Source organism: Perognathus longimembris, chromosome 14, assembly GCF_023159225.1.
Source record: "Perognathus longimembris pacificus isolate PPM17 chromosome 14, ASM2315922v1, whole genome shotgun sequence".
NCBI classification, from domain to species: domain Eukaryota; kingdom Metazoa; phylum Chordata; class Mammalia; order Rodentia; family Heteromyidae; genus Perognathus; species Perognathus longimembris.
Window position 1 is genome coordinate 57,760,387 of NC_063174.1, and position 72,089 is coordinate 57,832,475.

The following is a 72,089-nucleotide window of genomic DNA, read 5'->3' on the forward strand; positions in this document are numbered from 1 at the left end:
AAGGGGTTAGGCCACTGAGTGTCACTCTGGTCCTGAAAGCCTGTGCCCGATGAAAGCCTGTGTTACCATGGAAGGGGAATCTACCCCTGGCACTGGGAGAATCCCGTTCCACGGTGACACCCGAGTTACTGAATGTCCTGGCGCTCAGTGTCAGAATGAGAACACAACCCTTTGATGAGTGTGAGGATGAGTCCAACAAGTGATTCATCTCTAGGCTATAGACCTTGACAAATGTGCTCAGCTGGCCAGGTGCAAGATTCTGTGGTTAACTAGAAAAACAACCGATAGGAAACAGGACCATATTTGTATCTACCTCAAGTAGAGCCATTCATCCCTGTCTCCTGGGCCATGAGGTAATCACAGAGGACTGTGGGGAGCAGGGATAGGGGTTTTAAAGGATAAACCAAGAAGCTCAGGCCTCATGTGACGAGCCAGTGATATTCAAACCTTAACTCCCTCATCTTGAGTGTGGAGCATTCGGCATCACACGACACCTTCAAGACCCTCGTCTCATAGTTCTTGCCAACAGCTTGCATTTCTCACAGGCTGGTAAAGAACCGGTCCCCATTTCCAGCGTCGGGATCACACTTTAGAAGCCATAGTTGTGCTCAACAAGGCCTCTGAGGTCACACGTTAGAGACACAACACTCTACAGTTAGAAAAACCAGCCAACGAGCCACTAGTCAAGGCTGTGTCCAGGGTGACTCCGTGTTCAGTGATGGAAAACGACAGAAAAGTCGTTATCAGATACCTTGAACTGCCCTGGGATGCATGGGACTTGTTACTCAGTGATAGCTCTTAGTCTCTGAGAGATTCCTGTCTTCTGTCTGCTTGTTGAGACCTGGTTTTACTATGTAGTCCAGGTTGGTTGTGACCTTGAACTCCTTCTGCCTCCTCCTCCAGGGTCCTGGAATTACGGACTTGTGTCACTGTGCCTGGCCAGATCCTTGCCTTGTTGTTAAGTGGCCTTATATTTTTTTTTAAAGGAAGCATGGACATGTCTAGGTATGGACGTAAGCATGGCAGCTGAGGGGACTGGACGCCCTCGTTCCAGAAAGCCTCACATAATTTGCTTCCAGACTGACCTCTGAAGTCCTCTCCTACTCCCCTGGGGTGAAGTTCCACTTGAGGGAGGAAAAAAATGCATTTTTTGTGTGTGTGGCACTGTGTGGTTGGCAAGACGGGGACTGAAATTTTTCTACTTCCATGACCAGCCTTCCCGTCTGCCAAATGCAGTCAGCAGCTGGCACCAAAGGCAGAGAGTCATGTTGAGTGGCTTTCTTCTTTTTCCCTCCTTTGGTTTTCTCAAAAGATTTAGACAGTTGAAATAATATCCCTGCTCCTCACCCCTGCCATAATGCAGTCCATTCGTCTAAATTACAGACTTTTCAGCAATTATTTCTGTTTTTCTTTTTTTTTCTTTTTCTTCTCTTTGCACATAGAAAGCCAATTATCCCCATGTTGGCCAGAGATGGCAAAATGGCCATAGGCACGCAGGACAGACATAGTGAGGCGTGGAGAAACTGCTTGGCCACGGCATCTCCTTGCTGCCGATGTTCAGCCCCGTGTGTCCCACGAGGTCTTTGGTCTCATTATTTTCATTTATTTACTTACTGTCCAATAGTTCTAGATTTACACACAAGTTGCAGTGACAAAATAATGAATTTTTGTTCCCTTTAGGCTGCTTCCCTTTGTTCTAGTATCTAACCTAAACCTGCCGTACTTATAAAAACTAAGAACTCATCATGTCACAACTGTCGGCCCGACAACCAATTTTCCCCACTTCACACCAGGTTTCCCTCTAATGGCTCCTTTTTGTTCCAGAATATCATCTAGAATACCACATTACACACAGTCATCCAGGCTCCCCAGTCTTCTCCAGTCTGTGAGAAATTCTCAACATTTCGTGACTTGGACACATTTGTAGAATGTTTCATTTTTTTTTTAAAGAGAGAGAGAGAGATATCCCTCAGCTCAAGTTCATCTGCTTTCTCTTGATTAGACCTGAGGTTATGGATTTAGAAGAAGAAAACCACAGAAATGAAGTGATTGCTCCGCTTGAGAGATGACAAAACCAAAGTTTGAGATCATTGACTATATTGGCCAGGGCCATCAGGCTCACACATTATCTGGAATCGTTGAGCCAGTGTTTTCTCAGCCTTTCAAAACTCCTTCACAGGAAGCGAAAGCTAAAAGGTTAATCTTAGAGAGAGCTGAAACACCAGACCACCTGAGTCGAGACATGACTAAGAAATGCCTTTCTTCTCACAAGTCACTGGGATCCAGGAAAGGATTCATCTCGAGAGGAGAACTGGGAGGGAGAAGAGGTGGTTACTGCCTCATGGACGCACTGGTGAATCCACACGTTGGTGGGCTACCAATGCCATCTAGGAGTGGGAATCAGTGTCTCTTCCAAGTAAAGAATTAAGAGACAGAAGAGGACTGAAGTACAGTAAAGCAGCAAGGTTATTAAAAGTGAAGTAGAGTCAAAACTCTCTGTAGAGAGGACACTTACAAAGGGGGTTCCTTTGGCCAGGTGGTCTGCTTCAGTCTGCTCAGAAAGGGATTATAATAGCATGAGGCCCTGTCTCTTCTCCTTGGCTTTGCCCTGTTTAATTGATGGCTTGTGCATGCACTGCCCAGCGTTTTTGTGTGTTTTTTTTTTGTTTTTTTTTTTTTTAATTGTCTTAGAGATGACCCATAGCATTATGGGAAGAAGAAGCATCATGATTGGCCACACATTATCTGCCATGTGTCATATAGCCATTTCTCTTCCCCTGTATAGCTAATGGTTCCTCTTTTGTTCCCTCATTACTCTGAAGGAAAAAAAAAACAACAAAAAACAGTATCCCAGAGGACGTTAGTTCACTTCGATTTTTCCAGTGAGTCTGGGTTTTTCTCCTTTTCGATGCTAACCACTGTCTGGATGAAGCTGTTGGTCTTAAAAGTCTGGCAAGCTTATTCACATTCTTGGCCCATTCATTATCAGCTGGTGTGGGAGACAAGAGTACTTCTTAAATGTTTTTTTTGTGTGTATGTGTGTGTGTGTTTATGATGCTCCTTTAGCCTTAAAACAAATGACCGGGTATTTGGGCTAGTCCAAATCCCAGCCCCAGGATGGAGCGTAGGTGTGGGTCAACATGTCATTCATCTAAGAAATACCAGAATTTGTTGCTAAAGGGATATCATGATTTAAGCACTAAAACCTCCAGGTGCAATACAGTTAGGACAACTGGCCCAGTTTCACGGTCTCAAGTGGTAGGCCAATGCCTGAAGAGGACAAACATCTTAGGAGCAGATTAACTTCCCCCAGCTCCACCGTTCTGCTCTGTTATATCAAGAACTAAACCGTTGGTGATGACAGGTGATAGCATGGCGTCTCTAGTGACAACTGAGTCAGCGCCCATTTGGTTTCCTCTTGTTGGGGTGGCCCCTCAGTGCTTCCAGACCTTGGCCACAGCCCCCAACTCTAGTTTCAAATCTTAGAACCGAGATGCTGGTCACATGGGCTATGGAAGGAAATGGCTGTCTTCATTCTCTCTTCAAGTGGTAGACTGGTACTCTAGAGAGAGCTCCTTCCTCTCCATAGATTTTTCCCCATGTTGTTACATATCCAAAACCACTAAGAATGATCAGTGTGTTGTATCATTCTGTCAGCTGCTTTGAGAAATAAAATGGGTAAATTGAGTGAGTTCGCAAGCTCAACTTCTCAGCCAACAGGAATTGTTTGGCATTTCTCCCAACTCTCCTTTTTCTTTCTTCCCAATCATACCATTATCTGCAAAAATCTTCCCCTCTCATAAAAATGCATTAACTTGCAATTGTTGGGTTGCAATCGATAGGAAGTTTGATGATTTTCTCCTGTCATTACAAAATCCATAGGTATTCTAGCTTCACGTATAGCTAGATCTCATCATGCAAAGGATATTTGTAAGAATCTATTTTTCTCTCTCCTTGGCTCTCATTTGCCCTATGCTACTTTCTTAACAGATCTGATATCATCAAAGCAAAGATGACAGTGTGAAGAGGGAACTCATTGCTAGCATAATTCCAGGCCAACTCTCCTTAATCTGGTTTAGTTCACATGGCTATTTGTGTGTGTGTGTGTGTGTGCACACGTGCGTGCGTCTGTGTGTGTGTGTGTGCCAGTACTGGAGCTTGAACTTAGAGCCTGGGTACTGTCCCTGAACCTTTTTTGCTCAAGGCTAGCATTTTGCCATTTGAGCCACAACTCTACTTCTGGCGTTTTGCTGGTTTATTGGAGATAATATTTTCAAAGATTTTCCTGCCCAGCCTGGCTTTGAACTGCGATCCTCAAATCTCAGCCTCCTAAGTAGCTAGGATCACAAGTGTGAGCCCTTGGTGTGTTTCCGCCGAGAATGACATGGGATGAGGTGACAGTAGGGCACAAGCAAGACACGTAAGTTCCGCAGGAAGGGCCCATTTGGTGTTTCCTCCACTGTTGGGGCTCAAATTCCCCGTCCCCCCTCTCTTCCGGGGGGGATGCCAAATCCCAAATTATGAAAGACACTCGGCTCCACTTCTCCCGCCTGCAGGAGGGTGGAGTGTATCTTTATCGAGCTAAGCTGAGCTGAGGAAGGATGCAGAGACCTCCCCCGTCCCTCTCACGTATCAGGAGCAGACGCAGGACAGAGATTTCGGGGAGCCTGTTTGGATGTTCCACCAGTCTCAAAAGACTTTAATCAGGGAGGGGTTTATATAACAGTAATGGCAGGCAGGAAGAGGCGGGACTAACTGAATATTAGCGATTGGCTAATGGGCTTGTCCATCAGGTGATGTCATGGAACTTCCTCTATGGGCAGAGACCACAGTCCCCCAAGGACCGGGTCTCCGCCATTATACAAGTGGCCAAGCCGAGAGGTGGGTGCTGCTTTGCTTCTCTTCTGGTTGAGGCGGAAGGTGGGAGGGACTCCCTTCCACACAGCCCCAGGGCTGGGGAAAGGGCAGCGTCTCGGGAGCTTTTGTCGCCCTTCTCCCTTCAAGGCCAAAACTGAATCCCCAACACTCCACAAAGCCACTCTACCCACATTCCAACAATCCAGACTGGATAATGATTAGACCCATTTACCATCTGGGGTGGCGATATTCTATAGTGTGATTAGCGGGTTTGGAGGTACCCTCACTCTCCTTTGCTAGGATGACAGAGGGAGGAGCCCATCCCCCAGGGGCCTGCAGGTGTGGGGAAGGTCTCTTCCTATAAGTGGGGTGTGTGTGTGTGTGTGTGTGTGTGTGTGTGTGTGTGTGAATCACAGCTACCGAGACAACTCTCAGAGGAGCCAGAGTCTTAACTGGAGAACTAAGAATCCAGGGGCTAGCATCAGAATCAGTTAAAATCTCAATGTACTGAATGGGTTTTTAATTTGGCAAAATAATTTTATTTCTTCCTCATTCAATTGAATAGCCACTTTGAACTTTTTCCAGCTGCAACTGTCCTTTGTGCTTGTATATCATTCATTTAGTTCCCATTATCCCCTGAGGGAAAAAGAGACAGAGGGGAAAAATTTGTGCGTGCGTGCGTGTGTGCATGCGTGTGTGTGTGTGTGTGTGTGTGTGTGTGTGTGTGTGTGTGTGGCTGTATCATCAAAATGTATTACAGCTCCCAAACTGTGTGTTTTGGCTGCTGGGTGTAAATGTGTATAGATTTATAAAAGTCATACCAGCTCGGCAGTGCAATCTCACACACAGTGCGGCCTAGGTGAGTTTCTGAATTTCAAGTGCACCTCGGCGGTGAGCTATAGAACCTTTCCTGGGGTTGATGAATTAGAGTTCACTCCCAGACAGATGGGCACCAGGACATGACAGCCATAGTAACCGCATCTGCCTAGGCGAACCCATCCCCATGTGCTGGTCCTTTCACCAGTCACCATCGTTAGGCCTTCAGAAACATGTAATCCTCGTGGTCATCAAAGGGTGGGTGGTTCTGAGGATGAACTGGCCAAGTATAGGTATCATACCTAGTCAGAGAGACTAGACAGAGCAGAGGGCAATAAAATTGAAGACAAACTCTGTCGGCCTCCACGATGATGTAGGGCCTCTGGGGGTAGCTTCTTTGGAGAGGAGGTACATTCATGGTGTGTCTCCACTGTCTTTCAACAGACCCTTCCCCATTTCCCTCTCTTGGGCCTGTTTTCCCCAAATCAAAGACTCCTGAAACAGAATACCATAGGCACGGTTTTCTCTTTAAGACTCTCAAAGCCTAGGTGCCGTAAATCTGGATGCAAATGAGAATGGGGTGCTCTTGAGTGGAAGTCTAATTCCAGAGGATTCCACTCAGCTTACATCTACAAAGCTTAGGGTAGCAGTGCACCCCAGAAATTTGCTAGAGAGACCCAGGCTCTACTTTGATCTCTCATTGTCTCTTTTCCTTCTGCTTAAAATCTTTTCCAAAAGGGACCTAGCTCCTTTGCTCAGGACTGATAGGTTTTGAAATGTTCAACTTGATTTTTTTCTTTTCTTTTTTTTTTTAAACAAATTAAATACAGTTGAAACTTTTGCTCTGTGGAGAGAATGTGGTTCTGTTTGGGGCAAAGCTTTTCATACATTAGCTCCCTAATCCTACATCACTTGATCAAGTTGCAAGTCTTTGTTCGTGTGATTTTAGCACACAACAGATTTAGAATGACAACCCCCAACTCTACAAAACTGTGTATATTTGATCTTTGATTTTTGTTGGGCATGTGCATTTTCCCCTCTTCTTTCCTCCCCTCCTTCCCTGAATAGATCATGCCAGGGCAGAAAAAAAAAATGTCTAGGGAAGGGCTCGGCTTAGGTCTGTCAAGCCTAAAAACCTTTAATCCTCCCCTTCCCTGTAATGAGTTTGAGACGCCGGCAATTTGGTTTCCCCCAAGCCTTTCTGGGTAGGAGCCAATCAATGTTTAATTTCCCAAACTGGCTTTGCGAGAAGATTTATTTCCTTGTGTTTGTCTTGCACACAATATTTGTGCTAAACTTTGCACAAAACAAGGAGCAAATGCTGTTTTTAATTTTTTTTTTAAGAACAAGGTTTTTGCAAACAGCAATGTATATGATGAAGGAACTCGGAGTGTGTGTCGGTGGCTTTCAGCAATCCCCCAAAGAAGAAATGCCTGTGTGGGGCACTGATCTACTCAACTGCTTCTCCCAGGACACGGTCCTGTCACCTGCCAGTCACCTTCGCTTCGAGACACCTTCCCTTAGGCAGAAAAATCCACTCCATCCGATCCTGTCCTGGGACAAGAGTCCGTTGTGGATCCATGTCTGTTTCTCTCGACACATGTCTAGAATGTCTACTGGGTAAATCCTGTGTTCTTCTTCAGTGGAAAGCCTTGTGGCTCAAACAGTCTCCAAGCAAATATTGTCCCTTCCCCAAACTCCAAGGCCCGTATTCTCTTCATTTTCTGCTACATTTCTAGGCTTCATCCCGTGCTTGCTTTCTGTTCTTAATTACTTGGGCTCAGAGTCTGCCCTGCAGTGCCAATCAGAGTGGTTGGCATGACACTCAGTAACTGATAATTTAATCGGTAAGGTTACACATTCTTAAAATTTTAAGTCATTTTGTTGTGTTGTGAAAGATAGGCATACTCATGGTATGAAAAAATTATGCAACACACAAGTGCAAAAATAATTAAGTCACCAAAATGCTGTCATCTGAAAAAAAATGTCAATTCGTGGTTGGTTAATATTGTATCAACCCTTTGTCTAGTGCACACACATAGATAAAAGGCTGGGTAGTTAGACAGATGGGTGGAAGTGTTTCTGAAAATATGCACTATTTGTCCTAACACCACTTTGGAGAGTTTCACCATTATTTTCTTTGTATACAGTCTGTGGGTAACTGGTTCCAGTGTTCCCAAATTCATGGATTCCCAGAGCTTTCTAGAAACGGCAGCGTATTATCATGGAGTCTGTACACATCCTTTCCTATGCATTAAATCATATCTAGAATACTTATACTACCTACCTACTACCATGTAAATTCTATGTGAATAGTTGTTGTACTGCACTGTTCAGGAGACAAAAAAGAAAAATAATTTCTGACTAAAGACTTTTTCTGAATATTTTTTATCTGGGGTAGGTAGAATCCACAGATAACAAACCTACAGACACACAGGGGTGGCTTATAGATGAAGAAAGGCTAGTGTCAAATTGAAGTCCTTATTGAACTAAAGCTAAGTGTATTTTTACAGGTCAGGGATGTCAATGACCAGGTTTGGCTGCAAAGAGTGGAAGCAGCAATAAGAAATGGAGAATCACTGCTATGGTATTCTCTGATTCTTTTTTAAAAAAATCAGTAAGTATAACTTTTATATGTTATTGATTCTTCGCCATGAACCAAAATAAAATACATAAATATAGTAAATATATAACATATGGATGGTATAAATATATTTCCATTACTTCCTGTTCCTGCTCTGGGGATTTTTTTCAGTTCCATTATTGTTTTTATATTACAGAGGTTTATACATTGCTATGTTTCATTATGCAATCACAAATCCCATTCTTGCTGATGCCTAGCTCAGTATCTTAATGGATTTAATTCTCAGTGCCAGCCCTTGTCATTTCTTTTTCTGTCTTGCTAAATTCTTTTATTTTGATCTCTCATATTTTTCTTTGGGTAGGACTCATTTATCATGATCTTGGGTTTTGGAGAATTTTGTGGATGACTCATACATGAAGGATATTGGGAAATATCACTAGCAAGGAAAAAGCTATTTTATTGAAGGAGGGATTATGTGTTAGATCTAGGAATTAGAATGTGTTGAACCAATAAATTCAAGGAGAAACACAGAAAGAGGCAGAGGGAAGAGGAGGAGGTACCTGAGAAACTACTGCAGTCAAGACACATTAGGGATTCTGTGAAATTGAGAGGAAAGCTAAGCAAGGCTGCGTTCTGCAGTGCTTGGTTATGTGGCTATCTTGTATTTGAATTTCTTGATAAAGGAGTTATGAAAATCTGGGGAGGAGGGAAAAAGAGGTTGTAAGGAAGCAGAATAATTGCAATACAGGTTGGGTTGGAAGTATTCCTTAATGATTCACAAAGAGTCAAAACAAGTGGATGTACTGTATGGTGTGATTGGTTGACTGAGATTTTCCTTGATGGGGCTGGACCATGTCAATCAAGCCTGTGAACAAGGAACTATAAGTGTGCTGTCTAACTGGGGATACTGCTAAGTAAGACTGATGGAAGAGACTGATAAGCTTAGTTTGACAGACAGGGAGTTTTGATAGTTCCCCAATTAGACCAAAGGAACTAGTGCCCAACCTTGATAGCCCAAAGTAGGGTCCTACATACCAAGGGAATGACATAAATCCTTTCCTATAGGACTTGAGGAAAGCTGCTTTCCAGTATTCTAACCTTGACTTTTGCTATGTAGAAATTTGATGCTGGTTGGATTGTTTTTTTTCATTGTGCGCAATTAGCTGTTGTTTTCTGTCTTGATAAGAGCTTTCAGTCCCTCTCCTTGCTGTATCTTGGTGTATTTTAATCTCTATTAATTTCTTCTCTGGGATCTAGTGCCCCAAGGTCATTCAAATTTTTATGTTAAGTTAAAATCTTCATAAAATAAAAAAAAACTTTCTTGCTTTATAACATTAGATATTTTCCTGAAACTACTGTTTTCTGATACCTTGATCAATAACTCTCAGGATCCTCATACATACTAAAATTATCCCCCTATATAGGTGGTAACTACTTTGTAATTAATTACTTTCATTTTCTTTCCACATGCGGGATGGCAATTTTCCCAAGAGCATCAGATATTCCCCGTATCTACGTTTTGTGGTTGTTGTTGTTGGTCATGGGTCTTGAACTAAGGGCTTGGGGCGCTGTCCCTGGACTTTTTCTGCTCAAAGCTGATGCTCTACCAGTTTGTGCCACAACTCCACTTGTAGTTTTCCAGTGGTTAATTGGAGATAAGAATCTCATGGACTTTCCTGCCTGGGTTGGCTTTGAACCATAATCCTAAGATCTCAGCCTGTGGAGTAGCTAGGATGACAGGCATGAGCCACTGGCATCTGGCTGCATCTACTTAGTTCTCTATTTTCTGGGTGTTTACAACGTGTATTTGGTCTCTATCAGTTCTCTTCTACTACTTTTGAGCTCTGCTATTTCAAATCCTCCTGTTCGCTGTTGTTCCTTCCCTTTTCTTTTCTTTCCCCTCATTTCTTGCTTCCCCTACTCACCCCTCCAATCAGTTCTCCTCCCCTTCTTTCTGCTCCCCTCCTCTTCCATCTCCTACTGTCCTCTCCTCTTTTCTTTTCTCCACTTCTCTCTTTTCTTCTCCTTGCCTCACTCCCCTTTCTGTTCCCTCCTCTCTTCTCTCCCCTCGGTCCTCTGTTCTTTATCACCTCTTCTACTCTTTTCCTTCCCTCCTCTCCTCTCTTCTTCCTCTTCCTTCTCTTCTCTTGATTGAATCAGGGTCACCCTATAGAACCTCTTTAGAGGCCCTTCAATTTCTGTTTTATGCCTACCCCTTCCATGTGTGAGGACTACACACATGAGTCACCACACTAAGTACATTTACCATCTATTTTTTAAATCTATTTTGTATCTTTCTTAAGCTCTTTTCCAGGGACATCGTTTGTCTTTAATTTCTAGTCTTCATTGCTGATTATATATCTTTCTGACTGAAATTATCCTCATCTCCTCTTTTCCCTTTTCACAATCATTGAGAAGTCTGGTACTTTCTTCCTGGCATTTGCTTTTATTCAGACAAGCACTTATATTAAGACAGTCCTTTGGGGCTAGCATTTTTTTTTTTTAAAGAACAGCACAGAAAGTTTGATCTTGTAGCCCCTGTAGAATTGGATTGAGGCTGGTGGTGGGTGCTGATTTGTGTTGTGGCATCCCTCTCTACATCAGCTTCTGGCATTCCAGTGGTGGTTTAGCATCCCACAAAACCTCAGAATTGCCACAGCCTGTTCTGCGTTGCACTGATTGCATATCCTTGTATTCAACGCCTTGCCCGGTCTCCATCAGTCTTTCCTGGCTACAACAGGATCTCAGGAAATTGAGAAAGTAAATCCATTGGGTTATTCTTCTTTCCACTCCACCAAACTCTCCATTTTATGGCCTAAAACTAGTCACAGAGAATCACTACTTTTCTGTTTACCATATTTTCCTTTGTTGTCTGGCATCATATCCAATTCTAGGTGGAAGAATCGCTGGAAGACACTTTTTGGAGCACCAGAGAAATTTCTGGAGTGTTTTCCCAGAAAGCTACAATCTGCTTGAGATCGGAGGGGGTCTATGTCGTGCTTTTCCCTATTTCTGCATTTGTACTTAAATTTTATTGTACCTAAACAATAAAAGGCCCCACAGTTTATAATTTGAGGTATAGCCATGTTCATGGCATATGGAAACAGTGTTTCCTGCTTGTTTTCAGTCAATGCATGCCTCGATGTTTGTTTCTTGGAGACAGAAATCTTTGAGCATTAGTTTCTGTGGTTATGCTAACTGCATTTGGACAAAATGTCTTCAGAATCATTTTTGGAGTTTCCACAGGAAATTAAAATGTGCAATGGTGATGGCGAATTGTCTTGTGTTTCTTCTTACTCACAAGAGATTCTTATGAAAAAAAAAAAAAGAATTGTGTTGGTCAAAGTACTATAGAGAGCGTGAACTTATCTGTCCAGAATTTAGCAAATAGACCATCTAGCAGGGTAATTCTGTTGAGTTCTATGTTGCTTAGCTGAATATACTATTTTTAAAAAGTCCCTTGTCTTTGAGATTCTCAGAGTTTGTAGTAAGTAGAAACAGAAGCAATTGTAGCTTATCCCCCCCCCCCAATATTTCTCAGTCACTATTAAGTATATGATTTGGGTGACATTATTTAACCTTTCTGTTTGTTGCTTTCTTTTTTTTTTTTAGTTTTTGTTGTGAGTGCTATTGTTTTGAAGGAGGGTCATGCTGTATTTCATAGGGTGGCCTTAAACCTTTTGTCCCCCAAGTTCTGGGGTTGCAGGTATTAACCACCATGCCCACATCAATTAAATTTTTTAAGCGTCAAATTTCCACCTGTGAAATGGAACTATGTACTGACAACATTAGAATACATATAAGAAAGCTCTTTGTGAACTTTTGGGTCACTTGCTTGGATGAGAAATTCCATAGCAACCAGAGAAAGGAAAGGAATCATTGGTGATGTCCTTAAACAAGAATGACATCTTCCCTGCTTAGCTGTGAGATGCCCTATCCGCTAACTCTCGATTTCTCCATAAAAATTGAGATAATGACACTACATAAGATCTGAGAAGTGTATACAAGCAGAGTCTTTGGGAGCAAACATAGTGACATGGTTATGACACAGTTGATGATGGGTGTTCCTTACTTTCTTCTACTGTTTCATTCTGAAGGGTTCAAGGACAAAAACCTTTAGAGGGCCCCAAACTCAGAAGGACCCCTACATAGCTCTTACCTTGACCCCACTCCTCTTAGCTCAACGATCAGTTTTCTGAATACTATCTATCTCCAGTGATCAATGCCCCTACCAACATACACACACACACCACCACCACCACCACCACCACCACATCACATCACATCACATCACATCACATAAAATAACATGGCTGCAGATGAGATTCTGCCCTAGACAAAGACATTTACTTAAATGTGGCCTTTTCTCTCTTGATGCTTGTGAGTCCTTGTCTCCTCTGCCTTTGGTTTGCTTCTCTGGGGGTGGCTGGCTGTGTCTGAGGATGTGTGACTCTCTTGCACATGTGGCCTGCCCTGGAGTACTCTACTTGCTACCTACTCTGGTGCAGACTTTCCACCTTCTTTTATCTCCACTGATTCCTGCTGTTGTACAAATCCTACTGGTGTAAGCTAAAGAAGATTGGGCAAGCTCATCACTAGGGATAGTCTCGGACCCAAGAGGCCAAGCACTTGATAAAGGTTATGGAGGGACAGCTGCAATTCCCAGATGCATTCTTACACACTTCAACTAGGCGGGAGGGGGGCTTCAAATACTTTGCACACATAGTCCAGCTCGTCAGCTCCAAATGCAGGCGGGAGACAGCCTCCCTGCCCTTCCCAAGCACTGACATGCTGGAGAATAAACCTGGAGCTTTTGTGTGTTTGGAACTCTGCCCGGAACCCCGGGCTTCCTAGGCCCTGGTGCTTAGTGGGTACGGCCCTCGTGAGTTACATGCAGTCAGCCGGGCCCCTTCTTGCCGCCTCTCCATGCTCGTGGCCAGCAGGAGAGGGATGGCATTCACGCTGAGGGTGTCCTCAGCTTTCTGAAAACCAGGCAGCTCCTCTGTATTTTTGAGATGATGTAAGTTGGGCAGAGGAGAGGCCATTATCCAAAGGGAAGAGACTTCATTAACAGCGGGAACAGTTCCTGTCCAGTTGGCGAATTCTCTCAGAAAGCAAAGAGCAGTTACAGTAAGGAAGTCGGCTGTCTGGGCCAGCGGCTCTGTCAATGAATAATTTCCTGAAAGGAAGAGAATCTATGGAGACCGTGCACTACATTTGATCTCGGGGCGTGCTCGCAGTCCACCGGACTATCTTTGATTCAAAGGAAGCAAGATAATTGTTTCCCAAACAGGCTCTCGCCGGAGAGCGCGCGTTCCTGCGGCTCCGGTGACCCGCAAAGCAGCAGCCTCAGGTCTGCCCCAGACGATTATCCTGTTTTGCTAGGGAACAAATTGCTCTTTTGGGGTAGTTTCTGAGTCTGTTTGCCAAGTTCACAGACATCCCCAGGGAACCTCTGGGCTGGGGGGGGGTTGGCGGGGAGGAACACTCTTCACACCCCCTCTCCAGTCCTTCCAAAGGCAGGCAGGACATTTTCTAAGGGACCCTGAAGAAAGCAGCTAATTCTGAGTGACTCATCCCACCTTCCTTGAGTCCTCGGGGGTGGGAGGGGGGGCACCCGCTCACTCCTAGAGCTTGCCTGATGCTAGGGAACCAATTTCTCATGCAAGTAATTATGCATGCAATTAAGTAATTGTGGATGGAAGAGAGGGGAAAAAAAAAAGAGGTGGATGCCAAAGAAGTTGTGAACTTTTAACTTTCAAAGGACAGCCTGTAGCTAGCGTACAGACGTTGAACCCCACTTGGATTCTATTCCCACAAATGACTGAATAAAATCAGGAGGTTGGAAAGAATAAAATGTAAATCTGGAATAATGTGGTAGCTATGAATACACACCTCTAAGCCTACCCAGCCTGTGTGGAAAGCCTGAGCCTGTCACTTCCTAGCGGTGTGACCTTGAACAGTTTCTTCCATGTTTCTGTCCCTCTTTCTGCAAGTTGAGCCCAAACGAACAGCGTCTGCATCATAGGGCTGTTAAGTGAGGTCTCAGTGAATGGATGCATGTGTTTATAGGGTTGCAAATGTGTATCGGGTGTGTGTATTTATATGGTTGTATATGTTATGTGGATACGTGTGTTTATATGGATGTGTGTATATCTCCTTGTCTATGCTCTGGCTATGGCGGTTTAGGAAAGCACTAGGCACTATATAATGCTGAACGGATGATGTTTTTACAGGGAACCTAAGGTATTTAGCCTCTTCTCTCCTGAAACTCTTATGGAAACATTAGGAAATCAACTGAACAGAAAGGCTTAGTGACACACACCTCTGGTTCCAGCTACTTGAGAAGTTTGAGAATTAGGACTTCAGAGGGCGGCCAAGGCAAAGTCAACAAGAAAGCCTGTCTAAAAAAAACAAAGCGTAACAAAAAAAGTAAACGGGTTGGGGTGGTGGCTCAAGTGGTTAGAGCACTGGCCAGGCAGATGGAAGCCCTGAGTTCACTCCTAGGATACACGTCTTTAGCAGGTGCTTTGCTGAGGAGTACCACTCAAAAGTTGGCTTCGGCTGGTGGCAGAGAAAGGGTCAAAGCCCCAGCACCCCAGAACTCTCCGGAGAACCTGTGTTGTTTACAGTATATGTTTAAAATAATATTCCTGCCTCGTTGGGATTCCCCTTGGGGCCGTGCAATTTCCACAGTAACAGTGGATTAATTAAAGCCAGTCCCCGTGGTGAGGCAGGGGAGCCAGGCTGGGGCAGAGGGGTACACCTGGCGCTGCCCTGCTCTGCGTGGGAAGGGAGCAGGCCTGCGAGAAGTAATTAGTGCGGCCCAAGGGCAGCCTGGCACTTGCGCCTCATTTGTATAAGTTTGATTAATACTTTAATTTCAATGCAAGAGAAGTGAGAATTGAACAGGCGAGATGGAGCCTCCTACCATCCATAAAGAATGAGTTTCTACTCCGGGCACTTTGGGCCAGGCTGCCTATGCTGGGTGCCTTGGCAATGGCCTCTGGGTGTCTGGAGTGGCCGGCTGGTTTCATCAGCACACCTAGGGACCTGGGGGGGGAGGGGCGGGGGCCAGCTAGAGACTCCGGGGCTGTAGCAGGGACAGGGAGCAGGCTCATGCAGGCTCTATCTAGGCAGTGTCTCCAAGCACCACTACCCCCGTTCTTGTCTGCTAAACAAGTGAATCCCCCCTTCCTTCACAACAGACACTTCCCCTAGTGTTTCGAGTGGCGACATCATGGATTTCTCACCTGTCTCCTTCCAGCTGTCCTCTTCTGGCTCCAGGGATGACCTAGGGAATCAAATGTGTGACTGCTTGGCTCTCTGAATTTAAGTTCCCTGAGAACCTACTTCATGAGCTCCATGATCCTCTGTGGAACTTGTTGGCAAAGCCAGGAGTATACTCAGAACCGCTTGGCCCCCATAGGGATAAAGGACCCTTGCTCCAGGGGTTTCTATCCCTTTGGTCACCAGTATGATTTCAAAGGCTAGGGAGTCCACATCTCTTCTTCCCCAGTTCTCTGATTCTTCTGTTGAGCTCATGGATGTTTTGGGGAGGCTGTACCACCATCTACTCTCAATGCACTTTCTTCCTTTTCTTTTTTTTCTTTTGACAGTCCTGGGGTTTGAACTCAGGGTCTGGGCGCTGTCGCTGGCTTTTTTTTTTTATCTCAAGGCTAGCACTCTGCCACTTGAGCCACAGCACCACTTCCGGCTTTTTCTATATATGTGGTTCTTCATGTATGTGAGGCAAGCTCTCTACTAATAGGCCATATTCCCAGCCCCCTCCACGCACTTTCTTATGGCCCACCCTGATCCCTCTGCCTGAGACCCATTTCAAACATTCTGGAACCCTCCTGACTCCCAGTCCAGCCACCTGTCCCCCGTAGTCCTGTTCAGCCTTCCCTGACATGCATGCCTGCTGTATGTAGATGGCTTCCAGCATAGCACAATGAGCTTTTTGAAGGGAGGAGCGTTAGCTCACTCTAAATTGTAAACCTAGTCAGGATGAGGGTGTGGGGGGGAGGGGAAGGGCAAACTGGACTGAAAAAGTAGTCACATAAGCAGGTGATTAACCAGGTGATTAGTCCATAGTCCTGGGTTTGGAGATGGTTAGAACCACATAAACATGTGTGTGACCAGAGAAGAAAACTTCCTAGAGTTGTACGATATAATAAAAGTACTAGTAGCCACCCGCAACCAGTTAAATTTAGATCAATTAAAGTGAAATACAATCAAACATTCAGTCCCTCTGGGACAAGAGCTGCTTTACGGGGACTCAGTGGCCATTCCTCTGTTCTGTGTCTAATGTGTGTTGTAGAGGAAGCATATGTCCCTGTACGCGACCTGGCAGGGGACATTTCCAATGCAGAATTTTTATTGGCTCTAGGAAGTCACTGAAGTTGTAGCATGGCTGACATCTGGAGTTCTAAAAATCTGTAAATCCAAGGTCTGTTGTCTTTCTTACCAGAAAATGCTAAATCCTCCTTCCACAACATTACGGAACCCTGGCTTCCCATTCCTCAGTGTATTTGCCCTTTCCTTGGGTCAGGGGAGAGGGTGGGCCAATGCCCATCTCTGGGTGTGTCAGACCTTTAAATTAACTATACCTTCACAGCAAATCTCACAGCCTGGAAAGCCAGGGTTTTGGACTTGTCTCGGGGGCAGCCAATTCTTTCTTCTTGGAAGAAAAGTTGATAAAGCTTGAAGAAAGACTGAAATAGGGTTGTGCCAAACCAAACAAGTGTTGGCTGAGCACTGAAGAGCAATTTGCCATACCTTGCAGGGAGAGGCAAGCATCCCCAATAACAAAAGGAAGAGTCCCGGGGCTGCGGGTCGGCTCCCATTTGCAAGCTCTTAGAATAAAGGGATGTGGGAAATAGCAGCAGGTCTGTTAGTGAAGTCTGCTCTGTTGAGGTCCTTTTGGGGAATCCACAACCTGGTGTCAGGCTCGTTCATCATCACCACACAAGCCCCGTGTAGGTGATGCAACAGAGACAAGGCCTCTCAGTTCCAAAAATGGAGGAGGAAATGAATCGGATGTTTAGAATGGGCTGGAAGCATCCCAGGACTTGCCGGGGACTGTTCCTGCGTCTCTACACTACTGCCTTGGATGCTGGAGCCAAGCAGGGGTGAGGAGATAACCACCCACGGCCTTGCGGTTTGCATGGGTGATATGTTGACGCATCTCCTCCCAGACATCAGCTCCGTCTCCTTGGCTATCTTGTCACCTCCTCCAGGAGGGCAAGGTGGGAAGTGTTGGTGTGGCTGCCTCACAGATGCAGATGTGGGGACCGGACAACCTCACCCAAAGAAGGTCACCAAGGCCAGTCGCAACAGAAAGCCTTTAACTCGTGCTGGCCTCACGCAACAGCATGGCACCGCCGTGGCTGCTGTCGTAGGGGCTGGGGTGCAGGGGAAACATGAGGGAATGAATCAAGACTTATCTCTGCAAGGCCACGTGTCTTCCCAGGAGTGCCTGGGCCATTTGCCATTGCAAACGTACAGAAGCGGGCAACATGGAGACCTTGCAAGAAACGGAAGTTAGAAACAGTGAACCTCGCATTTTATTTTCTACGTGAAGTGAGACTGTTCAAACACATTGTACGGCGGACTCCTAGCCCGGGTCCCATCCCTCTCCATAGGCTTGTGGAGAACAGAAAGGTAGCACTGGAGCACTCAGCAATCAGCAATGCTCAGAAGTCCTTTCCTTCTCATTTCCTTATGTAGAGTCTAAGGAGTGGCCTGGAAGAAGCAGGTAGATAAATGAGCTCCTAGTTCTCAGCTCTGAAATGAGAACAAAGCCACTCAACGGATGCTTCTAAGACACACAAGACCAGTTTTCCCAGACTGCTCTGGCTGGCAGACTGTCCTGCAGGCAGGAGGGAGGTATATTGGCTGACACTGTGAGCACCTACCTGTGCCAAGGCCCAGGGACTGAGCCCTGGCTCTGGACCCTAAGAAACCCGGGCCCAACTCTGTTCCTGAGAGGCTGCCTGGCCCATGCTCCGGTCGGTGTTCAGCTGTCATCGTTTGTGTGTGCGTTGCTGCCCTTCCTTCCTTCAGGGGTTATGGATTGGCTCCTTTGGGATCTGGAAAAAAGAGGTGGTAGCAGGGCGAGGGTGGGAGTCATTCCTTTCCGTGATGTGGTGATTCTGAGCTTTGCATAACATAGCATGAACTCACACTTCCTTCCAGCCAGCAGCCCAGCTCACCTGCCTGGGTAGGTTGGTGATTCATCTCAAAGTCACAGCGAGGGTGAAGGGCCCAAGTGCCTCCGGATAGGGCAAGGCCAACAGTGAGCTCTGCCTGGCCTCTCCTGCTGAGGGATAAACAAGAGTAGCTTTCAAGGCAATGAACACCTGACTCCTACCTCTTAGCTCTTTCATCCTCTAAAAAAGAAGGGAGGCAGAGGGGAGGAGCTGCTGGATCTTGCGGGCCTTGTAGTCCAGCCCCTTGACCCTGCATAACCCAGAAGCCCCCACCTAGCTCTCAGTGAAGGGGAACCAGATTCTTCAGCTTGACCGTGGCTTGAATAGGTATTGGGAGATGGTGGATCCATGCTTCAAACCTAGGAAAGCAAACCTAGGGCAAGTGTGGCACATACTCCTTTGTGGCCTTGCAGTGGCTCTCACAGTTGCTTTGGTAGGAGCCCACGAATGCCACCCTATGGGAGGAATCTGGGAGCCACCCCTGAAATGAGAAAGGCAGGATTCGGGTCTGTGTGTTCCTAGTTTTTTTCATTGTTCATAGTCCTATCTCTTTCCTGCCAATAGCAACAATAATAATAACAATGATTAATGTGCCTTGAGTTCTTGCAACAAGTCAAGCCCTGTCTAAACACCTTCCCTGCCATCCTCCTTAATCCTCCACGAAGCCGAGAGTCGGAGGCCATGGGTGGCTGTTGGCCCTCTGCAAATGAGGCGACTGTGGTTCAGACTGCTCAGAGTCCACGTTCTCAGTAAACACAAAGCCCAGTGCTGTGGGACTTAGGAGTCTACAAGCGGCCGCTCCGTCCTCAGCCTTTCTTCTCCCCGGAGCTGTGGGGTAAGCCTGGAACCTGCAGAACACTCCCGCTGGCTCACCGGAGCCTTCGGCTTGACGTTCCCAGCTCACGAGCACATTGCTCCAGGCCGTCCCTCCGTGCTGAGCCAAATTCCCTACGGGATGCGAGGCCCTCACCACCCACCAGGCCAGGGAGAGAGCCCTGGATGTCTGGGGTCCAGAGGCTCACGAGCTGCTCCTAGGAGGGGTGAGAAAGTCCTCCAGCTCTGGGAGGCACAAGCGCTCAGCTCTCTGGGGGAGACGCCACAGCCTCCGGTCTTGAATCAGGAACGTGAAGCCCAACAGCGGCACGATGCGGATGAATACCTGAAGCCGGGGTCTCTCATCCCGACTCCTGCCCGGCCGCTGTGCTTATGAAAGTTCACTTTTGTGTCTGAGAGTATCGTGTAGTGAAACGAGAGTTCACTTTTGAGCCCATGTTATGGCGTGCTCCAGAGCACCCACGGTATTCCTTGTGCTCCGAGTCACTTCCTCGCGTTCTGAGAGGCTGTAGAGCTGTACGGTGCTACGGAAGAGGCACAGACGAGAAGAGCCGGTGACCAGCCCCCCTTCTCCCCGCAGGCTTTAGTAGCAAGGGCCCTGCGGAGGTCAGCCATGCAGCCAAGACGGCCAGGCCTGCCCTCGAAGCTGAGCCCTCCCTTCTCCTCTCTAACGCTGAGTCTCCCACAAAGTCGTTCAAACTCGTCTTATAAGACAAATTACCTTTACAACGTCTCCACTTTTCACAAGGATTCAATATCGCAATGTATCTCAAACACCCCCTTTGAGGCGTAAAATGTAAGGCTTTCCTAACCTAAGGTAGCCAACTTCCTCCCTACCTCTTCCACCCTGGTTCCCGTTTCTCCTTTCCTTCTGTAAGTAAGGCTGTGGGGCTGGGAAGGGGTCTAGTCCCTCATCAAGCCTGCAAAGCACGGTGGGGTGTGCAAAGCGCAGATCTGTGCAAACTCCACGCTGGCTACAAGAAGCCGTTTCTGCCCAAAGGCAGGCCTGGGGACCACAGACAGAGCCTCAACGTCCAAGGGTGGGACACTGAAGTAGCGCAAACCGGGGGCCTCCTGGAATAAATAGCCTCCTTGTCTGGCTGTAGCCTACTGGTTCAGCGGTTCATTGTTACACCTCGTGCTTCCGGCTTTATCTCTGCTGGGGCAGCCCGGACCCCTTCCCCAAGGTAGAATTAAGCTTCCATGTATGGGAAGCTTTTAGACTTCACACGCGATTGCAATCCAGGGGGGCCTCTACTCTGCCATGTGCTGTTTCTGTGTCGATGTCACATAGAAGGGAGACAAGCGACGGTCCCTGAACACATAGTGTCTTAGCACGCAGCTTCAGAAGCCACCGGGCAACAAGGTAAGATTTGGGGGCCAGGGGTGGTGGCTCACACCTGTAATCTCTACTATTCAAGAAGCGAAGACAAGAGCAACCAAGCTCAAGGCCAGCCCAAGCAAACTATAGCGAGGCTCTTAGCTCACGAGCAAATTGACATGAGGGTGTAGGCCTGTAATCCTACTCGTGTAGGAGACAGAGGTCAGAGAGCTGAGGTCTAAGGCTGGCCGGGACAAAAACCACAAGACCCGATCTCGATACACAAACTAAAGAGAAAAAAGGAAAGAGGGAGTTCTGCTTTCAGAGACTCTTCTACTTAAAAAACAACAACAAACCAAGAGTCCATGGCCATAGTCTGTTCTTTACTGGAAATAGACAAATGACTGCAGGCCTGAACTTAAGCTCGGATCCGTGAGGAGAATTGCTAAAGTTCACTCATTCACTGAGTCGTCCCGCCAGCCCATGCGCAGGTACCTTCCATCCCTCCGAGTGTGTAGCATTAATTCAGACAATTCCAGAGACGCGGCTGGGGCTTTGCTCACTGCTGGACAAACGAATAGACACCCCAATATTTTAAGCTGCAATCTAAGATCTGCTGGTGAGTGGAATAACGGAGGAGAGAGGGCAGGTTTACGTGGAGGGCTGAGGGATGCGGGGGATGACAGCCCCGGAAGGGGGTGCCGAGGCCCAGAAAATTCAAATACGGCCACGGAGCAGCCTTAGAGCCAGAACTCAGTCTTCTCCGTGGTCCCAGAAGGCTGGAGGTCAGGAGAGAGCGGGGCTGGCAGCTTAGCACCGGCACCTGCTATTCTGGGTACAGGAAATGTCAAGTCAAAAGTTGCAGCAGATATTTTTAATTTTCTCTCACACTGGAATCTGGGACCTTGAACTGCCAGGACGTCAGTCAAGAGGGATTTTGGATACCCCAAAATGACACATCGACTTGCTAATGTGAGTCTCGCACGTAGCTCTGACTCTCCCCGGCGATCCAGGCTGAGTCAGGAACCAAAATACCGGGGCCGCTGCCGCCGGAGAGGGCAGACAGGGCACGCGAGGACTCTGGAGGCGGCCAGTGAAGCACTCCCGAGTTCTCCTTCACCGTGCACGGTGGATGGGCCTCGCCGTCTGCAGCCTGGGTGTCCTGTGATGTCCTCTCGGAGAAGAGGTGGGTGGGCAGCTGCTTCCTTTCCTTTGGCCGCATCTCACTGTCATCCTCGGTAGGCAGGAGCCAGGAAGACAACGCGAAAGGATTCCCGTGTGACTCCGTGGCGAGTCACGGGGAAGCGGAGCAGGCCGTGCGTGGCTGAGCCCAGGGTCATGAGCACGACGGGGAGATAAAGCTTGATGAAGGTTCGAAGCCCCCGAGGAGTCTTGCCACAGACCCTCCTCCCCTCCCCACCCGCTGACGGGATCTCCTCCGCTCTGTCTATGGCTGAGGCGGGAGGAGGGTGCTGGTCAGAGTCCATGCAGGCTTTTCCCTGTGTACCCCTGGGTAGCATCCTGGCAGAGAAAGAGGGGAGACTTGGTTGCCTTTCCCAGATTTTCTTCCTGAATAAGACCCGTTGAGGTTTTCTTTCCTTGGGCTGTGTCGTTACGCAGCAGTGGAAAAGGAGTCAAAGCAAATCGAATGACCACGGGGAGCGCGCTCCCACGCCTGGAGGTGGAGATGGTCTGGCCGGGGCTGCGGAAGCTCCAGCAGGTGCCCACGCCGTTCTGTGCTCTCAGTTAGAACCAGAGCCAGTGCTGATCACAGGGACACCCGGTGGGAGGAGGCTACTGGGAGAGCCCTGTGGAAAGGATGGGCATTCCGGAAGATTTTCCTGTCCGAGTCACCTCGGGGGAATGGGAGCTGAGGGCAGTTAATCCAGCCACCTTCCCTGGTTTACATGTCTGGTGACTTTACTCTCCTCGCCGAGTGGGCATTTTCCTGAATTCTTCACGGATTGATGAGCCCTTCTCATTTGCGCTTCAACGGGGTGGTTCATATGGTGACAGCCACAGTAACAATGACAGGAACCCTCTGCTCAGCTTTCCAGATCTTTCCTGCACTTTCTTTTGCATACACAACGGTGGAACTGTGGCTCAGAAAGGCCATGTGACTCACCCAAAGTCACGGAGCTAGGAAGTGACCTGTTTGCCTCAAAACACAGCCCCTGCCCTTTCAAATAGTTCAGAGATTTCCAAGTGGCCTGCAGGTTGGGCGTTGGCCCTTTACCTACACGGATGTAAAATAATCCCCGTGGATTTGTTGACTGGCGTGGCCTACAGAACGGGCTGGGCTCGGGGCTGCAGGCCCGGCGGGGCGCACAGTTCCGGTGTGGACAGGGCTTTGGACGGCTGGCAGAACCTTCTCTGCGGGAAGGGGAAAGTGTCTGAAGCTTTTGCAGACAATCTGCTCTCGTCTCCCTGAAAAGAACATCTTTCTGCCTTGGTCTGTTGGGGTTTCCCAAAGCTCGGATAGAGACAGAGCTGCTTTGCAACAACCCAGAGGAGAAGAATTAAGCTGAGGGGAACCTTCTTGGAGCGCACCGCTTCTGTGCGAGGATTGCCACTTGGTTGCTGGCTGGCACCACTCCTGGATGGCAGGTCCTCCTGACGCCACCGGAGCCGGCCCCGCCCCTCGTCTCCGGCGGAGACCTCTGAAGGACGTGGATCATGCACCGGTACCCTGGGCCCATGCCCCCCACCCTCTCCCTCATCACTCAGGGCGTCCCTGAGGCTTGGGAGAAACAAAGAGCTCGGTGACGGGAGGCGTCCAGGGCCGATGGAGGCTGGGAGACTGCACTGCTGTTTCTCTTACTGAAAGGAGGAAGTCCACATTTGCTCCTCAAAACAAGTCTCCTCTCCATCTGGAATCAAGGGGCGGGGGCGGGGGCGGGGGGCGCTTGGCAGGTCACCCCTGAGGACTGGCTGCTGTGTATAAGATCTTAATCCTGGGGGAACGGGTCGGCTGAGGAGCCGGGAGTCGGCACGAAGCAGGCCTCTCCAGGGTCCCCGTTGGAACCCGGCCCAGGGGCTGATGACGGGAAGTCTCCTGCTGCCCCGGTGGCGGAGGACGGGGGCTCCCTTTGCACAGCAGGCTGGCGGCTGAGCCCCAAGCGGCGGCCCCTGCACACCCCATACACCCCCCACCCCCCAGGCTTCTTCAGTCCGGAGTGCACTGTGGAGTAGGGGCTGGGCCTCGGGCTGAGCCAGCCCGGACAGGGCGGCATGGCCGGGAAAACAGAGAAGATTCTCTAACGGTGCAAGACAATAAATGCCAGGGGCAAGAGCAGCCCCCCCCCCCACCCCAGTCCTCAGAAGCCAGTGATGGCGTTCCTCTGGGAACAGAGAGGTCGAGCTCTGTGCTCAGGCATGCACAGTAATGTACTTTTCTAATACTGGACCTGTGTATGGTCTGCTCGCTGATCCCCAATGACACTGAGCCCCTCTGATGCTGTATGGCGCAGCCCGAGACCTTTCTACCCATCGTGGGTTAAGAGGGACAAGAGCACACATACAGACACACAGATATTTATACACAAACAGACACACGCAAGATGTCAGAACATCACCAACCGTAGTGCACAAACCACGTCATAAAAATTACAGCTCACAAAGTCATGTTGGGTTCATGGCTAATGACTATTGACAACAATGATTTTTGCTTTGCCTGTTTTTTTTTCTTTTCTTTCCTTTAGAAGGCCAGAAATAATTAAGTCTTTCCTTAGGTTCTGGTTCAATGACCACACACTCTGTCACATCTACCTACCTGACCATCTCTTCATAGCTAGAAGAGACAAACACATACATGAAAAGGCCTGGTCATGTCCAAAATATTTTGTTGATCCAAACAGAAAGTCAGATATGGCCCAGAGTCTGTCAAAGCCTGACTTAGAGGAATCTTGCCTGCATTTGTATAAGCTTCCCTTTGCGGGGTGGGGGAGGGGGGAGGAGAGGCAGTCCAGTGAACAGGGGGAAGTTTGGATTGTGGAACTGGGGGAGAGGGATTAGAGATCACATTCACTGAGTGTTCTGCCAGGCTGCCCCATGAAGAGAACAAGAGGTGCTGACTAGGTAACGGCATCTCAGAGAGCACCACGAGTTGGCAGGCTGAGAGTCTGTGATTCACAGTCATGACTCCCTCAGGCCGACCCGTCCCCACCCCCTGGAACTTGCGACGATATCGCCTGGTGTGGAAACAGAGACCTCACTTGTGTGACTGAGGTCAGGCCGCAGGATGGGGGTGATCCTGGAGCCTCTGGGTAGGTCCCACAAAATGTTCCCCGAAGAGCTCCCATCACAGAGATGAAGAAGAATCAGAGAGAACAACGTCATGACTTCGAAGAAAGAGGAGGGTCTTGTGAGTCAAAGAACAAAAGAAGCTTCCAGAATCTAAGAAAGGCAAGAGAACACTTTTCTCTTTTTCCTTTTCCAGCCTGCAGAAAGGAGTTCAACTCTGCTTGATACCTTGAGGTGACTCCAACAAGATCCCTGTCAGACTTGTGACCTACAGAGCTGGAAGGAAACGAGTGTGGTTGACAAAGTTCAAGGTCATTTGTTTTTACCATGATGTGGGACCAACAGGAATATCCATCGTGTGACTTCTCTTCCCCGCAAACAAATCTGCACATGGAAGAGGTGCTCATCTTATCCCTGGTGACCTAGATGCTGTCCAGAACGGGGCCTCGACCTCAGTGGGTACTATGCAGAGGAGAGTCAGGAAAACAGGGGGTCCGGAGGCAAAGCCTGGAGCGAACTCGGTGATGTGTGTCCTAGGCAGCATCTGTGACACGTGGTTTCAGCTCAGAAACCAGCCCTGGACCTCAAGGGCAGCAGGTCTCAGGGAACCCCTGGAGAATTCAGTCTGTCCACCTGGGTCCTCACCCCTTCTACTCACCTGCTTCGCGGTCCACACCAACTTCCCTCTGCGTCCTTTGGAGGGAAGAGCAGAGGGCGTTTGCTATTTGAGAATGTAGGAGATAATGAAGCTATCATCTACTATCTAGCTTGCCACTGGGACCTAGTGGGTGGTAAATAAATTCGTGGTTCTGCTGTTTCTCTTCGATTATGCCTTCATTTTATAAATATGAGAAGTTATTCACGTCATATGGGTATTAAGTGAAAACTAATCATACTGTCAGGACATGATATTTCCCTCTTTGAAGTTTTGAGAATATTTTGAATGCCTTACTTGTAAGATCAAATCATAATAGAATCATTATTACAAAAACAAACAAGAGTTCCCTCATCTACCCAATCTACCCTTCAGATTCCAGATTTATATTACATCTTTTGCAAGATGTTGGTTTTCAATTTTCTAAATAATTGTTCTGTAATACTATAGTATATTAATTTTCTCTTTTAAACATTACTATTTGTTCCTGTAGGGTATGCTGACTTTTTCTTTTTATAATTTATTTTTTCTTATTTATTATCAAAGTGATGTACAGAGATGTACAGTTTCATACGTTAGGCCTTGGGTACATTTCTTTTTTTTTTTTGGCCAGTCCTGGGCCTTGGACTCAGGGCCTAAGCACTGTCCCTGGCTTCTTCCCGCTCAAGGCTAGCACTCTGCCACTTGAGCCACAGCACCGCTTCTGGCCGTTTTCTGTATATGTGGTGCTGGGGAATCGAACCTAGGGCCTCGTGTATCCGAGGCAGGCACTCTTGCCACTAGGCTATATCCCCAGCCCTTGAGTACATTTCTTGTACTGTTTGTTACCTCCTCCCTCATTCCCCCCTCCCCCTCCCACTTTTCCTCTCTACCCCCATGAGTTGTTCAGTTGGTTTACACCAAATGGTTTTGCAAGTATTGCTTTTGGAGTCATTTGTCTTTTTATCCTTTGTCTCTCGATTTTGATGTTCCCTTTCATATCCCTAGTTCTAATACCAGTATATACAGTATCCAGTGTATTCAGATTAGATACAGTGATAGCGTGAGTACAACTACAGGAAGGGATACAAGAGGATCATCAACAAAAGAAGGTATGGTTTCACATGGCGTGTTGAAAAGTAATTACAACAGTGATATAACAGTCATTTCCATAACATGGAGTTCATTTCACTTAGCACCATCTTATGCGTTTATAAGGGCATAGCTATTATACTGACTTTTTCTTCTTCTTCTCTCTCTCTCTCTTTCTCTCTCACATACACATACACAATCTTCATGTGATTTTAATGTAAGTATTTGGTAAGTTAGGAGTGTTTGGATAAGTTAAATATGGAGCTCCATACTGCACTGAAATTGGTAGTACCCTATAATTAACATTCTTCATGGTGAAGCTATTTTCCCTGGAGTTAATAGCTATTTATTATTGTTAATTGGTTTCCTTAATTTTTCTATATAGTTATTGCTTATTCATTTTTTTAAACTTTCAAATAATTGCAAAAGAACTCACTAGAGCTAAGCACTGATAATTTCCTGTGTCTGTCCTATTCCTCGTGGAAGGCTTGTTGTCCAGGTGGGCTGCTCAGATGTGACCTAGGAGCCTCCTGTCAATGGCAGCTGGTTGCTTTTTTTACATTTTTATAACCCATGTTCCTTATTGATGTCTCCCGTTGTTAATTCTTTGTATTCTTTATGTTTGATCTGATGCCCAGTTACATTGGAGAACATCATCTGGAGGCTTCCTACAAAAGAAATCCATGAAAAAAATGCATATTTCTGTTGGTTGTACCTTTGAAAACAGATTTGGTTTTCTTTTATCAAGCTTTCAGAACCCAAAAGTTCTTTTCTTTTCTTTTTTTGCTAGCCATGGGCCTTGAACTCAGGGCCTAGGCACTGTCCCTATGCTTTTTCACTCAAGGCTAGCACTCTACCACTTGAGGCACAGCACCACTTCTGGCTCGTTCTAAGTAGTTTATTGGATGGAAATAAGAGTCTCATGCGTTTTCCTTCCCAGGTTGGCTTTGAAGCATGTTCCTCAGATCTCGCCGAGTAGCTAGGCTTATAGGCGTGAACCACCAGCTCGTGGCTAGTGGAAGGGCAGTTGAAGGCCCTGAAAGTATTGCTGGATTCCTCCTGGCTCATAGGACGTTTCTCCCAACACTTCTCCGGGACACAGCCGCAGTGAACTTTCTCAAACGTCTAAAATGACAGCTCCTGTTTCCTTGGTGCCGGTCTCTGGCGGCGAGGCGGAGCCTGTGGTTTCCGCCCCTCTGGAGTGACAGGGTCACCGACAGTGAGGGGAATGTTTGGATCTCAGCTGGTCCTTTCCACTCCCTCTAGAAATTCTCATCAGCCCAGTGAGAACCAAGTTCTCCATTGCCCCAACTCCAAAGCTAGTCAGAGGCCGAAGGAAAGCCTGGCTGAGCATGCCCGTCCCTACCTCCTATGGCCACCGGCTCGCTGAGGATCTGCCTGCTACTTGACTGTGTCAGCATTTACACCAGGCACACTTTCATTCACATGTTGACGTGACATGACTTTATTCGGGACACTACCCCCATCCAAGGTCGAACTTGGGAATTTGCGCCCAGGGCGACAGTTTCATAGTGACTGGGTTACTTCTGGGTCATTTATAATCCTCTTCCTTTCTCCCTGCAAAGCCTGAGAGGGCACCGCCATCGTTAAGGATAGACGTGCAGGCTGGATGCTGGTGTCTCACACTTGTAATCCTAGCTAGTGAGCAGGCAAGGATCCAGAGGGTCATGGTTAGAGAAATCCACAGGCTCCATCTCAACAGAAAAAGCTGGGTGTCGTAGTGTGCGCCTGTCATCCTAGCTTCGCCATAGGAAGTGTAAATAAGGTGAACTAGGAGGATGGTGGTCCAGACAAAAAGTAAGACGCTGTTTCGGAAATAACTAGAGAAAAACGTACCGGAGATGTGGCTTGAGCAGCAGAGCCCCGTGTGTCGGTTGAGAAGTCCTGAGTTCAAGTGCTAATACTGACAAAGGAAAGCCATGTACCACTTAAGAAATAATCAAGCTCTAGCTCCCTAGCAACGCATACACCATGCTTCATCTAGCGCCCTTGTTCAGGTCCGGCCCCCCCCCTTGCCCTGCGCACTGTGAACCCATTCACTCACCTGCATACTCCGCATGCAGAGACATTGCTGCGCAGCCCCAGGGAAGGAGAATCTTTGGGGGGGGGGGGTCCTTTCTTCCTCCGTTGATCAGTCTCCAAGCAAGATGGAGTGGAGGTGAGCGTGGGCCCCGGCTTCCCAGAAACCCAGGGTGGGCTGTTCCCACGCGCGGTGCCCTGTCCTCTCTTCCAGGCTACCTCTACGGTGTAAGGCCGAGGGGCGTGCTCCTGGTGACCTCCACTTTTCCCACTCTCGATGCTGGCGCTTAGAAGGTGCTTTAAAAACACTTGTGAGAGAACAGAAAGGAGAGGCAGGGCGGGGCCCGGGGGGAGTGGTGTGGTGACGGCAAGTAGGGAAAAAAAAATAAAACAAAAACCTTCCTGAGCATTGCAGTTGCTTGGCAGATCCGAGTCCTTTTTATATTCCTGTTAACACATACATAAATACTGGGGAATCCCCTTGCTAAATTCAAGTTTGCAGAGCTTCGGTCTTTCATAAAATTACGTCATTTAGGAGGAAATCACTACATTATTATTATTTTTTTTTCCAAAGAGACAAGTCAGACAAAATACGGAGAAGTGTATAATGGAAGAAAAACATAATAATAAAATCCAGAAAGCAATGGCTGCACTTGCAATGTGCAAACCCCCACACACACACACACACACACACACACACACACGGGCACACCAAGAAAAGCTCTGCTTTTGCTGAATCTGCAGTAGCTGAGTCATTAATGAAAAACATTTCTAGATCCACCCAGGCCAGCATGATGGAGTCAGTGAGCTGAGCCCTGCTAATGAGTCTGTTACAGATTTCTAAAAACAAAATAAGTTATAAAGCCTAGATGGAAATATCCCCGAATGATGCTTATAAGAAAAGATACTACCCTTCCAATATCTATTCTCTGAGAGTAACTCATTGCACTAGTGAACGTTAAAAAGAAAAGAAAAAGTAAACAGTTCATAGTGGGATGGTAAGAAAAATCCTTTTTCCTTCCTTTCCCTTTCCGTCCATTCCCTCTCTCTTCCCTTCTCTTCCTTTTTCTTCCCATCTCCCCACTTCTTTTTCCTCCCTCTTATTCCCCTTCCCTTTCCTTTTGGATTAAAACCAAAAAAGGGGGAAAGCTTTGCTTAAAGCAGAGAATCCTCTCCCCAGCTTGTTGTGCTGGAAAACATACTCCCGACTTTAATTCACATTGGGCCCGTGTTCTGGTCTTCTTCTGCAAAGATGGACCCTTCCCGGTAGAACTGCAGGCCTTCCCACCTATGTGCTCTGCGACATGGCTCTTCCTTCAAGCCAGGCTGGGGAAAACAAGATTAATCAGTCACAGATGAGAAAAGTGGACAGTGTGAAAGACACTGTCTACCACTTCCAAGGACAGAACAGAGGGTCTGCAAAGGATCGTCCTTCCACCCAAGCTTGCGTCACAGGCTTCAGCTTGTGTCTCAGTGTACCTGCAGCTCTTGAGACTGTGACCGGCGAGGCCCTCCTGGGTGGAACTTGCCCCCAGCCTATGTCTTACTGCAGATCGTCTTCTGGCCCCTGTACAAACTCTTTTCTTGAGAGGAAATGGAAAACCCAGGCTGGGTTTCAGGTTTATAGAAAGTCCTTCAGGAAAACCTTACATGTGATGCTTGTGGTTCCAAGAAAGAATGTTTGAAGTAGGTCCCATTAAAATTAAGTAGGGCCCTTGTAAAACTAGATTAATTAATTTTTTTGGAAAAAAAAATAATCTGATTTTCATTTGCATGGGGGAGAGGGCTGTGTGTCTGTGTGTGCCATAGCTGGAGGCTGACTTGTTATCCGCATGTCTAATATTATAAGAAATCTTGGAGTTTTGATAGACTTAATCCCAACCACAGGAGCATATAAAATAGCAGAGCTCAAGTGCCAATGAAAACCAGGACCACACTAGAAAAGCCACTGGCTTTTGAGCGGCTACTTGCCAGGTCCTGCCTGGCAAAACCCCAGCTAATGAATAAATAAGTGTACTCTACTCCAATCCGTCAAGCCGGGCTGGGCCTGGCCTTCGGTCCCGGCGGGGGCTGGGGTGGCGGTTACTTTCCCACACACTGCTTTTCACGCTCACGCAACCCGTGTCCTTCGGCGCCCACGCCTTATGTAGCACCCATTGGAAAACCCAAGGGCCCCAGTGCCCCGCATGTCCTCTCTGGGTCCCTGTATGAGCGCAGACGTTACCACCGCCGAACCTCACCAAAATGTCGTGACAGACAGATGATGGCGACTCACGGGGCTGTCTTTCTGTTTTCCTGGTGGCTGCTCTTCAGCCTGCTTTTTTTGGTCCTCCATATGATTTTAATACAAGCACTTGTAATAGGATTACATTAACTGTTGAGCAATATCGCCTCTGTAGAACCAAACCACAGAGATCTTTTTTTAACTACACGGGGGATGCCTGAGCGCTCTTCGCAGGGCGAATTCTCCAGGGCAGCCATGAGAGCACACTGAACAGACAGGCATGAGGAAGATGGACGCGCAATGCGGATTTGCAAGGTGGGGTCCTCCGAGGCTCCTGAGAAGGCTTGCAAGGAGAAGGGAAGGGGCTCTTCTTTCCTTGAAGTCCAAGCAAGCTCCCCTTCCTTGGTTCAGAGATTTGGGTCACTCTGTGTTCTCTGTCAAGCCTGGCCTTTGGTGGTGTGGTTGGCTTGGCCTCTCTCTCCTGACCACTTTTCCAGAAGGGAATTCCAGGAGTTCTTTGATTTACGGCTAGTGGACGAGGGAAAGAACAGTGTCTTCTGCGGTCTGGGTGAAGAAACATCTGAGGATCAGATTCTGAAAGGAAAAGCACTTTAAATGTTCATATTATTATTCATAGAAGCATGAGGAAAAGGCTTAGGGGGAAGAAAGAAGGAAGGTATTTTTCACTCGAATCCATTTCTTCAGTGCACACAGGAGTGTCTTAGTCCATCCGTGTCTTTATAACAGGTTAGCCCGGTGTGGAAGGCTACAGGTAGGAGGATTACACTCTGCAGCCTTGCAAAAAGTGTGAGACCCTAGCTAAAAGCCAATAGCTCCAGTGGAAAAGAGAACAGCATCATGGTTCAAGTGGCAAACACCTCCCCCCCCTCCAGCAAGCTCCGAGGCTTTGAGTTCAAACCCCAGGATCAAGAGAAAATAAAGCAAAACGCCAAATTTCAGTGGAAGCTGGGCGTTGAACAACAGAATTATGGCTTTCTAGTTCCAGAGGCTGGGGGCCCCACGCTGAAGGCGTCTGCAGATCTGTGCTCGGGTTGTCAGTGGCACCTTCCCGATACTTCCGCGCTTGGTGGAAGGGCAAAGGCCGCTCTCGGGCCTCTTTTGCAAGGGCATCACTCCCTTCACGAGGGAGACTCCCTCATGGGCCGTCCTCTTCCTGGAGACCAGCGCCTTAGGATTCTCGCCTGGGAACGGGAGGGAAGGGAAATGTTCCGACCGTGCAACGCATCCTAGAGCCGTGTCCTAGAAGCACAGAGGCGGACAGTCCGTGCCACAGGGTGATGTTGATGCCTTGCTTCCGGAGTACGTGGATCACCAGGATTTCCATCCCATCATCTCAAGAAAGACAAAACCACAACAACAAAAAAGATATTCTATAATTCTATGAACCCCGGGACAAACTAATGATCTCCTCTACCCTATGGCTGGTCGAAGAGATTCCCTAAGAAACGTATGCTAGAGCTTTTCCCTTGGGTTCAGAAAATGTAGTGATCCTATCATTTAGAGAAAGAATGTGTGTGTGTGTGTGTGTGTGTGTGTGTGTGTGTGTGCGCGTGTGTGTGTGTCTACACTGGAAAAGACAAGATCTAATTTATCTTCTGGTTCCCGTTTGGAATTCCTGTTAGAACAACGTAAGCCACCATCTTCAAATGCTCAAATCCAGATGTCTGAGTCTTATTTTTATTCTCTTTCTTCCTAAAAATATTCTAAATCTGCCGCCAGAAATGGCTGTGTCTTCGGTTCCAGGTCCCCATTCCGTGCTCATCGATGGACTCGGAGACTGTAGGTAATAAGTTCTGACACAGGGGACATGAGGTGGCCACAGATGAAGACTCTGGAGCCGGGGACTCTGCCGCCGCCCCTCCAGGTCTGCTGTTCCAATGGTCACATTTCATTCACCCCCATTCTCCCACCAGCACCCTCAGAGTGCGCTGCAGAGGCATCTGCTACCAGTGTTGTGACTGTCAAAGTCACCGGGAAGAGGCCCTTCCGGTCATGTGCGAGGGTGTGGCCGGTCTCGGCGAGGAGCACATCCCGAACACCCCGGCTAAGGTTTCTCCTGGCAATGACTCCTTAGTCCAGTCCAAGGTGGCTGCTGCTCGTGGGTTATGTAAAGCAACTTGGGTGGACGGCAGGCCAAGGGCTACTGCCCTGAAGCCCACAGACCCCATGCATTCTAGAGGCCCAGAGCTTTGACGTACCTTTATAAGGAATTCCTTTATAGAAACTCAACTCAAATGCCTTGGCCCTGACTGCTCAGCCTTGCCAAAGGGGACGCCAGTAACTGACTTTAAGAGCCACAAGGAGACGCTTGGTGCTGTGTCTTTCCTTAAGAACACGGGAAAACTTGCAGTGGAGTGGGGGGGGATGTACTGCGGCATTTTAGCAGCCAGGTTTCTCAGAGAAAAATGGCCCGAGATGTAGCCTTTGCCTCTTCCGGTAGGTAGTGTAAGTACTTCCTCCAGGACTAGCATGTCGAGGCCCAGTCGAGGTCTCCCTCCAAGTGGGGTTTGGAGAAGATGCTCCACACCCCGTGAGTCCCAAAGTGATACAGTGAAGAGTAGAGAAAGGGTCCTCAGAGCGTACACAGGAGTGATCTGAGTTGGCTTTTCCAAGTTGGTCCTCTGTCAGAGCCTCTGGGAAACAGGAGAAAGAGTGAGCGTCTTTCTAGCCGAGTTCTGCTGCAGATCAAATGAGAAAGCCTTCGGGGTCATGGTCTCCGCTGTGAACGTCATGGATCCCACCACCAACTGATGTGAGAGGCACATGCCCCGTGGCAAGGTCCAGGCAGGCTCTGTTCCTGCCTTTCCGTCCATCTGACCAACCCGTGCAACTTCCCGTGTGGGCACCGCTCCTTGAGATGGAAGTCTGGCAGAAATAAAGAGAAGAGAGCCTTGAGAGAGCGAACCCCCTGCCAGCTCGTAAAGGGGTGAGCCCAAGGCAGGATATGTACAACGCTCATTTAATTCTTATGAGATGGTAATCATTGTTGGTTCTTCAACTGGAAAAAGATGCATTCTAGACACGAGAGATCCGCCTGGAATGCTGAAATGGTGATGGAGTTCCTCGAGAGGAAGGTGATTATTAGCCCGAGCGCTAGACACCAACGCAAACACCATCCACCCGTCGCCTCCCATGGATAGGAGTAACAGACAGGACTCAGGAGATGCAGACGCTGCACGGATTGCTCTCAGTAAACTGGGGAACCCAGCCAGCATTGGATGGGTTTACTTGAATTCCACTCCTAAGGGGTGGGAAGTACTATGTGAGAAAATCCTCCACCCAGGGACATCAAGTTCTGGTATTTCCCTCGTCTCTCCAGTCTACTAGCTGAGCAAACTTGGTTGAGTTAGAAGAGCCTTGTCTATGAACCAAGGGTGCTCATAAATCCCCCTTTGATGCTGCATGTGTGTGTATCTGCACGCGCACGGGTGTGTGTGTGTGTGTGTATGAGAGAGAGAGAGATGAGAGTGAGAGAAACAGACACAGGGACGAAGAGAGAAACACACAGAGAGAGACAAAGAAAGGAGAATTCAATGAGTATAAGGCCCTTGAGGGCAGAACCTGGGCCAACTGGGCTCCCATCTAGCATTGAAATAAGTGAGTCAAGCGTCTGAAACAAGAATCGTCACCCAGAATACACTCCCTAGGTGGCTTTGATGTGTAGTCCCATCCCAAAGATCCTATATAAACCTGCTCAGACGTTGAGGACATTCCAGTGGTGGCTATCCTTCCATTTTGAAATCCAAAGTAGACATTATACTTTGGGTGTAAAAACCACCTTTCCAAGGCAACAACAACCAACAGCCCATATATTGGGGATAAATAATATATGACACCGCAGATTGCATTCCCAATAACCTATCATCTGCACATCTGCTGCGGGTAATCCACGACCACATAACCCTTTGGTTTAATTGGGCTCCCAAGTGGGAGCATGCATGTGATAATGGTCGCGCTGACATTCTTTTGCACCCAGGAATCAAATTAGTGCCCACCAGCACAGGAAGCACTACAGGGCTCCATCTTCCCTGTAAGTGCACACGCTTTGCTATTAGCATTAACAAAAGCAAGGTCTGGATTTTTGAGGGGGTGCAAAGACCCCCATGGGGTACAGCAGAGAAAACGGTAGACATTCTGCCAATTTCAGTGGGGCTCTGTGTTCTCTGAAAAGCCCGGTAATGGTGCTAGAGGGTATGTCTCCAAGTCTGGCTGCCATGTTAATAGAAGTTTCTGGTAGTGACAGGCGCTGGTGTGTGAAAGCATGCAGTACTGACATGCAGTGCGCTTAGCCCGTCCTCCTCTCTAAACCACGGTGATGCCCCGTGTTAGGAGCAGTATGAGAATCCCACTACCAGATGACCTCCACCACGCCTTAGCAGCGCTCATACATACGGATTCTGTCTCCTTTGACACCGGAAGGGCGGTTAAATTCTCGATGTTCCAAGCTCTTAGCAATCAGAGGCTGAATGCAGTGCTGCGACAATGACCGGACCCGGCACACGCTGCCTTGTTTTCCTCTGGGTTCGACGTGGGTCCTGATGTCTGCCTCACAGGGTCAGACGGAAAAGGAAGTCATTGCCTCATGGTGTGGGGTGGGGTGGAGGGGGGGGCTCCGCCTTCTCCAGAGTGCACTTTGTCTTTGTTCCTTAGGTCCTTCTTGTGGAGGGTACCGGGGTTATCCATCCCCCAGCTTGTACCCCGCAAATCAAGTTAACAAAAGAAGCTCCTGGAAACCCAGCCCGCCGAGCCCCGTGCCTGAAAGCTGAGCAACGCTAGGCAATTATCTGTTTTGAAGGAATGCACTGATTTGACATTCTTAAGGAGTCACAGACGTCTGATTTCATAATATAATTTGTAGAAGTAAAAAAGGCAAGTTAAACATTTGCTTACACATATCATGTTTACATGTGTTCAAAGAACTTTCCAAAACTTTACAGTCTCATCCAACTGCATCTTTTTTAAGCTCGTTTCGCTCTCGTAGGTTTGCAAACAAATTCCACAGCACATTCAACCGCAAATTGATTTACTTTTGGGGAAACTCCTTGAGTTTCACGACTTTCTTCTTGCTGTTTAACGTACACACAGATGCAAAAAAGAAAAAACAATCTCCTCACACAGGAACACAAATCTGGCATTCGGAGGAGTTGGTTTCTTCATTTATTCTCCAAGTGAAGAGAAAGCAGCAATGGATGCAATCCAGACTCCCAAGGAGCGTGCGCGTGACTTCTTGGGCCCCGCCGGCAGTGTGAGTGACAGCCACAGCTCGGGGCAAGGGGATGAGGGAGAGGGAGTTGCCTCGTGAGGGAAGGAAGCCATATTTCACTTCGCATGCGTCATGGGTGTGAACGCTTTCGCTGCTCTCTGGATGGCACCCTTATCCCCAAAGCCACTGAGACGTCTTCCACGGCTGTGTCCGCTTACTGCTCCCCCTTGTATCGCCCCCCCCCCCGCAAGGCTCACCAACAATGACTTTGATGCCCTTCTCTTGCCATGCCATGCACACAGGAACGGTGCCCGTGATGTAGTCTCCCGCCCGGAAATACCACTTTGCTATCTTTTTCCACCCGGAGGACTACTCGTCCATCAAAATCAGCTCAAGACATCATTTCTAGAAATCATCCCTAATTCCCAGGGTGGGGGTAGGATTCTTCTAGCACCACCACCCCCTCCGCCCGCCCCCCCCCCCCCCCCGCCACCAACCTCTCCACTAATTCTCATCTGCTATCCTCTGTGAATGACAAGTGTTTGCTCCACAAGAGAACTTAGATGTGATGTCACTACTTTGCAACATCATCTCCGTTTGGCTCCGGCTGGGCAACACCGGTTTCTAGAAGATGGTAGACGCCACATACAGATTTTTAAATAATCAAATAACTGAATTCGCTGACGGGTATAGTATGTGTACAGTCGCTGCAAAGGTTCAGGGCAGAGAACACTCACATAATGACTTGAATTCGTTGCAAGAGAAATGATCACTGAAGCTGCAGTCTCCCTAAATGGTGGGTGGGAGCCCTTAAGGCCTGCAGCCCGACAGGAACCCCCTCATTGCACTGGTTCCTCACCCAAACATTTCCCCATGGATAGGACAGGAACCTTTTGTCCTGGGTGCCACAAGATACTGGAGGGTCTGGTAGAGGGGATGCTTCCTGTGAATACTAAGCTCTGTGGGGGAACTGGAGAGCCAGAGAGAGAGAGAGAGAGAGAGAGAGAGAGAGAGAGAGACCTGGGTAACTTTCCTCCCTGGCTGTGCTGGCCAGGACTTTTCTAGCCAAAGATCTCAACTGTACCGAGCCAAGCTCTCATTGGCTGCAGTTTTAGGACACTTCCGGCTCGACTTCCTGTTTCCTGAGCGGAGGAGCCTCCCCTCTGTCCCCTCCTGTCCCATCCAATCCAGGCGTGTACCTCACTGATTGTAGGACACGTCCATCAAGCTGGCAAAGTAGCCAAAGCAGAGGCCTCCGGCTCCTGGGCATTACCAAACACAGCACTCGTGGCGTGAAGTAAAGGAGGCCGGAGTTTACCAACAAACGCATCTCCCAATCTGCCTGAGTTCTGTCCCTGAAGAAAGGAGCAGCTGTCCAGCCTCATGCCTTCCAAGGCTTTGGGTTTTGCTTTTGTTTATTTGTTTCTGAGGCGTCTGTAAATCATCCTAGCGTCCAGTTCCGTCAGGAGGAATTGCAGCAGATCTCGTTTCTTGGTCACGGGGTTGGCAGCCGGTAGCCCTGGACAGCCTGGCCCTGGGCGGCCCTCCTGGGGAGCCATTAAGCCTTGGAAACCACAGCAGTCATCGGATCTAGGCAGGGAAAGGGAGCTGAGAGCAGGAATGTGTTGGGGAGGTGTCCAACCCTGGGGGCCACAGCAGTGCACCCTGGGAGCCCTGCGGGGAAAGTGCCGGGATGGACCCTGGGCTGAGGCTTTGGAGCTTTCCTGATGCCTTTGTCCAAAATAGTGGCCTCCAGATACTCTGCCATAGCTCTTGAGAGTCCATTAAAACCTCCACCACCCCTGCTTCCCACACCATCTACCCTCCCTCCATTCCCACTGACGACTACACTAGAAACAGAAGTCGATCACTGGCGGGGGCAGAGCCTGCTGGCAGCCAGGGCTCGTGGGGCTGGGCGTGTGGAGAAAGGATGTCTGAACAGGATTGAGTGGCAACTCTGCTCCTGAACTGTTGCTTCAGGGGCCATGACAATGTCTCCGCAGAGCGACGGAGGGCGTCACAACACAGAACAAAAGGAAGCAGCCGTGGCTGGTGCCCTCCAGGTCGGTCACCTGATGGAGTCCTTAACGGAAGATGAATGAGGTGCTGTCCATGACCAGTGGCGACTTCAGAAAGCCACTCAGTGGCCCTGGACGTGAATGTAGCAGAGCAGGGGACAGTGAGCAGAGCCGCAGACCCTGTGCTCTTTGTCTGTTCCGGTGGTTGCTCAGAAGCATGGAGTGCCTTCCTGCTCCACTCCACTCCTCTCTGCAGCCTTCTACCTGTGCCATCCTGGGGCTGGCGTGCCAGTACTGAGCTGCTGGGGGTCTCCGCCATTCAGAAGCACAGCCTTGGGTCACTGAGTGGCCAGAGAGTTCCGTCAAAGTCTGGGTGCCCCCAGCCAAGGGAGGTCAATATTACTGCTCTGACCAGGGGATGGGCAGGTGGACAGACCCTGGGGCAGGAGGGGACCCCCACCATACTGTGGAACCGTGACCGGCTGTCAGGAGCTTCGGTGGAGACTAAGGATGGCAGGTATTCAGGTCCGGGCAATGTATGTGGTGTGGCGGTACCTATTTACTTGCAAAGTGATTTGCCAGCCTGGCACCCACTTTTCTGCTGTGCATGAGTATCATTCACCTGGCCCAATCTTTTCAGCTGGCCTGATTCATTATGAACTTCTGATAACATTCACTGTGAGATGGTATCCGGTTCTATCTATGAACAAGTGTGTGTGTGTGTGTGTGTGTGTGTGTGTGTGTGTGTGCATATGTGTGTGTGTATGTAGTGGATACATGCCATTTCAATCGTCATGAAAGAATTCATTTTCATTATAGAAAATTCAGAAAACTTAGAATAGATAAGAAAATATAAATTATGTATGATAGTATCATCGATGAAAACTATTAGCATCTTGTGGCTCCTCATTATTCAAACATTATCTCATGTATCTGTGATCCCATTGAGAAAACAACTCCACATTTGACTTTTTTAAAAAAAATTAACGCTGTCTTGTGAATGGAGTCTCAATTGCCACTATGTAATCATGTTTTGCATTAATTTTATTTTTGTTTAATAAGGACTTCCTTTAAAACTTCTTTTTGGGGGGAGAGAAAAAGAGGAAGCAAGATACTGAGCTGCTTTTAAATACTTCAGCTATTGACACTCTCCTATTCTCTTGAATTCTGTAGACCGTTAGTAGTTCGAGCCAAATCAAATCAAATCGCTTGCTTTCAATGCTCCAAATGTTGAGCAAATCTATGAAAGGGAATTAGCTCCCTACGCTCAAATGTAGTAGAATTCTTCCTTATGAGAAAGCCATGTGGGACCGGAATGGTTAACAGATCATTCCAGCAATCTACAGAGGCACAGGAGAGCGTACAGGACAGCCTCTGTCGCAGGGCTGCTCCTGTTTACTTATTTTAGCCAGACAAAACCCCACAGGTACCTTATGACCACGTCCTACCAGTAAGGGAACCTGGTGTTTCTTAACCTGATTGAAAACATTCAGACCAGACAGACAACGGTGGAAGTTTGGTGACCTGTTTTCAATTGGCTATGATGAAAGGAGAAGGGATTATATATCTTTTCTCTACCTGCATACAGGGCATTTGGTGGAGGGATGTGTGGAGGGTGGATACTAGGTATGGAATAAAGATAAAAGAGGACAACTCTGTTCTGTGGCATTACCTCTGCTTTATTTTGCCAGGGTACTTTTTTAAAAGTCAGTGCTCAGCTGAAGGTGCACAATTTACCAATGCGCACATCTGTTTATGTGCATGGAGATACCTAACAGTGCATGTTATCTGCATCATTCGCCATGCCAGACAAAAAATATTCACCATCCAGAGAGAAGGCATGTCCCACAACTGCATTCAGGATCTTTCAGCCCAATAGTAGAATAAACAGGGAGACCTCACTATGATTTTAACACTCGGTACAAAGCATACCTGTAAGGACAGGCAGCTGTAGCTGCCACATAGGAGGAAGGAACTTTACTTCTGGCTGGGGAACTCAGGATGACGCTTCCTCATGCGTCCCTTAGGTAATGAGCCCAAGCAATGTCAGAAGTAGATACAGACTTTGGAGTCAATCTTTAGCTAGACGGCCTTGCACCAGGCTCTTGGTCTCGCCACACCCCAGGGCCATTATCTACATAAGAAAAGACAGTTTCCGCTAGGCAAAGCTGCTTTCAGCATCATCAGCATCTCAGGCAAACACTCTGCGTTGTACCTGAACATCAACTGGAAGTGTACAAGTAAACGTCAGGTGGAAATACGCAAGTGTACATGGCGTGGAAGTGTACAAGCAAGCGTACATCAGACGGAAGCGGACAGGTGTGCGGCAAAGGGCATTGCCGCAGATGCAGGTTTCCATTGGACGCCAGCATACCTGATCCTGATTCATGATTGGTTGGCTCACTCCTCTCATAGGTGACTCATAGCCCAGGTGGTGTGTCTCAACAAGGGGAAAGCGTAACCAACTGTATTGCATGCCTATCTTGTAGCCAGGATATCCTGTCTAACTCAACAACCTCATCTCCCAAAGTGAACAAGATGGCAGAAGTCTGAGATGACCTGCCTACACTTCCACACATAGCAGGCAGGTGAGCCAGAGTGAAGGCCATGGTGAGTGGAATGTCGGTATCCAGGTTATGGCCGTGGTTACCCGCTGTTCCTCACCTTGGGTCAACAAGAGGACTCAGTGGACGGTCCACACCAAGCATCAGCGAAGATCACATGCATTGCATGACTCTGCCATTTAGGAGTTGGGGCTGGAGCCATGGGGACTGGGACCTTAGGGAAATGCTATTAATACAGGACTGAATGTTTACTTTAGGAGGAGGGAGGGTCCCATGGGCAGTAAATACAGCAGGACATAATACAGATTAGCAGAGGGGTGTTTGGCATGCAACCCCAAGACATGCTTCCTTTTCACCCTTTGCTGAGCTCTTTCTCTCCTGTCTGTGGGCAGGTTTTCATGTCCTCTTTGGCCCTTTTCCCCTTCAACTCTTTCTGATTATGGTATCCATGGGACTTACTTAAGTCCTTCTGCCAGAGTCCTTCTGTCTGAAATTCTAGCGAAGACTTCATAGCTCAGTATTTAAAGTCCTACCACGTGTAGTCTGTAGTTGTGTCCTAACTGATCTTGGCTTGTGTCTGTAGCTCTATTTGCAATGGGAGGTCATAAATTTCATAGATCTCATTTCTCTTACAGTAGTTAACAGCACACAATAAGTAGTTGGCAGATGTATTTTGATTTGTCCATTTTAACTGGCTCAACATAAACAGGGTAGAGGTACTGCCTATCCGGAGAGACAGAGGTTCAGATGGGCATCTGGGCAGTTAGAACAGATCGGGCATGAACAGCCTGTGTGCTTAAAGGGGTCACAGTAATTGGATTGATAACTAAGCTGATCACAAGGAGCCTTATTCAGTCTCGTGAAGGATGGGAGGGGCAAGGGAAAGACTCAGGGTGTTGGTGTCAGATACAAGGTGCTTATTAGCATCACCTAAGACTGGCAGTTAAGTCCCAGGGGCTGGGCTCAAGCCTCCTCCCCACCAAGCCACACTGAGAGTGAGCTGCCAGCCTCCTTTGTCTAAAGGAGCTGGTGGCTGAGCACCGTTTGCTCTGGGATGAGCAAATCCACTCGTCCTGTGTGGACTGGCATGTGTCTTGCCAGCTCACTGGCCTTGTGTATTTCTTGGGCACACAGGTAGACTTCCTGAAAATTTCCAATTGCAAATCTGAAGCCAGGAACTCCATCAGATTCCAGGGTCATTGAAACTGTCTTTTCAAGTCAATCTGTGTCACTCCTTTTATTAGCCATGTGGTTTTGTTTTTTTTTTTACTTGTTTTTGCTTGGTGTTTCCTTTGTTTTGGCATAATTTGGGCTCTATTGTTTTTCAGCATCTAGGCACTGATCCATTTAAAAAGCACAAGGTTTGTAGATTTCTTCATTAGCCCTTGCACAGTTGCTACACCAGCAAAATATCTTGGTAAGTTCTATTCATGTCCAGCCAGAAGAAAAGTCTGGATTCATTTTTTCTTCCTGAAGATCCCAGTGAAAATTCTAGAGTTGGAGTTGTGAGTGCTAAGACCGATCTGGGGCTAGGGTAAAGGCACATTACCCCTGAAATGCTCCTCTTGGCCACCATAAGCACCGTGAAGGGGCACTGTCAAGCTTCTTGCATGCTAGCTCCATGTCGTGAACCATGTGAAGGGTTAATGAGGCTGGATGTTTAGGGTAGAGCTTTGAGGCCAGGTAGAAATTGGCCCTTAAGCCCAGTTTAACTATTTGTTAAACGACTTAGAACTATTTTGTTAACATTTTCACTACTTGCCCTTGTGGTTATCTTTATGCCACAAGTATTTCTAAACTGGATTTTTTTTTTCCTATTGTAAAAGGAAAGACCAAATAGTCCAGAAAGCATTTAACATCCAGCCTGGAACCACGAAATAACCACGGAGCACAGAGGAATTTGTCATGATCTCATCATGATTGTTGCTATGACTGTTACAGCCACCATCACCAACATGAGTACCTGGACCAACAGCACCAGTGCCATAACCCTAACTACCACCACCATCCTATCATCACTATCATAACCATCAACATCGGTATCACCATGATCACCACGATCACGGCCATCATCACCGTCATTGCCATCACCACCACCACCATAACCTCTCCCTCCTTAACTTACCAACACCACCACCACCACCATCACACCACTATCATCGGCAAGACCGACACCACCATCACTATTCACCTCCTCACCATCACCATATCACCACTAGCATGGCCATCGTAAGCACGGTCTTCACCATCATCATCACCGTTCATTATCGGGAGTACACGGCCACCACGGCCACAATCACTATGACCAACGTCGTTGTCATTATCATCATCAAATGACCATCTTCACCATCAACACTGTTATGCTCGCCATCATCCCCACCACCATTGTAGTCATATTCATCCCTACCATCATTATCATGTGGTCAGCACCAGCCTCACACACAAGATCATGTTACCTTCATCCTCATTATCACCATCACCAACAGCTCCACCACCATCACCATTACCTGTATCATCACCATGGTGACAAAGGTATCTGAAGACAGGAGCACATCCAAGTAGAACAGTTTATACGGAGATTCACAAGCATAAGAGATCTGCTTTCACAGAGAAGTCCTGTTTGAAAGGACTGGATTTCTTGTTTTACTGAAAGGTGTTGACAAAAGGACCTTTAGAAGAGCTAAGGTAACAATAACAGATGGAAGTCAGACACTAAGAGGTCTCAAACAGGATGCAAAGGAGCATAAATAACAATAAGCTACTGGCAGCACTAGGCTGAAGCTCAGTATGGCCATCAGGGTTGAACCTTGGTTGGCAAACATCTAGTAGATCTCACATCTAGAAAGATCATAAGGAAGAAGGTACCTAAATGAGTCTAGTAGTTAAAGCCTTCAAGAAAAATTAAGTGTAAGGTGTCTGAGATTGTTCTCCAAAAGTCATAAGATAGGTTCCTTCCTCCTTACACCTCTAATAAAAAGGTCTTTTTCTTCTTTAGTTCATAGAGCAATTGAGTAGTTTCAATTTAAAATTCTATTTGCAAAGGATTATGATGGTTGTGGAACTGACTGGCTCTTTCAATGACTGGCAGGTTTAAAATGGTGAATTTTCACTTCCCGTGTCTCTGTCAGTGACTGGATTCTAGACAATGAGGAACACTTGTCTTCAGTACCTGTGGTCCCTGGTTATAGACATATATGAGTTCAAAGCTCTTAGAGGGCCTCAAAGAACCCTTCATGGAAGGAAGGGAGAAGAAAAGACAGAGGAGAAAACAAGAGAGGGGAAGAGGGAAAGGGAGGAGAGGAGAGGTTGGAAAAGGAGAGGAGGGGGGGGGGAGAAAATATGAGAAAAGAAGAAATAAACTTACCATTTCTTCTTTGGGTTCTAAGTGCCTTGGGTCTATTTTAAAAGATGATAACTTAAAAATGCATGGCCCCTAACTTTTCAGATGGATTTATGCTGTATAATGTGACAGATTCCTGGAAAATTGCTTTTAGTTTAGTCAGCGCTGGTGCCAGGAACATAGAGATGAAACAGATACTGTCCCTGACTTAGCCAGTCAGACTTCACCCAGCACAGGGCAGGGGCGTGCAAGAGCGAGAACACAGGGGCTTTGCCGCAGCGAGCGTGAAACACGGGAGAGGCACCTCCTCTGCCTGCAAGAGGAAGGCAGGGTGTTTGTGGACGGTGCAGCAAACCCTTGAGGCCCCAGGGGTGGAGGCTCATTTGCCATATGGTGACCATATTTTTTGAATCCAAAATCACAGCCCAGGATCTGACACAGGGTTTGATAACGGGACAGAGTACTGAAACCAAGGCTGTCGGAGGAAACTCGGGTTACGCAGCCGGCCACCATAACCACTCATCGCCTTGTAGGCAAGGGGCATGGTTTGATTCACAGAATGACCGAAGCCGGGAGCCCGAGAGAAAAGTCACACCCGCTGTGTGTGAGCACTGCATTTCTCAGACTTAACTACTGGCCTGGAAACAGGCAAGGATACTTGCTGGCTCAGAGCAATCCTAACCAAAGTAGACACACAGCCAGGCACTGGTGACTGATACCTGTAATCCTAGCTGTTGAACTTGGTGGCTCAAAGCTTAAGCTGGGCAGACACGTTGATAGAATTCAATCTCTAATTAACCATCGAAATACCAGACGCAGGGCATAGCTCAAGTGGCAGAGCACCAGCTTTGAGAAAGCAAATTGAAAGAGGATAGGAAGCAGTAAGATCAAGTCCTGGTTCTAGAAAGATCACTAGAAGCCACTCCGCTTAAACTGTTTTGCCACATTTTTTTTGGCCAGTCCTGGGCCTTGGACTCAGGGCCTGAGCACTGTCCCTGGCTTCTTCCCGCTCAAGGCTAGCACTCTGCCACTTGAGCCACAGCGCCGCTTCTGGCCGTTTTCTGCATATGTGGTGCTGGGGAATCGAACCTAGGGCCTCGTGTATCCGAGGCAGGCACTCTTGCCACTAGGCTATATCCCCAGCCCCTGTTTTGCCACATTTGATGGAGAGACAGGCTCAGAAGAAGAAAGTGGCTTCATGAGGGAACGGGACAGAGTTGCTCTTTCTAACTCTGTGGTGCTGGATTTGGGACACATCAGAGAAATCCAACACGTTGGAACGTTGACACTTCCCAGACAACCAAAACACCATGGTGGATGGGCAAGTGCTCAGATCTCTCCAGATACTGCTGAGACTCTTTACATTGAATATGACAAGGGCAAACGGTTGGAGAAGGAGAAGAGCACGCTATAAACACCACGGACAGTGGCAGAGTCCCGAGAACTCTCACGGGGACGCTCCCTGGGCGGTGATCGGTGAAAGATGGGAGAGCACCTAGGAACAGGGTGTTTCCACCCTGAGCCCATGGCAGAGGGTTCCGCTCAGCAGGATGACTGAGAAAGCAGAAGGCCTTGCTTCCGGCATGGCCCTGGGACTGGCACCTTCCTGCCCAGGCCCACTGAGCAACTCGGGAAGAGGCTTAGCTCCAGGGACTCCCGCTGCGAACAAACATTTAGTGCCTGCACAGCCAAAATTAAAAAAAGAAAGGAAGATGCCTGTCCGGCATGTGAGAAGAGGGGGGGAATAAAAAAAAAAAAAGGCTTTTTCTCTGGGACTGGCAAATATCAGCCCAGAACTCGGAGATTAAAATGCACGGCAGACATTGTCCCCTGATGTGGGTGTGGGCTCTAGGAATGAAAATTGAAAGGAACCAACCCTGCGGCCTATGTTTGGCTCACATGGATTCTCTGCTGGAATTCCAGAACCATCCCGCCCCTGGGAGCCAGAGTTGTTTGTGGGCATGTGGTCCAAGCTGGGGGCCACCCACACATCATACGCCTTTCCCTCTCTCCTGAAACCCCCCCTTCCCCTCCACCGCTCCCCTCTTCCCTTCCTTTCCCTTTCCTTCTCTCCTCTTCCTTTCTGGCTTCTCCACTTTCTGCCATTTTCCTTCCCTTCTCTCTTCTCTTTTACCCCCTCCTTACTGAGATGATACTCAAAAGTGACGCAAACAAGGTAGAAAAGGTCTTTCCTCTAGACTCTGTTCAAAGCGGCTGTGTTCTCAGCCCCCTAATTCATGTGTCAACTCATCCACCTATGTACTAGCTATGTTCTAGCTTACCTGGCACCCCACACACAACCAGGCATTGGGTCTCTTCGGTTCAGAGCATGTGTGTCCGGTGTGTGTTCGCACAGGACCCAGCAGCCCACGCAACGCACCGTGGCAACAAAGACACCTGAGAACCGGACCTTGATTAAAGCCGCCACTCGTGATCTGGGGGCTGACCTGAAATTCTGGCTTGTGAAGGCGCTGCTGGGTTAGGGTACCCCGAGTTAAGCTGTGCAGTATTTGGGGTAAGTAGGAATTAGCCATTGGAAGAGGAAAGATCAGACCATCGGGAGATGAGGGTTCGTAGGACAAAAGCACGAGACAATGAAGAACAGCCATTAGCCAGGTAGATCAGGACTGGGAAGTGTAAGCGGGATAATAAAAAGACTAGAGAGTCAAAGGGACTCCAGATCAGAGGAAGTCATAAGCTGTTCACTATTCTAATGAGTGTGGTGTGTGTGTGTGTGTGTGTGTGTGTGTGTAAGAGAGAGAGACAGAAAGAGACAGAACTGATCCACCACATATATAAGATGACCAACACCCCGCCCCCTGTCTATTTGTCCACGTTCTGAGGATGCAGAACTTCCTAGTTTTCAAACCATCAGAAGGTCAAGAGAACTAAGCTGGACTGCTCATACCACACGTGCGTTGGCCTATGTGGGAAGGAGAATAATGACCATTCCGAGGCTGCTGGTCCTAATTGTTGGGGCCTGGGACCACTCCTTCAATCCCAAACCTAGGGCATTCTTAGATCTGGGTCTCAACACCTTCTCTTCCGAAGTGACTATTGGTTTGGAGATGCACCTGCAGCCTTCAAAGCCAACGAGAACCAAGGACCTGCTAGATGGAGCTTTTGGGAGAAAGAAGCCGCCTTTCCTTCTGGCAACTGTCTGCTTATTAGCTACTGCTGTGCCGTGATTACCCTAAATCTTTTTGGTTCAAGACAGGAGTTTATCATCTTGGCTTCTGTGGGCCCACGTGTATGGACATGGCCAGCTGAGACCTCGGAACCTGGTTGCTCCCAGGCTCTCCCCTGGGTGCTAGGCTGGGCCTACAAGCTTGCCACATGTGGCCAGGGAAGAGTCATACTGCCTTGGCCGTGGGATGGAAGGTTGGAGAACATAGCTCTTTGAAGGCTGCTAGGCTGAGGGCCTCAGGCTTGCGGCCAGTTTGAAGACAAGCCCTTAGCTCTACGTCACACCCCCAGAAGGCTTGAGGACTGCATCGGACTCAAAGGATGGAGGAAGGAGAGACACAGGAGACCTAGACTCGGTGACAGGATCGAGCCCCTGATCTAGACGCATCCGAGAGCAGGGACCCCGGAACTGCTCCGATCATAAGGCAGAGAGGCCTTACAGGGGCCTGGACCACACGCAAATGCAGAGAATTCCAGACAAGGAAGAATTCGGAGTTTGTTTGTCTCTCCATACCACCTACTCCACCGTTACTCATCATTTGCTTGCAAATGTGCTGCGTACAGTACTGAGATCTCGATTAGGGTGGACAGACGCAGGGTGGGGTTGGGGACCGTTCTTTGTCTGTATTCTTGTCTCTGGATGAGATCCTGAAATATTACCTGGAGCCCCTGATTAGGATACGGTCTGTCTACACCTGAGCACACAGTGAAACCCTCCCAAATCCCAGGGACTATTTCTTTCACTGTGTTCACAGGTGGGTTTTAAACAAAATTAGTAATGAGATCTCGCCTGCAAATCCCTTTTCCCTGGTGATTCACTGGGGGGAGGGGGGAGGGGAAGGGGGGGAATCAGCAGGCCTGAGGAGAGCTCGGGGGCCTGTGTATTTTCCAACGGATGTGAAATTCTCCCATCTCCCTGCCCTGCTCCTCCACCGGCAGCCACCCACACGGCGACAACCAGCCATTAACCTGTCTTTTCCTGTTTCACTGGAGTGTTGGTGAACATGGACTCTGGATCTCCACCCTCTCTCTGTCTCTCTCATGTCCTCAGACACCAAGCAGTACTTCCTAAAAGTCACAGTGTCGTCGGGATGATGGATTTATGCTTGTGGCCTTTTCAGTTGTTGTGTTTGTGTGTGTGTGTGTGTGTGTGTGTGTGTGTGTGTGTGTGTGTGATGAAGCGTCTTGTGGTAGGCCCTGCACTCCACCTCTGCCCTCCCTCCATTGAACCCGGTAAACAGGGTCTAATCTGTGGCCTTTGAGGTTGTTTTCTGTGGTGAATTCCAGGTGATGGGGCCACACCTTCTGCTTTGGGGACCATGGGCCTCTCCCAGGTGGACACTTACTCCAACCCCCACCTGCTCCGTCTTGCTCCTAGAGCTATGAAATCACTATTCCCTGGTGATGGCCTTCTGACTTGCAGAAAGAAGCGTTTGTAGGAAATAATAGCCCGGGCAAGAAGGATTTTGTTTTCTCCTTTCTTCTCCCCTCGCGCCCCTGCTCCTTTCCACATTTTATTTGTAGAATTTTTAATGATTGGATAGTAATGATCTCTTTTATTTATCTGCCTTCAAATTTTAATGACTACTTCTGGCTATAATTACCTAATTTCTATATTTAAAAGCCCCGGTTCTGTTCCGTTTGTAGCGCACGGTTTTTCATTGTGTGTGGGGTGTCATATGGCGTGTCTTAGGACGGCTCCATGAATTAATCAAGGAGCAAAGGCAATTCATAAGAGCCAGAGTCCTTTCTTGAAACTGAAGGGGCATTGGCAAAAAGGAGGGACAGGAATTTAAAAAAATATATTATATCTATCTGTCTATCTACACACACACACACACACACATATATATATATATATATATTTGTTTTCCTTAAGTAGCTGTACAATGAGGTTTCGAGTCAACATGTCAGTTTGGGAGTACACTGCACCTCTGTCAAGGTCCATCCTCCCATCATTCCCTTCCACCTCTCCCAACCTCGGCCATCCGTTCCGCCCCCCCCCCCCCCCCCCGGCCGGGGATCCTTTCTCATCCCGGGAGTCACTGGCAGATCCACCTTTCCTTTGCGGATGGGTGTCTTCTCCACACAGTGTGTGTTTGAGGTGGAGGAGTTCCTCCGTGGTGCCCTCGAGGCCACATGGGGCTCTCAAGGCTTCCAGAAAGCGAGCATCGGCGACCCCACTTCTGGAGGGCTTGAGAGAGTGGAGCTCCATCCCTCTCCAGAGGTGGGGTGGTTAATGGACTCCTGCCCTTGGGCCACAGGAGCCCCGGGGGGGGGGCCCATGAACCAGGCCTGGCTAGCCTGGCTAAAAGAGCATTTCTAACGGTCCCCGGAGATAGCCACTTAGGCAAGAAAATTAGACCAGTGCAACTGACCATATTTTTTGTGGAAACCAGGGGAATTCTGGGTCCGGCGTAGGCCGGCTTTCTCAGCCTCCCAGAGCCAGGCGGCTTGGAGTCCTTGGATAGGTGTAGGCCCGCAGCTGGGGTGACCGCGGGCTTCCACCAAAGCTCTGCGGAGAAGCCCCGCACGTCAGAAGGGGCCGACAGGAAAATGAGTCACCCGGTGAACAGTGATGGGGTTGTCACCACTTGGAGAAGAAAAGGGGAGGGTCAGAGTGTGGGAAGAACTCACCCACCGCAGGGACGGGAAGGGGCCTTGGTGAGGTGGGGAGGGTTAGAAGGTGGGACCCCAACTCCTAGGGTGCTTATAGTCTAAAGTTAACTGAGATGTAACCAACCCCATCCTTCGGCCCACCCATTGCACTAGCATTGCTCACCACCATCCCCAATTCTGGCCAGCCTTCCCGTCCCTCCTCCCCTTTGTGATCCTCTGTTTCCTTTCTGATTCAAGCAGGAATGTGCATTCTTCCCTCCCCCCTCCCCCCCGTGCCCCACACCCACCCAAAGGCAACAACAACCACACTTCCACCAGGACAGGTTCACAATCCCGTTTCCTCTCACTTAAGTTTTTCTCTCCACTTTCAGCTGAACAATTTAAACAGATCACACACGAACCCTATGACCCGCGGTTACATTTGAAAAAGAGAGTTACAGAAGCTCTTCCTTTACAGATTCCCAAGGCAAAGTCAGATTTGTTGTTGAAGAACTTCAGCACTGACAGAAAACTCCCATCCTTAACGGTTCCTCATACACACAAGGCTGGAAAGATGAGCAAACGGAGACATCAAGGACCCCAACTGACCCAAAGCTGAGCCTAATAAGCTTCAGGGAACTAGGTGTCCTTGAGCATCAAATATCATGCTCTCTTGTACTGGACCATATCTCATCAAAACGACTTGCACAGCAGGTCGCTACTGCGTGGACCTGCCATCGCGTCGTCTGAATGCAGGGGAGGGGACAGCAGTCTTGCAGCTGAGCTGAACTAAAGCAGCGAGGAGACGGAGTGAGGCAGAGGGCCCTTTATCCTTTTTCTCTTCATTTAAAATATGAAATTTTTGTTCCCCTCAAGTCCCGGCTGTGTGAAAGCCACCGAAGAGGGTCCAGGGACAAGCAGGGCTTGCTATCACGTTTTCAACACTCACGCGCAATGTCTAAAACGTTGCCGATCGCACCAGAACGTCAAGTCGACACGTGGAAGCAAACGTGGGGATGAGGATGACCATGGTGATCGGCGTGGAAGTTCTGGTGAAAGTCACCCACCCACCAGGGCAACTGCACATGAGTGAAACGTGTTGAATGATAGGAGATGACACTGCGGCCTTCTGAGGGAGGCAAGGGGGACCACAGGCTTGTGAGTGAAGGGGAACCGTGATTTGCTTTGTAGTTTTGTGCCTGGAGCAAGCCATAGAAAGCTGACTACGTGGGACAACATGGTACACATGAGGAAGCAGTCAGCCAAGAGATCCAGAAAGCACTAGAAGAGTGAGATTATCTTTCACGGACCAATGCGAAGACCAAATGTACATGTTTACCCTAAACGACAACAGAAGGAGAGCAGGGAGGTAATTGAAGGAATGTGAAGATCAAGAGGCTAGAGGATTTCCTCTCTCTGGCACAAGGTCTAGGGTTGCAAAAACCAGAACGAATGTATGATGCTGAGATGCTGTATACTTAGCAGGAAGACATTTTTTTCTTGTAAATAAGAGAATTATTTTCCTCAGAAGGCTCAGATTTGGGGGGGCCAGTGATTAGAAGTCTGCTCTTAGAAGCTGTCAGAAGTATTTTTGGGAGAGAGAATCCATGTGCACCAAAAGAATTGCTTAGAAGATCGGCTATGGTATACTCTGTCATTGTTCATGATGGTAATGTGACATAAAATGAAAGGCCCAAGTGTGACGATCAATCATATTTTTATTCTCCAAGCAGAGCCTTGGGAACAGAAGCAAGACTCTTACGTTTCTTACACTCATAATAGGACTTAGACCATCTTAAGTTTCAGAATGAGTCTCCAAGAAGGAATCAAGCATACTTCTAAGATACGAATTCAGAAATATCTAGGTATATGGGATGAGAAGTCAGGTTAGTGGGTGTGAAAAGAGACTGTTGTACCCTTTTTTTTGAGATGCAGGTCTGCCAAATTAAAACTGTAGCAGATCTCAAGATGAAAAGATATAATTAATGGTTTGTTATAAAACATATTTCCAGTCATTCTATGTACTCTTTCATGACGAGGAAATTAATGGTATAACAGAGAGAAAGCATGTCCTATGAAATAAATCACGACTAACATCTGAAGGCTCACTAGGAATCAGATTTGGAGAAAAACAGCACCGGTGAAGCCTGTGATCTAGAGAGAACAGAGCACAACACAGCAGCTAAGAAGATTCTAGAGTGGTTCTAAGCCCTAAAGATGTAAAAGGCTCAAGTTATTTAGAACTCTGGGCAAGATCATAGCAAATCAACTTTTGGAACACTATTACCCAATCAATGAGGATGCCATTGGGAAATCATGAATAGAAAAGTATCATGATAAAATTAGATTGTTAGAAAGATCAACCTGGCTATTAAGAAGAGAATGAATGGGCAACAGAAAACACTGGAGATGTGGAGAAGAATTAGGAGCTTGCCACACAAGCTTAGAAAAGAGATTGGAAAGGTGGACTAAGGGAGTATGAGAAAATGATAGTAGATTAGAAAATGGAGCAAATTTGCAACAATGGACTTCAAGGGTCTTGTTATTGATCCAATGGGAATATTGACACAGAGAAAGGAACTAGTAAAGGTTTCTAGGTTTCTCAGCTGGGCATGAGATATGCAGGCATGCCGTTGACCAGAAGATATTCATGCTGAAACGAGATTTAGGGTGTTATGGGGAGACAAAGTAAAATCAAGTTACATATAGTAGTTTAAAGACTTTGAGAGATAGTTTTTGTCATGTCTCAAAAAAAGATATATACATAAATGTGAGATGTGGGATTTAAAGACAACTAAGGCTGCACACACAGCTCTGGGATGTATATAAAAGAATGGTTAGCTCAGCCTGGAGGGCAGACAGATCTCCAAAAGACAGTAGGAATGATTGAAATACCATTTCTCCATGTACTGTGGAAAGCTTAGCATGGCAACGTCAGGTAACTGGTAGATGAAGACTGTCTAAAGAAGCAGATGAAGAAGAACTTTGGGAAAAGTAGGAAGAAAGCCAAGATCCAGGGTTATGAGGGAGGGCCCCAGTAGAACTTGCGTGTGTGGAGGATGGACCATGCCAAGGGCTAAGACTCTGCCACTTCTAATAAAGTCAAAAACCGTTCAGAGAAGTTCAGCAGACTTAGAGTCATCTTTGAGCTGGGTCCTGAAAATGAAGCATGAATTTGCTAGGGAAGAAGAAGTCATGTCAAGCGTGAAGGACGCATGATGGGCCAGTCACGGTCCACCGCGACATGTGTACAGAGGGAGAAACAATTCCATGTTGCAGCTGCAGAAGTGTTTGTGTCACAGAGGCATGGGATGCGTGAGGATTTGATGAGGAGCTGAAAAAGAATGAAGGAGGAGGAGGAGGAAGAGGAGAGGGAGGAGGAGGAGGAGGAAGAGGAAGAAGAAGGAGAAGAAGGAAAAGAAGATGTTGCTGAGCTTTCTTTGCGAAACGTGGAGACTGGGTTGGTTCGAGCTTGTTAAGAAGTTGGGAAATCATCCAGTAATGGTGCAGAATTACTATCGCTAGAACACTAGAGAAAGACTAGCAAAGGAGACACATTTAGGACAAGCATCCAGAGGCTTTCAATTCAAATGAAGCAGGTGCAGGAGGAGTCTCTGCTCAGGTCTTGGTGCTTCTCCTGGGCATCTGTGTGGAAGACCATTTCCCAGGAAGACAAGAAGGGCACGGTTTTAAGGGTGGTAGGAAGAAGACAATTCAATTAGGGTGACCCTGATTCTAAAAATTGTCAGCAACCCATCCTGGTTCTCAGAAGGCCTCTTATTTGATTTATGAGCCCTCTCTTTTTTTCATGGATGGTGCTTGAAGTTGGGAATTATCCCAACACAACAGTTGGCTTAACTGTGATTCCCCCTCACTTTTCAGCTGTCTGTGGATCACATGAACAAGAAGAGAGAGCACAGCTCAGAGGGAGGGGCAGGGAGAGTCACAGTTGCAGCTCAAGGATGCTGGCTTTTGCCAGCCTTGCTGGAAATCCCATCTAAGTGCACGGGAGGCTGAGTACTTCCTAATGTTTACCTTTACCAATAAGTGGTACTTCTTCGAATCCCCATCTCCCATGGAACGTCAAGGACATGAGCCCATTGGGATGGAGGCCCAGCCAGTTTTCATATGCCCTTTCCTCCTACCTGGTGACTCGTTCACGAGTTGCAGATTACATGACATAGTTCCCCATTCTCAAGGTGACAGGTGATCATATTCGTATTTTACAGATTAAAGAGTTTCTGGTCAGATCCCAGCCTTGATCTCTGTACATGTAAGAAGATACTTCCATTGTTGACATATCACCTCCATTCGTTCCCCACCCCCCAACTGACAGGAAAAGGCTAAGTTTTCCAACTTTTAAGTCTCCTGTGCTTAGTGGTATGGGCACATCTGAGCTACACATGTGGCTGATGAGAGACAACACTGTATTGGGCAAACATTTGAGTTTGTAGAAGTCATGTCAAACATGAATGACAGACGGTAGTGTCCGAATCATCACCCATGATGACATGTTGGCAGGACACAAAACAATTCCTCATGTTTGCAAATTCACACACTGGGAAGGTCAGAGTTTGATGACCCTGCCTGTCTAAGATCACAGAGTTGGCTGTTAGGTGATGCACAAGGAATCAAACCTCAGGCGTCTGATCCATTAGTCCAGATGTGCTCCTTGTACATCATGCAGCTCCGGAGATGTGTAGGCCCTCGTGTCTACTCACAGGAAGCTTCTAGTCCCTGAGGAGTGATCTCCCACATTCCCCAGGGAAGAGCTGTGCTCTGGTCTACCAAGTGTGCTTTGTTGTGGGTCCAGCCCAGGTCTGCACTGTGGAATGGAAAACGGACCCTGCTTAAGAGAGGAAAAGCCAACAGTCAACTCTGGGAATGGATAAGCCTTCCTCAAGCTACTCTGTTTCCTTGGTGATCCATGATTTCTGGCATATTTACTCATCCCTTTCCAGCATAGCCATAAAAAAGCAGGCTTCCTACCCAACCAGAGAGACTCTGGGAGATTCTCCTGTGCTGCCTACCCCATCCTAGCTGTGACTCCCACTGGGCAATGGGCAGAAATTAAGCAGTTAAAAAAAAAAAAAGCAAAACATTAGGGTGGATTGTTGCCATAATGGCTTTCTGGAAAATAACAAATCTAATTCCCAGTAAAATGTCATTAGAATTTGCGAGTCCCTCTGATGGGGAAAATGAAAATGCCCTTCCTAGAAGAGCTCTGTGGTTTCAAACAGAGATTCCGAAGACGCTGCGGAGAAAGATAATGCGGTGAGATAGTTTGGGAACTCGTGTCAGTTTCTCTCCTCTGTACATTGGACTCTCCTTAAACAGCTCGTAAACACCAAAGCCTGGGCTGATCTTGTGAAATTTCTTAGAACCAGAGCTGTGGAGTCGTGCAACCCAAGGGTCATCCTACTACTTCATAGCCAGGCAACACTGGTCTCCTTATGTGGAATTACACAGCCCTGGTTTTGTGGCCTTGTATAAGGAGACCCATGCTAGAATAATTCTAGTTGGTGAGGTGCATTTTTTTTTAAGTCACTCCAAGTGCTTAGCTTTGTACCAGGCACAATAAAATGGTAGCAATGATCATAATTCCTCCCGTCTCTCTTCTTCTGTGAACGAATGAAATGTGGCCGCGATGCTTCCATCCGATGTTCCTCCCTCTGGCCCCCGACTTCCTTTCTGAGCCACCTGAATAGCTCCCAAGTAGAGAATCCTCTCACAGGGTGGTTTTGTGCTCCCCAGAAGCCCCGCAATGGCTCAGGAGTGATTTCTAGTACCCTTTACATGTCGACGGCCCTGAACGTTGCGGTGATGGGATGGGTGAGGCGAACGATTAGACGGTGAAGTGGGCAGTGAGAAGATCCCATTGCTTTCTTGTGATAATTGAAAATCACTTCACTTCATTTCCGTCTTGGCTGGACAGAAACATGTTTTCAATAGTGAGCAAATCTTGAGGGAATCCATTGACCTGAGCAGTCATATAATACGTGAAGTTAATGGACAAAAAATGATATTCATCTTCAGTTTATAATAGTATATTTTCTTTCCCGGCACCTACGCGAAGGGGTGGCGAGAGATTGCTGTTGGAGCAGAAGCTGTACTGCCGGTGGAAGCCTGACCTTTGTTGTAGCTAACAATTATTGGATCTATGGTGGAATAAAATAAAAACCAACACAAGTTTTGACACTAAGATAATAAATTATAAATTATGGAAGTCTACGCCACCAAGGATCTTGTAAACAACAGGCTGGTCTCTTAGCAACAGCTCGTGGAGAGAGCAGGTTGTTTGGTGGGGAAGGGAGCAGGCAGGTTGATTTTTGTCAGTGATTACTACAGAGGACCAGGAGTGGCATTTTAACACCTGCGTGGGGCCCTTTCCCTGCCTAGCCCTTCTTCAAGTGGCCAGTGGGGGCCCATCAATACCACGGCATGTAAGCTCGCTGCTCCCCAACCCAGGTGACCAGACCTCAAAGAGAGGACAAAAGAGAACAGCGATAGAAGGAATCTTGTGAGGACACCCAGAATAAACACGGGGGAATGGGGCAGGGGCAGAAGGGGAAAACGCATTCTCATTTGATGCTGGATGGGTCCGCGCTCTAAACCGGGGTGGTGGGGGAGGAGGAGGAGGAGGAGGAGGAGGAGGAGGAGGAGGAGGAGGAGGAGGAGGAGGAGGAGGAGGAAGGGAGCTCCTCTCTTCCCCACCCCCCCCCAACTCCCTTTGGCTTTAAAAATCTCACTTAGGGTGGCTGTCATCAAAGAATCTAGACAAGACTTTGACAACGTGCCAAAATGGTTTATTTTTAAATGTTGTTCCCGAAAGCACCAGAATATTAAGTTGGAGCAAATGTTGCTTGCAAGCGTGTAGGGACTGTGGTCATGCAACGCAGACGGCCCAGGAAGGGTGACGGGCTTGAAGGTCTGTAGACTTTAATTAACAAAGGCAGGCGACTTGAGGATCAGTCACCTGGAAGCGTTTTTTTTCAAAGTACATGCACTAGAAAATGTGTGTGTGTGTGTGTGTGTGTGTGTGTGTGTGTGTGCGTGTGTTTCTCAACCACAGGGTATTTTTCAGAGTTCAGATGGGGAGGAAGATTTCCTTTAATTAATTAGATGTTTACCTCTGGCGTTTTTCCTAGGTGGTTTCAGCAGTCACCTGCCCATGTACTAGGAAGGGAATTCCAGCCAGGCTTGGAGTAGAATTTGCCTAGAAAAATCCTAGAAATTTTTAAACTGCAAATGGCCTCTCCATGTGGCGGGAAGAGCCGACACTCCACTATTTGACCGACCTACACACGAGCCTCTGAGTGTCTCCAGTCCACAGTCTGCATTCTCTCAAAACTGGTCCCTAATATAAGGACGAACTTGATATTTATTTGGCACTGCCATTTTAAACTTTCCCTATGCATACATTCACCATTTGAAAAGAAAGAGAACGTTCTGTACAATACCCTCAGGTCTCTCTCTCTCTCTCTCTCTCTCTCCCTCTTTTCTTTTCTCTCCTCTCTCCCTCCTTTGCTTCCCTCTCTCTCCCTCTCTCTGTCTCTGTCTCTCTCTGCTCCTGTAATACCATGAACAGAGGCTTTTGAAGTGATTAGTTCCTACCTAGTAGGTTATACAATCTATGTATGCTCCATCTGTGGGGATGAAACTTAATTCCTTGGTCCCACAGGAAGGAGGCTTTGGATCTGGGAGACACCCATCAAGACTCTGTGACTCTGTGGGTAGGAGCCCCTTCACAAGTCCCCACCTCCTACCCCCAAAGACACAGCAGAGACATCACCATCACCACGGAAGCCCAGCAGCAATGGCCTTCTTCCTGAGGCTGCTGCTAGAGCTCAGATTCCACGTCAGGAAGGGCAGAGTTCAAAATCCACACATTCTCCCTCACCATTTCCTGGCCCTGGAGAAAGCCATTGCCAGATGTCCTACAAGGACTTGCTTTTTCTTCCAATAATAATTCTAATAATACTAACCACAATCTTCCTCTTTCTTCATTCCCTCCTTTAAAAAAAATAAATGCATTCTCCTATGCAGTCATGAAAAATCAATAACCCTCCTCATTCCCTCTCTTACTCTTGCCAAATATATCCATTGCCCCTTCTCTCCCAAGAGCCACAAGATGTCAAATTGTCTATCTATCAACCTGTCTATCTATCAACCTCTCTAGTTAGTATGTTTGTGTGTGATTTTTTTATTCTCCTCTTTTTTGTAAACTACTTTTTATTATTGTCTTCCACCAGTTGTACAAAGAGGCCTCCATTCAACTTGTCAGTTTGTGAACAAGATGAAGCTTGATCAATGTCTCCCCTTCACGGTGTCTATTGAGAGATGAATTTTCTCTGCTGGGGAGTATCCTTGAGTAGAAAAACTGCAACCCTTCCCTCCTCTTTAATTTGTCACCACCCCGAGGCACCCGCATTTTTGACGCACTTTCTTTTTATTTATCTTGGCCACCTAGTGTAGACAAAGTCCAGCTGTGAATTTCTCCTCCTTCTCTCTGACTGCATGCCCACCAAGGGGCACTTTCTTCCAGAACCTCATACCCTCGAATCAATCAAAGTCCATGTCTGGAATCCTAGCTTAGAACACCTGCAATTCTAGCACGTTCTGAGCAGAGGAACACGTGGAATTCTCCATTTCCCCGTTAGATCGGGGTCTTATAGTTTCCCACAGGGTTCCCTAGTAAAGTGAGAATGCAAAGGAGAGTTGGAGGGGCAACCCCACACAATGGGACGGCTCTGACTCTTGGTAGACATAGCGACGGGGGCTAAACAGAAAATGCAGGATGCGCACTTGTTGCTTGCTCGGGCCCAGACCACAAGAACAAAATTGGGGACAGTTTCTCCACTGAAGAGAACTGGTTTCCACCAACACTGTCGTATCTCCAGGACGACCCCTCCCTCCCTCCCCCCTCCCCGCCCCCACCAGTCCTTGGAAGTCCCATCTAAGCCATCAAATTGTCCCACCTGCTCCTACCTGCGTTTGGTAGATGGTGGTTGGGCCTGGGCAGAGGGCAGGGCTGAGCGGCGGCCTTCTGAAGGTTTGCCGGGTGGGAGGGTGGGGGCAGGTCCTGCCTGGTGCCTCGCCCTGTGCAAAAGTGCCTGTCCGTGCATCACCTCCGGTCTCTCGCCCCACAATGCAGCGCTGCGCTGGCAGCCGTTCAGCTGAAGACTAAACACTTGGCTCCGTTTCAACGCGGCTGCCAAGATTTGGCAACCAGAGAGTTGCAGGCAAGCAGCAGGCTTCTAAACCCTTTCACATTTTTAATTAGATCCACACACCCATGTCTTTGAGCTATCATAAATATACAGATGACATAGAGAGTATTATTCAGAGTTAATAAAAGAAAAAAAAAACACTGCAAACTCTACTAGGGTGTATCTTAGCCTAGGAAAATAATTTACCTATCACTAGTTTGGGGGTTGAGGAAGAAGAAGAGAGGGCACAGATATTTCCGTCAGAAGGACTATGTCCCAGCAGAGACGGCACCCAGGATGGGGGAAATGTGGATCTTGGCCACTGGCTGCTGGCCTGGGCTTTGAGAACACAGCCAGAAGAGGGCATTCTGAGCAGGGCTTAGCCTCCCAGCCTCGAAGGCAGGGTGCAGTGTGTGTGTGAATTGTCCTTGAAGCCACCCTGCCTTCAATTCTCAGTGACAGTTTTAACATTGCCACAGACCCACAGTGTGTGCACGTCTACCCGAAAACAAGCAGCAAGTTGTACATTTGGTCACACTTTCATGTTTCTGTCACTGTGTCTTCTTGGTGTAGTCTGTCAATAGAACTGTCCCTGCTTCTTCTTCTTCAGTATCAAGTGTCACTGCCTACGTCGCTGCGCTTACGCAGAGCCTGCCCCTCTCCCCTCAGTTCTTGGGTGATTCTGCAAGAGGATACAGGAAGATTCTAGGCTCAAGGCTGGTGGCTCCTGGTTGTAGTTCTGGCTCTGCTGTGGGGCTTCGAGTATCTAATTTCAAAGCACTTTGCTTCTGAACGGTTCTGACACGATTCTGACCGCATCAGTTGGCTCTGGTGCTCAGACCCCATTACACACGCAAGGCCAGGATCCAACACCCAACATTTATTGTTGCTATTGTTACTGTTGTTGTTGTTGTTGTTAGGGGGATACACAGCAGCATACCCTACCCTGGTCGAGGTCACCATCAACAAAATCAGCGTGGGCTCTTCCTTGACCTTGTCTTCCCTTCCCCGTATCTTCCTTCTCGTGGCTGAGACCACGCTGAGACTCAGATGGCTGAGTCTGGCCTGGCTGACCTACAGCAAGCTTAGGCTGAGCAAGGTCTGAATGACCAGCCAGGAGGAACGCCATGGGAAAAGTCTCATTCCAGAGCATCACATTTCCCCAATAGAAACATTAGAACTAAGTGGCAGGGGGCTTTACCAAAGCAGCAAGTGTGCACGCTAGTGTGCACCGTCCCTTCGTGGCAACCTCTTCTCACACCGTTGACTTCCTCCAGGAGAAATCTCCAGCCCGCTGTGGGCATTCTGCAGCTTTTAGTACCTGCCTCCCCAAGGCCTTCTTTCAGGTATTTATTTTCCCATGTGTCAGTTGAAAGCAGACTAGCTTTTCCTGTGGACATGGTTTCTTTGTATTTTCCTGCAAATAGGGCAGTCAGGTCAACTGGGATGAGCCAGTCCAACTAAACGGCTTCAGATCATTCTCGGCCCAACTGTGCCTGTCAGCAGACGCCGTGGCTAGAACAAATCATGATTGCTCGTCTTCACCATTTCCCTTCCCCAGCACATACCGCCTTCTCTCTGGACCCCATGCCAACAGCTACGAGAGATTTTCTCTCATTGGTAGGAGAGAGATACCTGCTTCTCCTCTATGTATAACACACGTGTACTTCCACATGCCTGCACGCGTACACACACACACACATACACACACGCGTGGCTGTCAGTGAGAATGATGATTCCTGATGGAGCCACTGAAGACTGCAGCGAGACCCAGGCTGAATCTCAGATACCTTCGTGTTCCTACTCGGACTCCAGTGGGGATCAGCCTCTGCTCCTTGCAGAGCAATCGTCACGAGGCAGCAACCACCTTCCCTGCATGCAAAACCGTGTATGCTCTGGACCAGGCCCCGGGGCAGAAGGCACCAGACTGTCACTGGATCACTCTCTGCTGCCCTTATATCCAGGATTCATCGTGAGAAAACGGAGGCAGGTGAAGGACTGCGTACACGTCGCATATTTAAGGCTGTACCCCTCTGCTTTTGCTGCTATGACACAACACTAAAAGACCAAGTGGCTGAAGCCATAGAAGTGAGTTTTCGGTTAATTGTGGAGTCTGGCTTATTCAAGGCTAAGATGGGCTGGTTTGATTTCTGGGGAGGGTCCCTTCCTAGCTTAGCCTTTCCCTGAGAACATCCTTGGGGAAGAGAGGGAACTTTCTAGCACTTCTTCTAATGACACCAGTCCAAGTGAATCAGGACCCTACTGTGATGGGCACTTCTAACTTAGTTATTTCTGCAGAGAGTCCATGTTCTATTACCCACATGGGTGGGGAGGGTTCAAAGCTCCAACACTAGACTTTGAGAGGCACTGAACTTTAGTTCACAGTTGCAACTGGAAGATGGAGTCAGGTTGGGATTTTCTTTCTGCTACCTCCTCTCCTGGTGGCCTTCCTAAACTTGCAGCCAGGATCCATTCTGACTGGTTGGTCAAGTATCAGTTCTGCATAGCCAGTGCCCAAGCCTTACTGGCAGCTAGCTAGCTAGCAAGATAGAGATAGTATCAGCACTCTTGGTAGTTAGCTGTTTAGTAATCAGTACCGAGCAAATCTCCTAACTGCATTATTTCCAGCCATGCACAATTCCTGCTCCAAATGCCCAGTGTGCACAGAGGGCCCCGGGCTGCCAGGGAGGCGGATGCAAGTGTGGGAGTGGAGGAGGCTCTGGGATGCACGCCTCTGGCGCTCCCTCACCGTGGCACCTTAGCAGGGCCCGTGAGCTCCTTGCCGTGACTTCCGGAAGGGCTCCATCTTCTCAGTGGCCCCTCTCTGGCACTGGCACCGAGGGAACAACCAGCAGTCACGTCTTCCACCACACAATGCTCATGTCGTGAAATGAAAATCCCTTCATGTCAAGATCAGTGAACATGGCAGCTAGCACCCAGACGATGCCCCCACTCAGCGATAGCTCGCTACCCTTCATCTCCCTAGATGAAATTTGTCAGTGATCATAAAAAAATAAAATGGATCGATCATCAAACATTACTTAATAGATCATCAAACATCATCAGCTCCATTTGGTGGAAGCTGGGAGATCACAAAGCCCTATGGGAAATACACAGCGGGTGGGGGTGTGGTGGAGATGGGGAGAGTGGATGGTTTCTGGGGTGGGATGGGCAGAGGCTGGGCAGTTCATGTGATGATGGGCCAAGCGGACCGGCAGGGGGGAGGGCTTCAATTCCAGCTCTTCCAAATGCAAGTCTGGAATCTTCAGCAAGTCATCCACTTCTGTATGTTTCTTGTCTGGGAAAATGACCCAAGGGATGGTCAGCGTGGTGGCTCGTGCCTGTAATCTCAGCTACTCAGGAGGAGGAGGTTAGGAAGATGATGGCTTGAGGCCAGCCTGGGTAAAAAATGTTCACGGGACCCCAATCTGAACTAACAAACCGGGCGTACTGGCATGTGTTTGCGATACCGGCCGTGAAGGAGGTGTTGGTTGGTGGATCGTGGATCGTAAGCCATCCCCAGACAATAATATGAAATCTCATCCTCAAAACATAACTAAAGCCACAGAAAGACTAAGGCTGGGCTCCCATAATCCAGTGCCTGGCCTAGCAAATGTGAGGCACTGAGCTCAAACCCCAGTACTGAAAAAACGAAGGCCTCATCCTTCCATCCTTCCAGGAGAGCCGTGGGTCTCGGAACCAACCACAGAGCTGAGGTCTGTGAGGGGAGGAGCCGCGGTCGCCGAGTGGCCCATCGCTGAGGATGGAATTGAGGGAGCCAATCGTACAAGGGCACAGAGCCTCGCAATCTCCTGTACCGACACGCAGAGGGACTCCCCACAGTGCTCGCTGACATGTCCCAGAGCAAACCCTTCTGATTCTCTCCACTGGCTTCAGCAGCCGGAATGTTCACTGCAACCAGGCCCCAGATCAGCAGCACAAGATGCACCACGTGGCACCTGGGAAGCTTCCCGGACAGACAGACACACAGACACACAGACAACAAAGACCATTATCATGCCTGGAGTTTAATCTGTCTCAACCCCTTTAATCAAACCATGAAAACACCGGGGATAAGCAAGACAGGTGCTCCTTGGTGTCGGGCGGGGTTGTATACGGGCAAACACATTGTAGTTGAAAATTCCATGAGTCAAAAATGCATGTGATACACCTGATCTGTGGAACACTGTCACTTAGCCTAGGCTGCTTGAAGGGCTACAAATAGTTTAAATGCCCAGCCTAAAACTGGGCTAACTCATGGAGATCAAAGACCATTTTATAGCAACGGCAAACCCTCCACGGAATTTATTTGAGCGTGTGTGGACAGCGAAACCAGAATGGGTTTATAGACCTGTCTGCCCAAGAAAAAAGGGGTCCTGTTCTGCTGAACATCTCCTCTGTCTATGGATGGAGGGCAAAGGAGGTACAGGATGTGGACCGGAAGCCCCAGTGGCCAATGAAAACATGGCCAAAGCATGATAGTCATGGGACATCTGTTTAATATTCAGCAATTATTAAATACATTTGTTGAATTTCCACAGGCTCAACGTTATTCTACAATTGGCAGGAATAGAAAGCAAGCACGCATTCTTTCCCTCCCCTCTGGACTTCTGAGTTAGCTCGGAAGATGGGACTGAAACATATGCAAAAGCTGCAAAGAAAACTTTGTCTTTATTTGTTTACATTTTAAACATAACTTGCTTCTGATTGATTTCCTTTGGGGGGGGAAGGAGCTTACTGAACTCATGCACAATGCATGAAAACAAAGAATGGCAAGGTGCAGAAATTCAGTGTCATAAAATGGAAGAGGAATGTTGTCAACCAGGCAGCAACCAGGACAACCTAGGATCGCAGCTGGGCCTCCTGTGGACCATCTTGTTCCTGGGCTTCCAGGCAGCCAAGCCAGAGGGAAAGTGTGATGGAGGGCAAACTTTTGCTTGTGCTTTTTGTTTCATGTCTCAGGAAAAGGGGGGCACAACCCAAATCCTCTGGGGAGACCTTATTAATGTCATTACAAATTTCAAAAGTATTTGTTTTTAGAATAAATGCATATCTCGTTTCCAGGAATGTTTTCCATAATGATTCTGAATGAGATCCAAAGGTGTAACAGAACACAACTCGAAGGGGGTGATTTGCCAAGGGACTAAGTGAAAGGGTCCAAGCCCATCGGCTTCTGGAGACCCAGCTCCGTAAAAGGCTAGCTCAACCTCGCACAGTACGTGAATAATGGATAAGTAACGATTTTCATCTCATATGTCTCTGTCTTTTCTCCAGCTACAAATGTGGGTAAAAGTGACAGTAGGTATTGGGGGCCAGGTTATCTTAGAAGGGCCTAGAGAAATGGCATGTTGTTTAGTTAATTGATTTTTTTTTAATTCTCACAGGTTTGAAGACAGACAAGTGGGTAGTAGGTGTGAAAATCTATTTTAAACTGATCAGTCAGCCAGCCAGTCCAATCGTGAATCTAAAAGCTCTTTGTGGAGGGTAGGATGGTTCGCGGTACTCAGTAGAGGCTCAATACATGCTTTTCTCGCTCACGGCTCATTTTCTTTACGAAGAGTACACTTTAAGAGGCCAAGGACGACCCAGTGCCCCAAGAGCCTGGGACTGACCCTGCGTAGCATGAATGAAGGAATGAAGAACACTTTCTTCAGTGTTCTTGTTCTTAGGGGTTGGTATCGGCCCCTTTCCTTTGTTCAAGTCAGTATTCTCTGTTACAAAAAGGCTCCTTCCCTCTGTTGCCCTCTCTAGCTTCCAGGTCAGGGGTACCCTCGCAGGAGCCCACAGTGCCCTCCGCCCGTCTCTCCCAGGGCGGCACGGGCTTCAGGGAACTTGGAAGACGTCTGCTCCGTGAGGCCCTCGTCCACGGTCGGCTCCTCTCTGCGCCTCGCACGCAGAACGCAGCACCTGCGGTGGTGGTGAGTCACGGGTTAACCCCGCCGCCCTCGGATCCTTTGGCTCAGGGCAAGGCCTTCCACGCCATCTATTCAAGCCACCGCCACGCCACTGTTCCTTGCGTGCTGGGAACTGACAAGGAGAGACTGGGTGCTGGTGGCCTTTGCACCGCAACCCAGTTAAGTCGCTGCTGTGTGGCCCCGCGACATGTTTGCCAGTCCCGGTGGTCTGCCATTTGAATCTGTTCATCCTCCGAGGCCACACGCCTCTTGAAGACAGACTACATACCTAGCCGGTGTGTGCATAGGAACAGCGCCCCACTTCACGCATATTAAGTCACTAATAAATGTGTGTTGGCTGAATTATTAATTCAATAACAAACTGCCAGAGAGTTTTCCACTTGGATGCCTGAACATAAACATACACGTGGGAATATATTTAGCTATTTTCTTACCCTTGTAATATGTATGTGTTACGTGCATGGTATGTCTATATTGGTTTCCTCTTTGAAGGAGAAAAGAGAATCAAGTAATCCCTCAATTAATCAATCACACTATATCAATTACTACCCTTTATCCATATAAACATACTTATTTTGGCTCCCTCTTTTTGTGTCAGTCCTAGGGCTTGAATGTTGTTCCTGAGCTCTTAAATTTTTTTTTCCCCCTCTCAAGTCTGCTACTCTAACCTCTTAATCCACAGCCCCACGTCTTGCTTTTCACTAGTTAATTGTAGATAAGAGCCACAGGAACTATCTATCCTGCCTGAGGTGGATTCCAACCATGATCTTCAGATAGCAGCTTCCTAAGTAGCCAAGGTTACAGGCAAGAGCCACCACCATACCTCCATGTATATATGTGTGTATATATACATATGTATATGTGTGTGTATATATACGTATATACATACACATGCACATATAATATTATATATATTAATGCAGTGCAGCAAAATGGCTTCCTGATTCTGTTTTGCAAAAATGTGAGACTCTGTTGCCCAAAGCCATGACCAACCAGGGAATTTCAGCAGTAGGGAGCACAAACTTCCCTGGCCAACACATAATCAATGAATGACCACGAACCTCCTTCCTACACACTGACATTCGAATCTCATTGGATGTTTTACGTGGGTCACAGACCGTTCTTCTTCTTTAGCCCTTGGAAAAGTGTATCTAAGAGTGTGAAGGGTTAATTCGCAGGCAAGAACAAACAGCAGATGGGCTGGTACTGGCCCCCTCCCCCAGACTGTACAGTTTGCAGCCTCCTATGACACCTCCCCACTGGGCCACAGTCCCACCTTCGGGGAGTGGGGGAGTGGATGGGGGCGGCAGTGCAGGTAGATAGATCCTGGCAGGGTCCACCTCAAGTCCTGGCCCCGCACCCCAAGTCTACTGCTTCCCCCCCGCCCAGGCCCAGGCATGTTCCACACCATCTCTAGCAATTTTCAGGGTTCAGTGATCTAGGGATGTTAAAGAAAAAGAAAAAAGTACTTTCTAGATTGTTCTTGAACCGTAGTCCATACTTCCAGGAGGATTCTTCGTCTATCTACTTCCCACACCTGGTCAAGTCACAAAATGGACTTTGGTACGTTCATTTTTGGATGCTTTCGTATTGTGACTTTGTTTTATCATAAATCTGTATCATTTTATTGCAATTTAAGAGAATAATACATCGGTCTTTTTCTTAACTGACACAATAACTACAGGTGCTCCAGGCGCCGTTCTCTCAAATGTGCATGAAAGAATTAGACAGTTTCCAGACAGACAGCACTCAATACAATAATAACCAGAATCAAACAACAACAAAAGAGAAACAGGCAGACCAAAAATGTTAAAAGGAAACAAAATGGGAATTCTTGCGTCTTACTCAGATGTGGTGGGGTTCCGGTTAGACAGGGGATCTCATGGAAATCTCTGATCTACACGCTTCTCTTCTCTTTTGTTGCAACTAAGGAATGAACTCCCTTCCCTAGCACTGGGAATTGAACTTGGGCTGTGCCTATGATCTCATGCCGCATTTTGGCCTGGCTGGCCTTGTACTGCCATCTTCCTAGCTCTACATCCTGAGTAGCAGCTGGAATTATAGGAGTGGATCATCATTCCTAGCCCTTGCTGTCTCATCATTTTTCTCCCCCTTTGTGGGGCTTGAACTCGGGGCCTTGGCACTGTCCCTGAACTCTTTTTGCTCAAGGCTGGTGCTCTACCACTTGGAGCCACAGAACCACGTCTGGTTTTCTGGTGGGTCATTGGAGATGAGTGTCATGGATATTCCAGCCTGGGGTTAGCTTTGAAGTGTGATCCTCAGCTCTCAGCCTCCTGAGTAGCTAGGATTACAGGCGTGAGCGACCAGCGACTGGCTCTGTCTCATCTTTTAAGACTTGAAAAGTACATCCGCTTGTCATGGCACCTCAGAATACCCTTGTGACTGTGTGTCAGAACCATTCAGCATTTGGTACAGAAAATACACTAAGTGGTTCACCCAAATCTGTTGCCAGACCCGGTGTTTCTCTACATTGTAAAATGCTTGATTGTGAAGCTCTCCCTTTCTCTCATGAAGACGCACCACTGAAGTGTATCCAGTGCTTTGAAATAACTCAGGCTGAGCAAGAGACAATGCTACCCGACGTGGAAGAATATGGAGAGTGATCTAACCTCCAGGACTGTGGTTAGGAGGCTAAGCTCTTCCTAGCACATTTTATTTTTCAGTCTGGAATGCAGGAGTTGGTGATGCATTTTCCCAACTGCGATAATTACTTCGCATTTACAAAAACAAAAAATATTACAACTTTAAAAGTATTACAGAAATAATTTTTCTTAAAATCTCCAAATAACACAGGCAACAATGACATTGATACGTTTTTCCCTCTCTGTCAATAGAAACTCATTTACTTCCCAAAGTGCCTCGCCCAAGAGGCTGGAAGTAATTAGAAAAACTCCTAAAGAACCTTCATTCTAAATTTAATTGTGTATTTTAATATAGCAAATGGAGAGGGCTTTGAATGTTCCTGCACACAGAATTGATATATGGCTGAGGTGATGGATAAACTCATTACCCTGGTCTGATCATTACACATTGTATACACACATATTGAAATAGCACACTACACCCTTAAAATATTGACAATCACTTATGTACTAGGTGTCAATAAAAATGAGAAATGTTCCTCAAAATAAGAAATAGCTGGTCTTCATTCGGATCTCAAGTCATTAAGCACAGAGCTCTGAGCTTACCTACCTGCCCCTTTCTCTGTGGGTCCTCTCTTTAATCTTTCCTTGGTCAAATATTCATCATGGTAAATCACTTAGCCCAGACAGAAGAACCACATGTAGTCAGCCAATCTTCTCCCCAGGTCATCCATGAGTAGCCATTGGTCTCTCTTTGCTACCTACACTGTGAAGAAGCTGGAAGAAGACATTAGTGTTGTCATGCGTGTGCTGTTTGCCACGCTTGGTCTCATTCTGTTTTGAGTGTCCGTTTGGATGGGTCAGTGAAGCCTTTTGACAGGAGGAATGACTGGAAGTCTTGAAGACCAGAAGGCTGAACTTTCCTTGGAAAAGCTCCTGTCGGTGAAATCAAGTCAAGTGAAAGGGAAATCGGAGTCGAACTTCCTTGAGAAAAACCAGTGTCTCTGCAATACCGGCCTTCTGCTAGGGGAAGTCCAGAGGGACCACAGAGAGATGGTTCCTGGACTCTCTCGACGGCATCATTTTGGGACCAAACAGCCATGGGCATCTTCCTCAGTTTACATGCTCATTCAGTGGCAAAGTTTCCCTGAGTGTCTACTCTGTGCTGAGCAGAGTTTCTCCCCCAAGTTTCAAAAGTTCTTTGTAAAAAAGACAATAGTATCTTTAAGTAGTTGTGCAAAGGGTCCGCCATTCCACAAAGCAGTTTATGAGTAGAGTGGGGGACTGATTTTGTTTAGCATTCACTTAGTCTTTTATTCATCGGCCTGATGCTGCCTTGTGTTAGAGAAGACCCACCTCAGCACCAACAGCAGCAGATTGGACCTGGAAGTCACCATCAAGGCCTTCCGGACCCAAAGAGATTCCTTTCTTTTTATTTTCTCTTTATCTCCTTACTGAGACTAATTAAATGCTCCCACCATAATAATTGCCCCTGTCTTCCTTTCTCAGTCCCCTTGTTTGCATCCCTCTGGTGAACAGGGAGCCCGCCTGCTCCCGGTAAGGGCTGGCTTCAATCCTTAGCTTCACACAGTAGTTGGCGTGGAAAGGGGACAGAGGGTCTGCTTTCTTCTTCCCTTCAAAAAGCCCTAAATGCAAAGGAAGGAAAGCAATGAAGACGAAGCTATCTCATTGCAATCCCAGTATTCGTTTTTTTCTTACCACAAAAATAACCAGTGTCACGACGGGGAAGATTTGACGGGCCGGTGATCACAGCATGGAGAGGAGTTTGTGAGTCTCCAGAACCTAGCCCTCGCCCTAAGCCAGACGCACGTGCCTCTCTCTTACGCAGGAAGGAAGGATGGCTGGTATCACTGGCTAGTACCATTATTCTTTAAACAAACAAACGATCAAACAAACTCTTAAAAAAATGAGGACTGGAGGCGTGACACAAATATTACAATACCTACCTAGCAAGCACAGGGCTCTGAATTCAAAACCCAGTTTCTCCCCCCACCCCCAAATAAATCTCTTAGGGAAATGGAGCCTGTAGGTTTGCTATAGAGGCATCCATCCATCCATCCATCCATCCATCCATCCGCGGGGGATTTCGAATTCATGTCACCCACAGGGCAGCTTCATGGGATCCCTGTCTCCCCATGTGTGGCACTCTTACTGGCCCCCCCTTGTTCTAATCCCCAGGGCCCACGGCTAGTTGTCTGCGGCAGTGGACCAAATTATCTTCCGGAACCACAGGTCAGAAAGTGTCTCTCGACACCAGCCTCAGAATCCTCCAGAAACTGTTTTATGCCAAGTGAAGAGGAACGTACGAATTAGCAAAGCACTAAAGACTTTTACCATCTAGACGCATGCCTGGAAAGTATGGGCGGAGGGCAGTGGGCTTTGGAGACCACAGATTAAAAATTCCGATCTTAGTCTTTCCAGTTACTGACTTCAACTCGGGGCAGAGACTATGGTCCCTCACTTCCTTTAGAAGTTGCCATTGGAGGGGCTGGGAATGTGGCCTAGTGGTAGAGTGCTTGCCTCGTATACATGAAGCCCTGGGTTCGATTCCTCAGCACCATATATATAGAAAAAGCCAGATGTGGTGCTGTGGCTCAAGTGGCAGAGTGCTAGCCTTGAGCAAAAAGAAGCCAGGGACAGTGCTCGGGCCTTGAGTTCAAGCCCCAGGACTGGCAAACAAAAAAGGAGACGTTGCCATTCAAACTTCTGCCTCCCTATATGATCCTGAAGGTAGAAGGAGATGAGATGAGAGGTAGAAGGAGATGAGAGGTATCATCCTGAGTACTGTGCCCAGCACGGCAGGTACTCAACCACCATTGTTGCCTAAAGTCTAAACTACAGTGCGACGAGTTCTGTTCTCCCCTGTTTCCTTCCACTAGGCTCCCTCTATGAGATCCCCGTGCGCAGGGCCTTGCTGCCTTCCCTAACACTGATGGATCCAGCCCCGTGCCCGGCTGCTGGGCCCTGTCCACCACATCCCCCTCCACCCAGCCCACCCTGTCCTCTCAGCATCTGCACCTTGAGGAAATCACTTCCCACGTCAGTGTGGTTTCTCTCTTGAATCTGGAATTCGAGCCCCGTTGTATTATTTTTGAGTGTCTAAAATGCCATATATGGCCTCCAGCCTACTCTTAATCATATCTTACCACTTGTCCCTCAAAACTGCGAGTTCCCAGAGGGTAGGGCTTCCTCCCTCCCCCTATCTTTCCCTTCTTCCCTCTCTGTCTCTGTCTCTGTCTCCCTCTCTCTCTCGCTATCTCACTCTCTCCCCCAGCCTCTGATGAAGCTTGTCAGTCACCGTAAGGTTTTGATCCTCACATCGGCAACACATTGGCGCAGGAGAGCCCGCCACCTGATGCCCTGGGGCCTACTGAATCAGAGGCCTCTCTTTCGCTTACATACATGTCAACTGTAGGTCAGTGGCCACTCTTCTTCCTGAGCCTGCTCCACAAGGTTGTGTGGGCTGGCTGTGGGGTCCTTCACAGGCACTTGACCTTCAGAAGGCAGCAGGAAAAACAATAAGGATCCCGCCATGGCCCCGGAAGTGACTGAGAAGCCTCTCCGGCTCCTTGGGTAGGCACAGCTAGCCACGTGGTCAATTGGACTCTGTAGGGCAGATGTTCCTCGGGGTGGGGTCCTGTGTGTGTCGTGGCAACTGGAAGACAGAGTTACCTCCGAGGAAGGCTGCATCTATTCGCACACAGTTTGTCAGTTGACATAATTTTATGTTCTCTTACATAAAAGCACTTTGCGGGATGCCATTGAAATGTAGTAAATTCTGCATGACCAGTATGATTGCTCTTCGTTCTACATTCCCAAATTAAGCGGTCTGCCGCTCCATCCTCTTCCTATGAAATATTGTCCCTTGTTTCATTGACTACCAAGCAGCTCACACCCAAGAGATAGCTCCCCTTGGTGAATAGCACAGAAACTCCTGTCCACTTTTCCCAGAACTGACCTCACGCCCAACATCCTCTCACTGTATCTCTGTCTTTATTTGCTCAGATATAAATGTATCCTGTTGTGACTCTCGTGCACTACTTTAAAATCGTGGATTATAAACAATGAGCTTATCCTGGACATACCATGTGAGATTGTTGGAAGCTTGTCGGCCCAGTGGCCTTCGCAGTGCTTTCGCCCTGCCTTGAAGGAATAAATGAAAACACATGTGGAAGACAAATCACTCCTTGTCCTTCCAAATATGCCATGAACCGCCTGATCAAAGAGAAATGAGAAAAGCCACTCTACAGACGGTGCCCTGGGGGTTCCTCAACCACGCCAGTCTCTCTTGGGGCCAGGAAGGACAGATCCCCATGTCTGCTCTGGTTCCCTAAGGCGCCTGAAAGACCCACCACCTTTGCCCTCCCCGTCAAAGAGAGGAAACATAGACATCATCCCTTCTGCTTGCTGTGACTGTGGGAAAGTGTCACACGTACAGGCCTCTGGAGGAGCCCTGGACAAGATGACAGCGGGGCAGACAGCATCGACAATGTCTGCTAGGTGTGTCTTTTAAGACAAGCTGGTTGGACTCTCAGAAGCCATCTGTTCTTGAC